Below are 61,478 nucleotides of genomic sequence, written 5' to 3'. Positions count from 1 at the left end.
AAAAATACAATACAATTGTCAATTATGCCAACTTGTTTGGTTGCTTTCAAACCAACTTCATTTACAGACTGGTTTCTGAATAACATTTCAACATGAACAGTATATGTGTCCCCTTTTACATCCTCACATACACCGTTAGATGTTTGAACTCCTTTTCCGTCCAAAGGTTGTTTGGCAATACTTCCTTGGAAACCACAGGGTCTGTTTTCTGCAATGATATTCAACAATGAAACATTAGACAGTAATTGCCTTTTCTTGCAGTGGATCCAAGTAGTTTTTACGTTTGAACAAGGATAAAAACATGAAATGACATAAAGTAGTTATATTTAATAAAAATATCTTCTTGTCAGTCCTTGTTAGGAAAGGGAAGCAACTGTGAATCAGAGAATCATCACAGGAACATACCAAACTTGTGCAGTTTTAACCTGCAGTTGTTATCAGGAGTTAAACATTATTGATTTACCATTCTATTAGGGCTGAGACAGGTACTCGAATCTGGGTCGGGCACAGCTGAAATTGAGTCCTTTTTCTAGGAATCAAGTACCCAGGAAAAGGGAGAGAACTCTGTAATGACAAGGGCAGATGATAATTTATCGTTTTCAGTATTGATGTAATGCACATTTATATCATTGGTTTTGTCTGATTAATGGAGGATTTTATAAACAACTGTAAATTATCTGTGCATGAGTGAGTGAGTAGTCAGTTTACAGTAACAACAGGAAGAAAAAATTCTGTGCTTTACAATAAATATTAATAACGATGTTACTTTCTGTATTAGTTAAACATATGTAAACTAAAAACCCTGAGATCCGTTTCAATGTCTTACTGCCACCCTTTTAAGTTTTCTGTAATAATCACTGTTAAATCATGATTGAATATTCAGTTGGCTGAAATGCTGTATTTCTTACATTTCGGGATACTTGGGTATGTACATTCAGGTATTCGATTCTTTTTTCCTACCAGTCCCAGCCCTACATTCTATTTTTAGTGAATTAGAGTCTGTGTCACGTAAACTTCACTCGAGGTGAACATATGTTCTGTAACCAGGCAACCTTGTCTGTCAAAATGGAAATTATCAATTTTGTGTCAGCGTCTTGTGTGTTCTCTAGTGTGCATAATCTTCAGTGTGTATGATCTTCCTTTAGCTTGTGTAGACAATATCTTTGTCCTGCATCTTTTCAGTCTTAACTAGAGCATACTGGGGCTCCAATATCCTGAGTACAATGAGGTAGTTTTCACCACTAATCATTGTGGCTATATTTAACATGTTACTTTTACCAATAGGATTGGGTGCTTGTGATTCAATACTAGTAGGCATGTGCAGATACAGGAGAAAATGCAAGATAGAACAATATTTTATTGATAACAACTTCTTTAATTGTGCGACGCAGTAAAGAAGTTGTTATCCATAAAATATTGTTCCATTTTGTACGTCTCAACTTCTAAAGTGCCACTCAAACAAAAAAATGCAAGACACAGAAAAATGAGGGTGAATTTTGTGAGAATGATTCATATGTGGTGGATGAGTACAAATTGTCTGTGATTCGGATTATCTGTGACCGGATTTGTGAATTCAAATGATCTGTGAATGAATTTGTAAATACAAATGTTTCGTGAATCAGTTAGCGTTTAGTGGTCATGTTCTTTGTACGACATGCCACTAACTGATAGTTAGTTTTGTTGCTATTGCAGTACATTCACAGCATCAGGTGATATACAGAACCCCAGTTGTAGTGAATATGATTTAAAGGATCAGAGATTGTGTTAACCAGATTGAAAACAAAGGTAGTTCTTGAAAGACATTTACATGTTGGACAAATATGAATACATGATATATTCACAACTACTTTTTATTCTTTATATACTTCAGAGCTAATTCTTGCTCCATCACCATTCACCTGACAAAGGATCAAGAATGATCTCTGAAGCATTGTATAAACAGAGATTCACCTTCATTTCTGTCTTTGAGGGTCCCTGGGACTCTTAATTTTTAGGGATCCTGGACAATAAGATGGGAGTCCCAGACACTTAAATATTGTTATTAATACTATGTTGTAGTATTGTTGCTATTCAGTTACTGCCATTGTACTGTGCATCCATCCTCGATATCTCCAGGGTATACGTTCCGATAAGTCTCCACTATACCCTGGACGCATCTAAGGATCGGCCCGATAATTTTATTACCTCCCTTTGCTTGCTCCGCATTCTCACAGTAGCCAATCAGCTAGACTGCCGTTATAACCGAGCTTGCCAGTGTCAACAAAGGTAGCAGTTGCAACTGCGAAGGTTTGCTTGCATTTTGGGAAATCACACAGACAAATTTATAGGTCCGAAACTTTTTAAACATATATATATGCACGAACCCCATCTACCTCTTTCAGAGAACCTCTGCATGGTTTGTTTAGCAAGTTTAATCGGTTAGATGATTTAAAAAGCGAAAGTGAGTTGTGATTGGTTCGCTCAGCGTAGACACCTGATTGGATAAAAATCTAACCAAGGGAGGTAATAAATTTATCGGGCTGAGCTGTAGATGCATCCAGGGTATAGTGGAGACTTATCGGAACGTATACCCTGGAGATATCGAGGATGCTGTGCATCATGATCATCACATATTTACAGTAATTAAATCGCTGATGATGCCATAACCCAGCTTGGAGGAGACCAAGTGATAACATATTATTACTTGATCAAAATTTTAAGAAAAATGAATTTCGACTTTTGATTTTTCTGTCTCCCTGTGGATGCATTGATGAATTTTGTTGCATCCATTTTCAATTTTTATGTGTATGGGACTCAGGAATTTGCCTCATTTAAATCCTTTGTAAACAGAATAAAATGTTGTATCCATAAATTCAGTCATGTAGTAATGAAGCAAAGGTAATTATTTGATAGTCGTTTCTTACAAGTTTTCTGATAAACTAGACATAATTTATGGACAACTATTCTTTATGGTACTTTAACATCGATGCTTTTATGTAAATGAAAAGGGTATGAGATTATTATCTTCATCTATACCGAACCTCACTCTTCAGTTAAGGTATAATAAAGAACCTGTTTACATAAATTGTTTTCTTTGCTATACAAAGATATGAGAACATTTTGAACCAATATTATTGTTTCAGATCATACAGAACTTTATGTGTCATGTGATATTTGACAAAAATGATGTGACAGTGCCTACTTCAGATCCTTGTTCATTTGTTGTTGAAGTTTGATAGTTTTAGCTGAAGCAATTAGGTCATTCCGTAGAAATGTGTTGTTTGTTGACAACAATAAGAAAATAAATTCTTTTTCATGTTTTGAATGTATCAAGTGTTATTTATCACAACCAGTCAGCTAGTCTCACAGTCCCTGAACCATATTATTTTCCCCTACTGCCCAGCCCTCCTTCCATTGCTAAAGCCCTAAATGAAGCAAGTCTAGATGTCCTCAGGCATCTCGGTCACCCCCGGGCTCCATTTCAATTCAAATGGGCTTATTTGATACAATCAAACTTTTATATATTTTTAGAGACTGAGTGTCAGTCTACCACTCACTACACTGCTGTCATGTAAAAATATGATATACCAGCCTCGCTTGACTATATTTCATTTTGCACGTCTTGCGTTAAAAAATGACACCAAAAGTAATATAAGTATAAATATTGGTACTTTAATAATGAGTGAATTGTGGACGTTTGTTTTTCAAAGATACAGGTTTGTGCAACCAACAAACATGGCATTAATTGAGTAAATACTGCAAGATACGTGTGGTCTGTCACATCTCAGGTTACCTTTATCCTATGTTTATCAGGAAGACATGGTTATCAATATCTCCCCCCACCACCACAGTGTTCTCTTCATATTTGGTTCTTTATTTTAACTCCACCACAGCCTTCGTATCATGAAAACACATACCAAATTTGGTTTCCCTATCTATAACTGTTCCTGAGAAAATCTGTCCACATTGGGGATATCTTGCTCCAAGTTAAGAAAGGCATGACAAGGGCCATAACTCTGTGTCAAATTGTGACATGGGTTCTGCTTTCAAACTTCATCAAGGCATTTATGTCCTGAAAACAAACCAAATTTTGTTTCCCTATCTATAGTGGTTTCTGTGAAAATCTATCCCCATTATCGCAGATTGATGGAGTCATCCTCAATATCACAAAGGTATACATTCAGATAAATCTCCACTGTCTCCCAAACTAACAGGTCTGAAACTTTTGAAAATCTGAAAAAAACCCCGTCTACCTCTTTCAGAGTGCCTTTGCATCATTTGTGTGGCCAAGAATAATCCGTTGGATAATTTGAAAAAAGAAATTGAGATGTGATTGGTATGCTCAACTTAACAGTGTAGACACCTGATTGGATGAAAAGTCAGCCAAGGCAGGTAATAAATTCATAAATGCATCCACGGTATAGTGGAGATATATCAGAACATATACCCTGGAGAGGCAGACAAGAGGGCCCAAAGCTAATTGCCCCCAAAGCCCACTGTTGATGTTAACATGTGGATACTGAGCATTTTAGCAATATTCCAGCAACATTACAGCAGGGTCACCAGAAATGGGCTTCACACCTTGTACCTATGTTGGGCATCAAACCCTGGTCGGTGTGGCAAGCAATTGCTTTAACTACAAGGCCACCTCACTGTCTTTACAAAGAATTATCAAGAGTGCTGGAGACAAAATCACATCCACTGACAAACAGGCACTCAAGCTTTGAACCCCCCAAACCCTGTACAAACAACTTCAAAGTAACCAATATCATGTTTTGTATGAATTTATTCCATATCCATTATATCATGATACATGTTACCATTAAATAACTAAAAAAATTGCACATGGTGTATCTATGTTTAAGCAGCACTATTAAATGTACAAAATGTGAGTATATTCTTTCTATCGCATTAAACACAGTGTAGTTCATCAACAATAAACTTCCTTCTCCAGCAATACCAGAAAAATATTTCGTATTTGACATGACAGGAGGAATATTCTTCCATCATGAACCAAATTTAACTGATATTTAACAGATTAAGTAAAGTCATAACAGTATGTCCAAGTACAGGATAATATACTACAGCTATTGTTTCAAGTGTTCAGTGCCTAATCTGAAATCACAACACTATGGATCTGTACAAATTCTGGTCATTTCTTAAAACCTATACCCTTTGACCTACAGACCTGCTGATTCTACCATTAGAGGGTTCACTTGTTTTCAACATTGTCCAGTGTGAAATGGTTTTACTATCACCAATATCATACAGATATGTAAATACCCGAATACACGTATCTTGATTGATGTAACATTGATGTTCTTTGCTATATCACAAATACTGACCAAGTCACCTACGAGAACAAGAACAGGAACAGGACTGTAACCGTTCCCTAGGGCCCTGTTCTTCAAAGTGAATGTAGCTCTACAACAGTCATAACTCCCTGTGGTAAAGTTATGATTGCTTTGAGGAACGGGACCCAGAACTTTGACATTATCATCAGCAAAACAAACACCACACCCGCGAAACGTGTCAACAAGGGTAGCAATAAAATGAAACATATTTCATGTTCTTTTGAATAGTCTAATGCTCGTAGGTCACAAGCTTTCAAAATGTTTGTTCTAGCTGATCCAATCTTATTTGTGTCAAAATTTTCTGTATTGTATGACTACGAGATTTGTGTCAACTTGCAGCAGACGTCTGGTTACAGTCCTAGACAGGAGTGGAAAGACAAGGATGCCAGAGACTTGAATGAGGAGAAAGACAATAGCGACTCAAAGACAGAATACATGGTGTACTATACTGACTATTGGTACTTAAAACCATAAATACACGATAATAATTACAATATATATGAATAGTTACGTTTGCAACAAATTTTCATGCCTTCATTGTAGGCAAATTATGCAGTGAAGTAATAATAGGAATCTCAGAATTTAATTCTGATTCTTTTCTGCATGACTATGATGTCTTGTGAGTTAAAAATGTTCTGTTTTGTACTGATCTTAATATTTGGCACAAGCATTTATGTATCAACCAGTCTTATTTTCATGAAGTATGTATTTGTGTAGAGAGTGATGATCTGATTGTAAAGTTGATATATAGCATTTCATTTATGTTTGTTAGGTTCACAGTTGCAGAACAAGCCAACATTTGACACCTCAGTTTGTCCCTAACCACAAAATCACAATACACAGCTGTCCGTCAGGATCAGTCTCATGTCTGCAAACAGACATTTTGCAGATCAAACGCCTCTTCCTGATGTCGTCCAGGGAGATAACTCTCTCGCTCTCACTCACACTGACACATTCTGGCAAGTTAAACGTCTGCTATCACAGTTAGCTTTTGCTGGGTATTTTCACTGGGGGAAGGGCATCTGAGTGCCATGTGCGGATGTTAGCAAGAGCTCGGTTGATCTTGTTGCACCAGACGATTCTCTCTTCTTTTGTGTCTGCTGAGAGCATGTGTCTGTGAAGACAAGGAAACTACAATTAGCACTTCATACATGAGCATGTTCATCAGATTTTACAAAGAAAAGACAGAAACATTGTGATTACAGTTAAGACAGAATGAATGCCGTAAATGTCACAACCAACAATATTCCAGTCTTTAAATTATCAAGAACCTCAGACATCGAAAGATGGACCGTATTATGTGGTAGATGAAAATATGGTGAGTTTGTTTGATCTGATTGCTGGTGGCAGCTAAAGACAGAAGCACTGGTAAAATGCTGTGCTGTAGTGGCCAGATGACGTTCACCAGAGGTTCAAGGGACATAGTGAGAAATTGTATGACATAAAACCGAAATGATTCAGCCAGGTACAAGTCCCTTACTTTGATAACCAATGAGACCAGAGTATCATCAGCTGCTATCTCTTTCAACTAACATGAAGCACTGGCACCCTTTACCCAGAATCCCATGTGAAAGTTAACTTGTAACTCTCGTATTTATTTCAACATCTTTGTCCTTAGGACCACAGAACACATAGAAAAAACTCCTCCGCCTAACATTCCCAAATTAAGGACACAAACCCAATATATTATTGGTACAGAATATTGCTCCTTTTGTTTCCCAGTTTAATTTTGGCTAATGTATTGTACATCAGAGGTTACTGGTCATATCTTCCTACCTAACCTCTGTTCTAATATGACCCTTTCATGGTGCGAGTGTTCAAGACTCGTGATTGGAGGCAATCAGATTTAGTTGTGCAATCAGCGACCTTGTTTCAAAAGTGTTTCTTCTAGACAGAACTCAGTCATGTCGTATTTGTTTCTCCACATTGCTTGCATTTGACAAGTTGAATCTAGGTCGATGTAATACGTGTTCTGATTGGACAGAAAAAAGGGAGATAAATCTGCTGCCATGTTATGAGATTTTATGAGAACCGCGAAATATGGCCGTATTAGAACAGAGGTTTCTAGGAAGATATGACAAGTAACCTCTGTGGGAAGAGAATGGTTATTCAGATGATCCTCATCTATTGCGAGTAGTACAACTTACTTGATTGTTGTCATGGTGTTGTACGTCCGACTGATGAGGGTATCTTTTTCTCCGTGTCGAGGCTGGCGAACTGTCATCAGTTCAAATGTGTTGGGTCGTGCACAGATATCCCGTGGAATCAGACCAACTTTTTCTGTGATGCATCGCTTCAGGTCAATCATGCCCATTGGATCCTAGAACAAATGGCACAGTTTATCATGTCAATATTAACTGGAAATGCCTTCAGAAATAAAGGGGACAGGTGAGGTGCGCTGGAATAGACTACTTATATCAGTCTGGACTAATGCAGGTTCATAAATGAAGGTTCATAAACCATCCCACAGTTTAACAGATACCTGACAATTATACAGTCCCATGTCAAGCACCCCTGGTGGTAGGTGAACAGAAATACCTACCTTTACATCTTTCCAAGCAAACAAGAAAGAGAAAGGGCAATTGGTCAAAGCCCTTATAACCAGATACACAAAATGTAATGCTCACCTTGCGGTTCTCATCATCTGGATACTTCCAGTAGCACAGTTTGTTACGAGCCAGGGCAACCCATCGCCGATGCCACGCTCCAAGGCCACTCACATCTTCAAACATTGTCTGGAAAAATATATACAAACTATGAAAACATTGGAGATAATGGACAAAAAACCCATTGCATTAGGATCTTTGCAACGCAAAAAATGTTGACATAACAAGAGAAATGTTTCAGGTATATTCCAAGTTATCAAAGAAGACGGTTATCACTGAGTCTACTATCACCAGACACCAAGAAGTATTACTTTACCAGGAAGCCTCTCTCCTCCACATTGGCCTCCATCAGACACTTGAGTCGGAGGTAGATGCTGCCATGCAGGGGGGACAGGTATGGAAGCTGCAACACACATGTAACATCAGTACCCTTCTAGCAAATGGTAACATCAAGACCTTTGCAGTAACCAGAATCTAGCAATAAGTGTATGGCAGAAAACAGAAAAGGCTTCACAATCACATGGAGTGAACTTCAAGTTTTGTTTATCTGTATTTTGAAGTGGCACATCTGGACCAGAATATCCAGTGACTGACAATGTGAACAATGTACCATGCAGTCAGGGCATGAGGATACTAAATCTGACCATTCGATCCACTTAGTCACCTCTTATGATAAATATTTGCTGGTGACAGAGGTGCCTACCCTAAAAGTGTCCCATCAGTAATAAGTGATGGGAAATACAAGTTCTTTCAATAATTTTCATTTGCATAGTGGAAATAAACAATCTTTGCAGAGCTACTTTAACAGCCAATCAGAAAAAAGCCCGGGGGTCACCAGGTAATTCAATCACATATCGGAATTACACGATCTTTGCGAACATGATTACCTCATGATGCACTCCGGAAATAATTGTTGTGCTGGATTATGGGAAGTGCAGTAATTGGAGTAAGCTTCGAGGATCTTTGCAAATTGATTTAGATTAAAAGTTTGCCTTGTAATTTTAAAAGTAATCTTGAACTTTTGACTGCCAGAAAATCGTGATTTTGCTATATACTACCATAATGCTGTAAATTAGAAGGTAAAAATCGTAATAATTATGGGAAAATTGCAAGGGTAGGCACCTCGGTGGTGGTGACCGATTCTGACAGATTCCCGTTAGGTATTTGTTTTTTGATTTAGTGGATTGGTATTGTACCAGCAGTATGGTCTTACATCAGCATAATGAATATGAACAATGTTATTATGAAGGTTGCCACTGTACCCACCCTCTCCAGATTGAAGCAGGTCTTGTCTAATGACTTCATGGTGATGGGTACTGTGGTGATATGGCTGAAGCTGGTGGTTCTCACGGCAGCTGGTCCCCCGGGACTTTGTACTGTAAACGTAAACATTCCATCAGATGGAAACTTGTGGATCTGACAATCATATATGTTACATGTTAACCGATGAAGGAGGGAACATACTGTCATTATCCAAAGGACCTACAGTGCTTCATGGTGTAAGGAATAACTTTCTAAGCATAGGGTGGTACTCAATCTGATACAAACTGATCAATATTTCTAGTCCTATTCTACTGAATATCTTACTTGATCTTACCCTGGCAACTTGGCAGTTACTGAGTCAAAGAAAGATGTTAACACAAGCATTCATTTGTGGTATATATTGTTAGATAGGGCTAGAAGCCATGGTTATGTAAGGGCTGGAGACGGAACATATAATATTTGGTGCAAACCACACCAAGGGTAGAGATACACCTTGATAAACATACGTCAACAGCTATCTAATAAGTTACATCTGGACTTCCTTATCATTGGCAGAGCAGCGTACAAGCCTGCACCTGGGGAATGAGATACATCTGTCATCTACCAGTTGACTGGATCTAGAAAACACCTATAGAGACGAAATGCTGTCTTTGATGGAGAGAACTTATGGAGGCTGAGAGAAACCTTTTCTACAATATATACCACACTTACATGTCATTGCATGCTTTGACTTCTTGGGTGTCTTCTGCTTTTTCTTATCTTTAGTAAGCATCTCTTTGGAAACTGACTGAAATGTAGCAACAAATACATTAGTTTCTAGTAATATATCTATAGCCAAAGAACATGTTGTAATTTTACCAACATTTGTTTCCATGCTACTGCAGTCTTTGATGAACATGATCAGAAATTTAGTGTATATGAACACAGAAATTTATGGACAACTTTTCATATTTTTAAAAATAAACTCAGCACTACTGCTCAACCATCTATCAAATGAAAGACTCAGCCCTAAAACGATACAAGTGACAACCTAATTGTTTTAAAACAACTTACACAGTATTCAGTAAATCCCCGAAATAAAGTTCTTAAAGCTACTGTTGAACCACGAAAGGATTTATCATTTATTCTGGAGAAGTCATCAACCCTCACCATGCCATAGATTTCCAGGTCCAGTCTGAAGTCACCGGTGATGCCGTTGATCTTGATGAGGTTAGGGAAGTCGAGGCTGCCGCGCATCATTGGCTCATGAGTAGAGAGCATCTGTGTGCAGATGACTTGTGTGTCCTTACGGATCAGGATGATGAAGTAGTATGTTGTGTTATCTGCACAAAACAAGATTACGCTGGTTAGAGCAAGACTGTAGTGACATGACACTTTCCAATTTTGATTTCATTTGTATAGACTTATCTTCGCTTTTCACAAATAAATATGTATGTTAGTACCTGTGATATATCTTTGAATCTTTACCAAAATAAATCCCCAATCATGACTGCGAACAAAGACCTTTATACACCTCTTATACACTAAGATGCAATTTGTAAACATGTTCCATTCATTCAGGATCACATAACCTTTGTGACACTATAATTTTGTTAAATATCACTGGTGTCTCAAGTATTTGAGTCTGGACCATGTGGTTTGGGAATTGTGTGAAAAAACATTAGCCAAGTAAGGACTCACCTTGTGATGTTCCAATCTTTGTCACAAACTCTTTCTTGAGAGGAAGGCGGATGTCATTTATAGTTAGAGAGCCCTTGGGTCCAGGGCCAGTCTTGTCAAGGTTGCCTGTGTTTTTCAGTCTCTGTATCTCTAACATGTAGGACTGGCGTTTCTGACCTGCAACAAATTATCAATCAGTTCATGTTTTATGGATAACAACTTCTTTTTGTTCCCTACACAACATTTCAGAGCTAATTCTTGCTCTTTCATCAGGAGAATGCCCAGTTTCTTCACTGACTCAGCATTCAGCAGGAGCAAGAATAGGCTCTGAAACGTTGTCTAAAGGATGAAAAGGAGATGCTATCCATAAAACATGTCATTTATTCATGTTTGTTCAACTTCGAATGCCTTTCATATACTTTAATTTATCTACATAGCAACAAAACAAACAATCACCGGCCAGTTCAATGCACAGATAGCACAAATGTATCATTCAAATAAACATGGAGGCAAAATAAAAAGTTGGAACATGTTGTACTGTGAGTACAGGATTAGCCACAATCAAAACTGACAAGATATTTTAAACAACCAAATCTGATATCAGGTGTAGACTAGCTGGATATGATCAGTGGTGTCCACTTCTGTAATTATTGCATCTTTTATCTGTTTTCAGCTAAATAAGACCAAGTAGAACCCCCACAAACCCCCTAATTCAACGACACAGTATGATTATACTCTTAACAAGTCAATAGTAATATTCAACACAATACAGTAAATGTTTTTAAAAGGAAACAAAATCTGCAAACACATTTTGAGAAGTGCCTAGCTACCCATGTCTTGTCAAAGAGATGTGTTATTTGACAAGACAAGTGGACTGTATGTACCTACATGCGACAAGCAGGACTCTGTTACACTCCACTTGTTCCGGGGAGCCTGCGAAGTACGAGTCCTTGCTGCAGCACTGGTTGAGGGCGTTGCTCGTCTGCATGATAACACTCTGCTCTTGCTGAACCAGCTCTTGAAGCTCCTGAATACAAGGGAGACAATGCTGTGTAAATACGTTATCATGACTTTGTAAACTAAGCAATATACATGTGTGGTTCTGAATTTTGAGTCACTTATCCTGTTTTGAGAACAGAGCAGAATGCATCTGAAAATTGAAATACGATCACCAAATATTGATCAGTTTTTAAATGGGACACATTGCTGGACATGCAGTCATAGTACTCATGCAGATATTAGCATGTTATTAGTATGTTTGGAAGCTGGAAGGTTGTATTTGCAGCCAGCAATATTCCAGGAATATCTCAACATCCTGGACCAAACTAAACGTGGTTGTTTTTAAACGCAATAATGACACTATTTGGGTTGATGACATCAAATTAACCCAGGCCTGACCAACCGATCCATTGTGTTCCTCTTCCTCCTCTATTCTCATACAGAATCTCTACAACTCTTTTCATTGGTGAGGACATGCAGCTACATATTGGAATTACTGTGTTAGGTCTTTGACTCAGACAACTGAGTTTGGTATGAAGGCTGCTTTGGTTTGTGTATCAACAGTATCATAATTATGACGATGCACAAAGTAAATGTTCGAAACGCATCTGGGATACAACAACAATACAATAATGTGTAAAATTAAGTCAACAAGCCTGGCATTCCAATCTTGTCAACAAGCCTGGCCTGATGAAGATCAATTCTGACCTCTATCTTCAGGAGTGGCAACTGAGGATGTGGAGCTCATTCCAACACGGCCCACAACTCGTATTATACAGAACTAAAGCCATGACACATCACCCACCTGAATCCGCTCCTGCACTGACTTCCTCTGTTCCTGGGGAGGTGGATGATGAGGCATGGGCACATCCTCCTCATGAACATCACTGTCCACGTACTTGCTGTGACGAGAAATTATCATCTTGGCTGGTGGAGGAGCTTGAAGATGCCTGGAGATAAAAACATTTGTTGAAAAGAAATATATGAGAGCTCAACTCAAAATGAGGTATACAACATGTTCACCTTTTTTCTGCACTGTGTGTCACCTATGGATATAGGTAAAATTGGATCAATGTTAGTAAACTTCTGGGACTTCACAGTTCACATTAAGAATTGCAGAAGTAACCATCTCACCACTGATTAAAATGATTTAAGTGAGTTGGATTTTACACTGCTTGAAGCAAGCATAAGAATGAATAAGAAAAAAATTGATCGAGAGAAGAATACTTCATATGGAAGATAAACACAGTCATTGAGTCAGATAAAATGATTTGATAAGGCCAAGAACAACTTTGTTAATATGTTATAATGATGTTCTAAATCACTACCGAAACTCAAGCATTACGATATATAATTTTATACTGAGCCATAGGTGCAACTTATTTTGCCAATTTTCAGGTTGAACTATATGCAAGTATGTTCTATTTCCTTACGTGAACTCAGGCCACATCTATTACTTCAAACATGACTTACACTGGATATTGCCTGAGGTTATTCTGTAGTTGTGTGTATAAGAAAAACAAAATCAATGAAACCTTCATGTGAACAGGTAACTCAAAAATGTAAATATTCTTTGCCTGCCAAAAGAACAGTGCCACAGTTCTCTGAAACTAAAGGTGTTTTGGCTTTGAAAACTAGTACACAAAACGCAATGACAAGCAAGAAAATGTATATGTCAAACCCACTATTTATGCAGTAAAGTGGAGAAACTGTGGAAACAAATGGTCTCACCTGCTGGACCTGTAGGCACTGACACTGTATATAAGACTTCTATCTGTTTCCTCATTGGTCTGGCGGTGATGGCGCCGCTGAAAAACATTGTCATTTATTAAACAGGCTACTGGTATGGGGAGAGAAGGCCACCGGAAGGGGGCGAAAAGAAAAGCAAATTGTATTTTCTGAGGTATTGTGGAATAATGTTTTAATTCCACAATTTCATGAAAGATGTCAAATAATACCTAGCTATCTTTAATGATATCCCAAATATAACCAGGCTTTGACATGTCAATGAAAGAATTATAGTTATACTGACCACATCTGTCCTCAGACATCTGATTTTTCTTTGATGTTCAATGCAACCTTCAACAATACCCCAGCTCTACAAAATGAATCTGTTACTCAAGTACAAACTGCACAATAAACATTCTGACCCTATCAGGATGATGAGATGCTTTGTATCTGATTCTGTTAGCAAGTTAAAGCAAAGCAACAATCTCTTGGTCTCAGATTATTCCATTTTCTAATTTCATTTGCTGATTAAAAAAAATAAAAATAAAAATAATAAAATAAAACATTTGGTGGTATTATGTGAGAGAAGAAGTTTATCCAAGGTAACATATTTATGGAAATCTATCTCAATGATTGTCATACTGAAAGATCAATCAAGTTGGATATATAGTAACTTACTGGTGCAGGAACTGGAGTCTCGCTTTCATCCGAGTCCATAGCTTCGTCCAGGAGGTCATCAATATCGCCCCTATTGCTCTCTACACTACTGGCCAGACTGCTAGAACTGTCCTGAGCCATCTGTCGCAGGTTCGAGGTGCTGCGGTGTGTGTTCTTGGGTGCTGGATGATGGGGCTCCTCGAAACTGTCCAAGCTTGTCTCGCTGGTGAAGCTCTGTCTGTGATCCTCCGGCCCGGCAGGAAGAACACTCTGTCTGCGTACAGAATCAGGCACAAATGCACTGAGGCTAACATCATCCTCTTCATACACAGGAGGCCGTGGTCTGTTCTGAAGACCAGGTTTTCTTCTCATCACAACTTCCTCCATCTCAGACTCCGATACATCCTCTGTCTCTGGTTCTGAGTCAGATTCTGGAGCTGTAATATCTGTCTGAGATTCAGTGTCCTCATCTTGTGATGTTCTCACATATTCGCTCTCATCCGTGCTGTCAAAGCTGTCATCAAACTGCACCTTCCGGCTGTTGATGGAAGCCTGTCTGTGCACAGCATTGCCCACAGCAGGCTGCTGTGAAGGACGAGGTGCAGGTGGGTTGCCTTTCTGGGAGATAATCCTGTAGATGCTCGTGCCCTTCACTTGTTGCTGTTGTCCTGAACTTGGAGGGACTGGTGGCTTGGATGCAGCTGAGCCATGATTTGATGGTGGCTTGGGTGGGGGTGCAGGCCCTGATGGAGGTGGTGGTGGTGGGGGAGGGGGGATACACCCAGCTGGGGGCTGTCCAGCCAAATTCTGTTTCTCGGCTGCAATATGCTGGTTGTATGATTGCTGGTTGGTACCGTTCTTGAAGTTGAAGGAAGCCGTATTCTGACCATCATCTGAAATGTCGAACCCCATAGCAGCTAGCTTGTCATCAAACTCTGTAAGGTAGATGTGAGAAAACTCGATGTTGAAAAGTGGACAAAACATGAATTACGTGAAGGTGTTAACACAACACTTTACACATATATCTGATGTCATTAATAGTTCGTATTACTCAGGCTGATTATTTCTCAAGTCGAAATGATATACTAGACACACAGGTGAGCTAAGGAAAGTGTGAAAGAGCAATGTTTTATCTGCAAGAATGTTTCATAAATATATATGTACATGTCATAAATTGATTCTTGTTATATCAGTTTTTGTTCACACAGCACTAAGCAAAGTCCTCTAATCTTAACAATATTCCACAAACAACTAAATAATGTCAACTGTTTTTGTTGCATACAGTGAGTGAGGGAGAGAGTGAGTTTATTTTGCAGACAGTCGTCATATAACAATATTCCAGTTATATGACGACTGTCTGCAAAATAAACGAGTCTGGACCAGACAATCCAGGGATCAACAGCATGAGCATCAATCAGCGCATTTCAGAACCAATGATGTGTCAACCAAGTCAGCAAGCCTGACCACCTGATCCCGTTAGTTGCCTCTTACGACAAACATAGTCACATCTTGTGGCAAGCTTGAGCTGCTGAAGACCTATTCTACCCTGCATCTTCATGGGTTGAGAGAGTGAATGAATATGGTTTTATGCTGCTTTAGCAATATTCCAGTAATATCATGATTGTGGACTTTTGCACATAGCTATGTTTCAACATAAATTGTTACACTGTTATCAAGCTAAAATTAGTGACTACACCCACATTATGAGAAGCATATATGCATAAATCAGACAAAAAACAGATTAACAATAACAACAGAACAAAAATATGTCTCTCTATGCAAACACAAGTGGTCATCCAATTTCCAAAAGATGTATGCCTCATTATTGACTACCGCCTTCTAAAATGCTGACATAACACCTCACAAAGAGATACAGATGCAGCAGCTTTAACTCACCAGCCCTCGCTTTAGCTCGGATAGCTTCTCTCTTCTCTTCTTTTGTCACTGAGGGAGTGGTGGCACCAGTGCAGGCCTGGGATGCCTACAGATTTGAATGTTCAAGATTTACACACGATGATGATCTAGATATACTACATCGGTACCAGTAATTATCATTCTGTAACAATATTACCCAGTCTTGGTTAAAGTCTTAAACATGCAGATATGTGAGGAAAGAAAGAACCCCCCAACATAAAACAAAACAACAAAATAACTTAACAATGGGCAAACAGTTGAATATTACTTGAATATGATATTTATTCACAACCTTAATTAGAACAACCATCAAAGTATTGATGGAATGTGTAGCCAAAATCTAAAGTGCTATATTTCATCATAGTGAGTCCTAGTGCAATAATCCTAAGCAAATTGTCCATTTGGAATGGTATCAAAAGGACAAGAAGAAATTTGCAAGCTTTCTGGTGTTCGCGTATGATAAAGTAAGGACTAGTGAAGTAAGAATGTAAACATTTATCCCTACTACTTACTGGTTGATCAGACGGGCCATCTTCCTTCAGTATGCCATTCTTCCACCTGTTCTGTATGGTCTGCAGCTCTGCCATCCGTTCCGTTCTCAGCTTCTCCATGATGTCCTGGCTCTTGCTGCTGTTGTGCGTCTGCTCCATCAGACGTTGGTGCACACTCTTCATCGTCCCACTGGCACTGCTGGGTGACAGTGGACAGGACTTCAATGTCTTAGTAGGTGACGTGGCCATTATCTGCTGGGCACGCTCACTAATTGCATCCATTACAACCTTGCTGGGGGTCACGCCCTTCTTGGTTGCTATTCCTGGGGGAGGGGGTTTGTTTGGAGAGCTCTGGGGAGATGCTGGTTGTTCACCTGGCTTCACCTTCTTGATATAGCTAACCTGGTTCGATGATGACATGTGTTCCCATGCTGACATACGAGCATTGACAGAATATGCTGTGGGCTCCTCTTCCACAGGCGGAGGTTTGGTCTGTTCCTGCCATTTAGCCATTCTTTCTGATACAGAGCGGGAAGTTGGGTCATCAGAGCCTGCAGACACCATGCTCACTGGTCTCTCTGCCTTTGGCGTCGACTGGGAACTCTTAACAACAGCTGTCATTGATGGGGTACTTACAGGTCGAGCTGGTGCATTCTGGGGCCGAGCTGGGGTACCAATCTGTCGAGGGGTGTTCATGACTTTACTATCTGCTGCATTTTGGGGCTTGGCTGGGGTGCACATTTGTCTAGGTGTGTGTAAAACTTTTGTAACTGTGGGCGTGGCAGCTGGTGTTTGATTTACCTTCTTCTCCCAGTTGGCCATTCTGGCTGACACAGGTGTCTGAGTTGGGTCTACAGGCTTGCTGGCTTTTGGTGTCTCACAAGAGGTTTTCTTGGTCCAGGAGTTGAACCTCTCTGATACAGGTTTAGTTGTCGGTTCTTCGTCAGTCCTCTCCCCATCAGATTCATTAAGTCCTCGAACATTAACTGGGATCTGTTCAGGGAGGCACCTGTCATCGTGTTTCGGTGGGACCCGTACTTGTGGGGTGAGAGGTGAGGACAGTTTTTGTTCAACCGTTCTTGATGGGGACGGTATGGATATACTACTTCCGGACAGGTTACCGAAGGTCAGCTTGGACTTCACTGGCGAGGCAGGGGCCTGGTGAAGCTGTTTCACCGGGGATACCTTGGCAACCTCGGGCTGGACAGTGGTGGGAGGCTGGGGTGCACGGTACTTCTTGGGGGAGTTCTGTACCCCAGCAGGGGGACATGGAGGGGCATTTGACTTGCTTCTATCTACTGATGGTGCTCTTGGGGGCTGCCATCTTGGTTTCTTCTCTTCCTCTTTTCTGCAAAAGTACAGGACATATCCGCCTCAATGAATATGTGATACCTGTATCAAAGATATATAATAAACCTTGCACAACAAGGCTATCAATGCCTAAGACCCAAGTGAAAAACCCATACACCCATGTCTCCTTTACAGAATTTAGTACCCAAACAGTGAATGAATTAAGTTTGAAAAGTGAACATGTTGCTAGCCCACTTCATGCTCCATTGACCCTGGCAGGGAGGCCAGTAGCTATTTTGAATGTTATATCCAAGGAGCAATAGATAAGCTTAGGAAAATTATGTTGGATATTTTGTGAATGATTTTGCTGGGTTGTGAAGAAACATGTAGCTTTTTGTTGACTTTTTTTGTGTGGTGGTATGCTATGATCATTTAAGAAAGGGTTATCTCCCTTGGACCGCCATGTGCCCTTTTTGAGAATCACAATGAAAAACAGCTGGCTGACAACAAAGGAACGAAACGTGATTTTTGTGACTGAGAATGTGAGTGTACTTAACGCAAACCAAGCACATCATTGTGTCAGCATGTCAGCAATGTATTTCTTGTGTATCAGCCGCCAAAATAAACCCTAATTCGCAGCCTCAGGTCTGAATTCGTCATGTTCTCTCACGAACAAATTATTTTTCACAGACTACTGATATGTTGAGGACAATGACAGTTGACATCTCTGAAAGAGCGTCATGTTCCAACAAGTTATGAGTCAGTGAGTGAGTTCAGTTTTACGCCGTTTTTAGCAATATTCCAGCAATATCACGACAAGGGACACAAAAAAGGGCTTCACACATTGTACCCATGTGGGGAATTGAACCCGACGTGACAAGCGAACACTTTAACCACTAGGCTACCCCATCGCCGAACCAAGTTATCAAACTAATGCCAATCAAACACTTTTTTGAAAATGTGTGAGACAATCAGGCAATAATGATAAATCTTTGAACATACTGTATCTTTGGTTGACTGAGATCATCCTCCCAGCTGTTGATGTTCTGTGCCAGAGCAGCCAGTCGACCGCGACGTGATGACGGAGGTTGCTGGCTAGGGGTGTTCTCATCGTCCAGGCAGTTGCTTAAACTTTTCCTTGGAACAGGTACCGGGCTTGCTGCAGGAATGAATAGCATCAGGGTATGGGAATGGCTTAGAGGGATGCACAAACACGACTGTTTCAAATACTTAGCAGTAACAAAAATTAAGGCCTCATGTTTACTACTATACTAGTTGGAATGAACACCGAGCTACAATCTGTTTGGCTCAAAAGCAGCCCGATGAATTGCAGTCCAGCTCGAAAACTAGTAAACATAACATGCTCAGTGAAACACTGATCATAATCAGAATATCATAGCAACTCTGTGAGTGTAAGGTTCTTGCAGAACATTTTTCCTTAAAATTTAAAAGTTCTTTAACAAAGTATCATTAAAAATATTGACACAGTTTACTATTTGTTACGAGGGAGAAGTGCAGAGAAAGGGACAGCCAGTTGTGTGAGGAAGCATGGAGACAGCACAGCACAGGTTAATGTATACATAACTTTCTAGGAACTTGTGCACATGCTTATTGAACACCTGGCTGTGCCTTTCCTCTGCACCCCTCCCTTGTAATAAACAGTGAACTGTCAATATTTTAATGACAGTTTGTTAAACAACTTTTTACTAATACACCAAAATTCCGCAAAAACCTCACAGAGTTGGTATGATGTTTTGGTTTTGATCAGCGTTTCATTGAGAATGTTATGCTTATTAGTTTTTGACATACACTGCAATTCATGGGTCCACTTTTGAGCCCTGCGAACTATACATGATAACACAATAATCAGTAGAACGTTCCACAATCAACACTACTGTGCCATTCTCTCGTCCTATGACTGTTAACTCCGACATAATCTTAGTTTTGTTTTTGTTTAACATCAAACTCAGCAATATTCCAGCTATATCGCGTGAGTCTCTCACATGACCCCTTGTGCAAGCCAGCAGCACATGCATTTCAGTGAATCGATTTTCTGTCGTCATACTAGGCAGAGTGACCTAATTGCAATCTATAGTCTGACCTACTGTTTTCAGCAGCTAGTCGTATTTGTAAAGGTTTTGCCTGATTTTACGAGTAAACATGCTTTTCTGGACATACTCTTATGCAACCCACTGAATGCATAGTTAGGGTGAAGTGAGTTATTTTGCAACTGTGTAAATTTGAGGGATATAACAGCTGAAAACAGTTTTTCTTCTTCTATTTCCGACAACACATTATAGTAGTAATATAGTGGGAATACTATATTTGTATTTAGTAGCATTTCAGCCTGGGATGTTTTTAAGACTTGGATCTTAATGTACCTGTACCAGCAGTGTCAGACCATTCTTCTCTCTGGTGAGACAGCTGCTGGAGTCGTGAACGCACACCAGTGATGGCTGGGGTATCCTCCTTTGCTTCTCTCTCACTCTCGCGTAGACATTGACGTTTAGGGGAATCTGGCAAAAGCACAAATGCAATAATGAAAAATAATGATTCTGAATAACATGTCCAGGAGTAACACATTACTTTCCCATGATGTTCAGGGAGGGTATTAACTTAGCAAAAACATTTGGAGTCCTCTGTCATAACTGTTGTATCACTGGACTGGGATGTCGGGCAACTGTTTGTTCCCCGCTGCCTGAACAAGCTGAATGTATACAAAACTTAATGATCCTAATCCAAGGTCAATATGAAGGTCATGTCAAGCCATGAAATGGTGATGGGTACGGTAGAAGATACAGTGATTATGTTCCGAAATTAAAAAACAGCATAATGCAAAACCTTATCATCATCAAGGTTTAAGACAAGGTCTAAGATCTGTAGTCATCCAAACACCATGAACACCAATGTAAGAACATACTAGGAAAGTATCGTCATACTTTTAAAACAAACTTGGAAAAACAGCTTAAGCAGTCTGCATTACAAACAACCACACCCAGACTTTAGACGTTATTTAGCAGTCACAACCTTTACTTCATCAAGCTTTAACTTGAAATTCAAGGCTTTAAAGATTTCTTTCCAGGCTTTTTATGGCAAAAATAGATTTTCCAGGCTATTTAAAAAAAAATAAATTAAGGCATAGTGCCCAAATTCCAAACTTTCTCAAGATTGTACGAACTATGTGTTTATCACATATTTTACATTATTGTTGAGAATTTGGTACAGAGAATATTGTTATGTGTCCACTGGGTGTATGAGGTGCGTTTTATGCTACTTCAGATATAATCCATCAATATTACAGAGTGGACAAAAAATATTTGCTTGACACATTGTACCCACGTTGGAAATCGAATCCAGGTCATTGGTGTGATGAATGAATGCTTTAACTACTTGGTACACCATATGAATTGTTTCTGTAATTATTCTACATACTTGTTTGGATTGGATGTACATTTCTGCTTCATGAAAATGCAAGTCTTAAGGACAAGCAACAAACCTTGATGAGCAATGTTTACAGTAGTCCCTTGTACTTATGACAGATATGTAATTTTTATCTTTGGGGTTCCCTACCATCATTCTGCTGTTGATCTTCTATGATGTTTTCTGTTGTGTCTTCTCCAAGTGGTGTACGGCGCTTTCTGGGAGCAGGGTCAGGTGTCTTGCCAAGCTTTTGATTCAGCATTTCCCTCCGCTGCCTGGTCCTCTCTATCAGTTTCTGTCGAACATGAGATTAATTCATAATTTTCTGACTGACAAAAGTGATCAGTGTTACTTTTCACACAGGTGATGAGATGAACCTTCATCCATGTCCTGTACATTTCTATGGATGTAATTACGCATGATGCTGCACTCTGCAATATTCCAGCTACATGGTGGCAGTCAGTAATTAATAGTGTCTGGACCAGACAATCCAGTGATGTATAGCATGAGCATCAATATGCATGACTGGGAACCGATGACGTGTGAACCAAGTCAGTGAGTATGACCATCCAATCCTGTTAGTCACCTCTTACAACAAGCATGGGTTACTGAAGGCCAATATTCTAACCAAGGGCCTAGATTTTCTAAATTTTCTTAACGCTAAGATAGTCGTAATTAATATAAATGTATAGTACTTATGACTATCTTAGCACTAAGACTAAGAGAGCTTCGAAATCTAGGCCCACATCTTCATGAGTTTATACATATGTAATCATATACACTAGTTATCCATAACTTGCCATCTTGTGATATGGAAATGTTGTTTGACCATATACAAAGGTGTTTCTTAAAAATATTAACACAAAGAAATGGAAACAAATATCCATGTTCACAGGTTACTTTTGACAGGTTGGGATGAGTGTGATACTAACATGTAACATGAACAAATTGGGATCTTGTTTAATTGGATTAAGACAATCAGACAAAGATAAGACCATCACTTTAACAAACCACATCTAGGATTCGACATTATACCTTGACTGAATCTCACCACCATGGACAGATCAATGTGATCAATATCTCACATTTCTATTAACAAGTACAATAACTGATAGACGCAATATGCATTCCAATTCCAAACTTGTGCAAGTAAAAAAATCTAACTTCACAAACTAACAAAAGCTGCTCACAGTGACAATTCTACAGCAAATAATTAGAATGGATCAATATGAGATGAAGCAGGTTTTCAAAGACTACTGTCACATGACCACTTACCATCAAGTCCCCATCTCTCCTGTCCGTGTCATCACCATCAATCACAGTTACTTTGATGTCGATCTCAACATCAGTGTCAAAACTTGTCTGACATTGCATTTCTTCCATGATACGTAGATTTTATTCAATGCATGGCAAACAACTCTGGCTGTTTGAACAGATGGTCTACTTTCAAACTGACAGTTAGATTTGTCTACATGCCTCCGGGCTTATCCCTCATCACTAGCCAGATATCAATGTGGGTTTACTGCCTTGAGATTTAAACAAAATTAGGGCAAAAATCGGCAAGAAGGAATAACCACGATATCCTTGATCCTTTAAGAAACCTTTTCACTTATTCTGGTCGTGTTGATTTAAAACCAGACTTCCCAATTCATTTCAGATTCTTGCAAACAACAGAGGCAAATTTTGTCCGGGAATAATGATGAGACCACTATACTAGAGCAATGCAAAGCCGCCCGGGCCGCAAGCAAGTAAATTCTCAAAGGATTGTCATGGTATTTTGGTGTGGCCCTAACGCAAAAATGATAGTCGCCACTAAGTTTGAAGTCCCATTTAGTCCCGAGCTTACGTGTGTCTGCGTGATTGCATGAGCTGCATGCACGTGAGCAACTTACCTCGGTGTATGGATCCATTGTCCTTTGTTTGTAAACATCAGCGTTCCGATCACTTTAGAACAAGAAGCACGGACTTTCAGCTTCGCAACTTGATTTTGAAATTGGCGGTTAAAGTCACGTTCTATCTCGTGCAGTCTCGCGATGAGTCAAACCGGAACCACACACAATCCGGAACAAGTGGCGAAAGCTTCAAATGTCATTGGACGTGCCGGGCCATCCATGGCAAGGATTAACCAATCAAAATCGAGAAAACTTTAAAAGTTCATAATAACACATATAATAACAAATCCACGTGACTCCAGATAGCCAGAGTATCCCCAGGCATTTGACAGATGCGCGAGCATATATATGAAACTAAGCACGTAGAAGTACATGAGTGAAAAGAAATCAAATAACCGATTTAAAAACAAAGCTGTGATATACAGACAACAAATTCCTTGTTGCTGTTGGTTGATGGGTGAATTCATGTTCATTTTCGTAAAGTACCCCCCTTCCTCTCTCCACCCTTCCCTTACGAAATAGCACATATATACAGTTTTTGACATATACTTTCCACCGTTCTCTGCACCGTTGACAGTCTGCTGCACACTTAAGTGACCGTTCAGTCTGTTTACATGTGTATTTGTTTGATTGGGTATCAAAAGTTTCGCTATTGTAAGAGACTGTGATGCGCGTCAGTAGAAAACTTCTATATAAAGCCGGTTTTGTTCCAATGTCCGCCTTCGTGACAAAGCCACATTGTACTAAGACAATATCTTCGACCACTGAGTATATAACTGTTAACTTCAAGCGAGACATACCCGTGACAAAGATATACTCGTGGAAACAAATAAGGCAACACATGAAAGTACAAGTGTGCCATCATTCTTTTCGAGAATGCCACCCACAGTGCAAGTAAACCTTGAAGGAAACGGGAAAAGAATTCGTTTTCACGAAGATAGTATTCCTTTAAAGGATACCCGGCTGTTGATAGTTTTGGCCAATGAAATAAAACAAATATTGACACGTGCACGCTCGCACACGGAGGACTCCGATGAAAAAAAACAACAACAAAATCAAATACTCTGGTTATCAGTTTTCTGAATCAAACACTTTTAATTTTCCAGAATAGACTAGAAATGACGAATTTTGTTCCTATTGTGCATTATATATTGTGTAACAATGAACACATACGCCCGGAAGCCCACTGGTACTCTGATTATCCTTGTTCAGGGCACAGGTGTTGATTATTGCATAATATTACAGGTTAAGCCATGGATATCAGGATCATTACTTTCGGGGCGGTCAGCTCAAGCTCCGATGCATTACAACTGAGTGTAAACACGCATCACGTGACAGCACGTTTCTATTAATTTTGTAAACAAAATCAAAGCATTCCATTCCAGCTGAAGATTAACGGATCATTTTATGCTGCTATCATTACTCCAGTGTTTGGTGGGGAATGGTGAAAAGTGAGGATTTCTAGAGGCAAATTCACCGTTTACAATAATCTTCAATGGACGAGTCTTTATATTTTTGTACAAAGTTATCAAGCCAAGGATTATGACGTAATCAGACTCAGTATACTAGTGGCCTACTGACACACAGTAAGGTGACCCCAAAGCTACCATGCAGATGATCTTGTTTTATCTTCCAATATCGGATCTGTGAAGGTCAAGGGTAGAATAGGCCCTCAGCAACCCATGCTTGTCATAAAAGGCGACTACATTGTATATGCTTGTCTTAAGAGGCGACTAACGGGATCGCGTGGTCAGGCTCGCTGATTTGTTTGACACATGTCATCGGTTCCCAGTTGCGCTTATCATGCTCATGCTGTTAATCACTGGATTGTCTGGTCCAGACTCGATTATTTGCTGGAATATTGGTGAGTGTGGCGTAAAACTTAACTCACTCACTCTTACAAATATCGAGCGCATAACAGCGAGTATGACTTCATACGCTTTCTCAGCCCACAGAGGTTTCTCATTTTTTCATCATTTTTGTAAACATGTACTAGAAAGCGTCGGGAAGTAGGTGGGTCACTTAGTTTCATTTGTGGGGAAGAGGGGTCATTCACATTGTACATGCTTCTCCATAAAAGTCATCACCACCTTGAATTATTTACAGTCCCTAGTACAGTAATATTAACCGCTGTTTTACTTGGACAGTGGGCCGGTGGGTGCCATATCTCTTTAAGCGTTCGTTTATCACGCTGAAGGTCCGTGTTCTATTCCCATTATGGATTTCATGGTTGAATCTCATAATAGGAGTTCCCTGACGTGATATTGATGGGGTATTGCTTATAACGACCTAAAACAGTTGGAATACCCCGGAAGGATTTATTGAGGCATACATTTGTTAGTGAGGCGACTACGAGCTTATAGTAGTGTGCGGTCACGAGCATAATAGAGACCACGTCATATATCGTTTGAAGTTCAGGCTTGTTGGCCACGGAGAGGTCTTGGATGGGTGACCGTGATTGACAGCTTGACTCATGATTTTCTGGGGTTCCCCTCCCCACAACGGGGTGCTTGTGACACAGGTGGCCAAAAAGTTGTTGACAATTGCCCTTGTTCAACCAACAGAACATGGGTACCCGGTGGGATAAGTCATTAAATGACTATTAACCTACTAGCTCCACAAAGGGCGGTGGGGTAGCATAGTGGTCTAAGCATTCACTCGTCGCACCGAAGATCCAGGTTCGATCCCCAGCATGGATACAATGTGTAAAGCCCATTTAAGGTGACCTCCGCCGTAATATTGCTGGGATACCGCTAAAAAGGCGTAAAACCATAGGCCTATTCACCCGCTCCACATAGGAAACTTTGGTTATCCGGTCTAATAATACATGCCCATCATGTTGTATGTGGTTAGAGCATGTCGGCGCGGCCTTCTTATTATCACGTTAACCTATCTTTCATTGCACTTTCTTTCCCCGTCTTCCTTCGTTGACAGATTTTACCACATGCATATATATCATTTAAATGCATAAAATTTCATCACGATATGGCTGAGATATTGCCGATGTGACGTAAAATACTCACTCACTCACTCACTCACTCACTCACTCACTCACTCACTCACTCACTCACTCACTCACTCACTCACTCACTCACTCTTTCCCCGTCTTAAAAGACGCTTTAAATACTGAATTTTAGTCAGGCGTCCTCGGGCGATTGCGCATTTTAGTGTCGACACCAGTTAACGCCGTAACTCGCATACCGTGTCCTCAATGGATGAAAACGCTGTGCAGTGACGAATCACATGGCCTTCCCTTGCTAACTTCCTTGTTTTTATTACGTCTCTGAACTCAGCGATGCACGTACATACACATTACCTATGGTGGAAAAGCCAACATTCTGTTCTAAAGGATTATCAGGATACAAAATCACACAACTCACTCAATTCGTCGTGTTATCTATCGTGTGACTCGGTACTGGACGTCAATCACCATCCATGACGATATCGGACAGAACCCTGCCAGCATGTGGCGAGAGCTGACGCTGTGTGTTTTCGTCCTAGGGGCACTGTGCTGTCTCTCGGGGGTTGAGGCCTCAGGGTCCCGGGGGTCGGGATATCGGGCCATCAACGGCGGGACGAACTGTGCAGGTAACACAGTCTACTAAATTGCATTCCTCACCGTTAATAGATAGAAAACGAGCCCTTTATATACGGAGAGGTTCACAGTGAATCCTGCCAGTTTTGAAAGGGTTCTGAAAAAGGAGTCAAGGGTTATTTGAACTAAAGAGGTTTCACTGCGGTAATTAATATGTTAAATATTTTGTGTCAAATGTATTTTCTTAATCAATCAGTGACCTTTTGACACATTGAAAACATCGCAGTTATTTCTGATACTGCAAGTGACATTCCAACGCCGTATGTCATAGCTCGCACATCTACCACAACGTCGCATGAAAGAGTGGGTTTACTCTAAGTTTCGGTAGCTTACATTCTATAAACAAATTCTCGTATTTTAAATATGTGGAAACTGTTTTGTTCAATACCGAATGATCTTAAGATGGGAATTTTCTCTACAGCTGTCGCTTTCAGAGATACCAGGAAACTATAATATATTACTGAATGCGCTTTCTTGATGTATTGTGAAGGAAACACAATTCAGTCTTTTGTTTTATGCTCATATGAGAAGTTACAAGTGTATAAGGGTAGTGCTTGGGTCGCTAGGGTTAAATCGTTTTCAGAGATAATATATTAACACACACTACGCTGTGAATCGAACAATGACTGGAGCGGATGAGTGAGTGAGTTGCTTTTTTTCGCCGCATAATTGCAATATTTCAGCTATATATCACGGCGGAGGGCACGGGAAATGGGCTTCACACATTGTGCCCATGTGGGGTATCGGACCGGGTCTTCAGCAGGACGAGCGAACACTTTAACCATTGCGGTCTCCATGACAGAACATTTTAACCTCTAACCTGAACTCAAGCTGATTTCGAAACTAGTAGATGTCCTTCGTGAAAGTATGATAAAATAAAAAATAAAAATAAAAAAACCCAAACCAAACCAAACCAAAATAAACCAAACCAAAACAAAAACCCCTGTTTATTTATTATCACTTGTATAAGTTACTTATAAGATCTTATTCCGAACACGGAAACTTTAAGTGATTGAATGAGTTTAGTTTTACGCCGCACTCATAAATATTCCAACTATATGACGGTGGTCTTTAAAAAATCGAGTCTGGACCAGACAATTCAGTGATCAAGAGCATGAGCATCGTTCTGCGTAAGTGGGAACCGATGACATGTGAAAACTACGCCAGCGAGCCTGACCACTCGAACCAGTTGTAAAGTCGCATCTACGACAAGCATGGGTTACTGAAGGCCAACATTCCAACCCGGACCTTCACGGTAACGGAAACTCTAAGTGCAAGTCAGAATGAAAGTGAATTCCTGTTATGCCACTTAGGTGATTAATCGAATTTTTTATTCAGAAAAAAATATATATACTTCCTAAACAAATACAGAAAAGAATTAATATTGCTCCCTACAGATGAACGCATGACTTGACCGAGAAATGTATATCGTTGGACTGACCAGCATTAACTATCGGCACCACGTCCAGACAAAGTACAGTCTGTCAGAAACCAGAATTATCACAAGCAGTGTCTTAGGTTCATAAAGATAAATAGTGATATCTTATTTGGACATATGTGATAGCTGATAACCCAATAACCTTTGACAGTTTATAGATATATATATTACGGCCATTGTTGTTTATGGACCGTGGAATGAACACGTTTTGTAGTGTCAGTAGCATGTCCTGGTTGTATCTTAACACACGTGAAAACTCAAAACGCGTTCTATGAAGACTATTGGATGCTTTAGAAGGCAGAAAGTCCACATGTACTGAAAGTATTAGGAACACTGGTGTTCCTGATCCAGAACACTTGTGTTATGTAAGATCTAATCTGTAAGCTCTATAGCTCTAACAGGGCAGTATTTTTATGTGTTTCACTTAGCCACCAAATTCTGAACATGGGTCGTTCGGGAAAAAAATCAACTTAGTAACGACAAAATTATCTGAATAGTGTTCTTGATTCTAATTCATTTTATTTCTGATTACAATCTCTCTCGTTCTTTGGACTTGTGGCAGCGACTGATTAATAGATAAACATTTTATATGACAAGGCATGATGTTTGAGGTGTTCTATTGTAACTGCTGAATTTCTTTGGTGTGTGTGTGTGTGTGTGTGTGTGTGTGTGTGTGTGTGTGTGTGTGTGTGTGCGTGTGTGTGTGTGTGTATGTGTGTGTGTGGGGGGGGGGGGGGGGGGGCAATGAAATTATAAAGGGTAGGCGGGCGATGAGAACAAAGAAAACAAAAAATGCTACCCATATTGTTGAGGACATAGCTCACGTTTTAGTAAGCTGTGGTTTTTGATTCAGATTAAGCTATGCCCTGTGGACTTTATTTGACTCATTATTTGTTAATAAATCCCCTACTGATCAGGACCCGGTAGTATCAAACTATATTCCCGCTGCTGAATGAGAAGTTTGTTTAACTCCTCACTGCATTGGTATCTCAATTGTTTAGGCGCTGAAAAAAGAAACCTTCTTTTCTGTAATACCACCATGTCTGTTTAGTGGGTGTGGGTACTGTGATGTTTTATATGGGTAATCTTATTTTCTTCCTTTATGAATGTATTGTACAGTTTTGCGTTTTAAAATGTTTTACTCATTTTTTGTGTCATAGGCCTTTAGGTTGGGTGCTAGTGTTGTGACCCGAATATACAGCGTACGTGCCATCTAAATAAATAATCTTGCCATGAAAGGCGACTATGCTTGTCGTAAGTGGCGACTGAGAGTAAAGTATTTAAGATTTCTCGATGGCAAATATGTATGAACATCTCATATGATAAATTTGCTTAATTCACGAAACAGACATACTGTTAAAGCAATAGCAACATTTCCGTAATGTATATTCTTAAAAATGTTTGAAACAGTTTATAAATATAACTTTTCTATTTTCTTACCGCTTGACAACAAACGTGTTGTAACAACAATTGTAACATGGGCCAGTTGGTCAATATTACTGAATAAAATCTGTCTGTCTCTTTGTCTGTCTGTCTGTCTGTCTGTTTGACTAATGGGATCGGGTGGTGAGGCTCGCTGACTTGGCTGACACATGTCATTTGATCCCAGTTGCGCAGATCGATGCTCATGCTGTTGATCACTGGATTGTCTGGTCCAAACTCGGTTATTTACAGACCGCCGACCCATAGCTGGAATATTGCTGAGTGCGGCTTAAAACTAAACTAAAACACTTTATGCATTGTTTGGAAAGTAAGGGTCCCAGGCTGATAAGAACTCTACCGTCTTGACCTATTACTACATATACCATTAAAAGAAGTAAAGATATTGGATTTACAAGATTGATAAAATTAAAATGTCAATGATGAAGCCAAGGAGGAAACAGATGATGAAGAGAATTAAAGGGAAAAGATGACAATTTATTCTATTCCTTTGGAAATGTTTCGTCTGTATGGATAAATATTACTTTTCCTCATATGCATTTGCTAGTTGTATGCTCGCAAAATGGAATCTCCTCCACTTTTTTGAATGTATATAACGAAAAAAGGAGGAAAAAAAATCATTTCCGTAGATACGTACTAGTATTTGAAACCTTACAGTTTGCCTGAGGATTTCATGGGGATGAGATTATGAAAAGCCAACATGAATCAGTCATGTATCATTACACATAATCACGTGAATATGAATGAATTACCGCGAGGATAGTCAAGTCATACTTGTGAGTCACGGTTCTTCGAAGAACATTACATATTTGCGTATACGGCCCATGTGTTCTTCCGCGTTGTACACCATCACTGAAACAAATCCCTAGCCTTCTTTTCCTCCTTGTCGAAGCCTTGTGTTCAGGGCAGTTGGGGTAGCCTAGTGGTTAAAGCGTTTGCTCGTCACACCGAAGGCCCGGGTTCGATTTCCCGGTACAATAGTCTGAGGCTTCACGAACGAACACCTTAACCGCTAGACATGGGTGCAATGTGTGAAGCCCATTTCTGGTGTCCCTTGCCGTGATATTGCTGGAATATTGCTATATTGAAATACTTCACTCACTAACCAGCCGTGTGCTACAATTTATATTTCCTATGATGCTGATCATCTACAATGTATACTGTAATAGAAAATGCAAAACAAGTTTGACTCTTTCCCATAAGACTATCCTCCAAAACAATGTCTCATAGAAGAGTGGTTCATTGCCTTCACTGTACCTGTTACGATGCACGTGGATCCGTGAAGATCCGTGTGGGAAAGGATCTTCAGCAAACCAGCTTTGTCTTAAAAGGCACCCGTGAAGGCTCGCTGACTTGGTTGACATATATCATCGTATCCCCTCTGGTGAGTAGATCGATGCTCATGCTGTTCATCACTAGATTGTCTGGTCCAGACTCGATTATTCACAGACAGCCCCCATAGCTTGAATATTGCTGAGTGCGGCGGAAAACTAAACTCACTCATTACATGGTTTGAAATATCAGTAAATGAAAATGTAATGAGATGAAACCTGTGTGTTTTGTGAAGTGTATATTTTGATAAGAGTTGTTCATCAAGCGTGGCTGTGGCGTACAGGGGGATGGTTGGATCCCAGGTAATGATGCTCAGTCGACGATCTGGAAATAATCGCGTCTGGGCCAGACAATCCAGTGATCAACGGCATGATCTGCGCAGCTGGGAACCGATGACATGAGTCAATCAAGTCGGCGAGCCTGACCACCCGATACCGTTATATATAGTCGCCTCTTACGACAAACATAGATGCCTTTTATGGTAAGCATTCTACCGCGGACCTTCACGGTTCTCATGGAATGAGAGGAAGGAAGGTGAAAAGTATGTACAAACGATTAACAAAATGAAATAGAATGGTTTTGAGCAAACATATACTTGCAAATCATCAAAACCATGTACCCCTGAAACGGTCGTGCAACATGTGCGGCATTGAAGGAGCAAAGTGTTAACATTAAGATTCAAGTCAGTTTTGGACAGTGAAACATTGTTCAACAACGCGTGTGACCACCATGAGCGTGAATGCAAGCTTCTTCATGTCTTTACATTGATCAAACGAGCCTTTATTTTAAAGTTGTCGATGTGGAATGTTCTGTCGTTCTCTCCGTAACGCCTGTTCAGGGACATCCACAGTGTGGGGTGAACATGGAGACCGTAAACACGACTTCCAGTAATGTCCCAAGCATGTTCAATGATTTTAAGATCTGGTGACCTCGCAGGCCAGTCCGGCTTTGTGATGGTGGTTTACTGGCACTCAGACTGTATGTGTGAAGTGTGGAGCACATTCATGCCCTACATTTTGCATGTTGTTTCTGAAGTGGTTGTGGTCAGGTGATGTTATCAGTGTTTATCAGATAAATCAATTTGGCTGTCAATATTGGTTATGTATTCTTTGAATATTTACCTTTCAGTAACATGTGGGCAAAATCGCTATCGAGGTTGATAAAAATATTTCATTGAAGATATTTATTGCCGAATTTTTTTTGTGAGGAGTATATAAAAAACACGAGGCCCTTTCTAACAGGCATGTTGTATTTGGGATTACACATTCTTAGTGAAGGACAGATTCTGTTTCTGATTCTTTTCTGTTTGAATCCCATGCGACTCAGCCCAACAAAAGTATTTGAACCTGTACTTTACTAAGAAAGTGTAATCCCAAATATGACATGTTACATTTGACCACTGTTTAAATGACACCCCTTAGTGTAGAGTTATCTCCCTTCATAGCATGCACGGTGGTGATATCCTTGACGGAGCAGCTCTCGGAGATCTACAATGAAACGACGGTGAAGGCCCTAGATCGACTGTGTTCCTTCCTGCCCTCTAACTTCCAGATTGCTTGCAAAGCCTTCGCGGGATTCGTTGGACCCATTCTACCTGAAATGTAAGTAGTAGCCATTGATGTCTGCGCATGTGCAGCGGGGAAGTATGAGCATGCGCACATCTATTCAAATTAGTACGATGTTAATGGAGTATTATAATTAATATTTACGAAGGAATAAATTACAGTGAATTCATTTCAGAGACAAAATGGTGTTTTCGTTTGAAACAACAAAGGTCTGCTTGAATATTTTAGGTGTGGTAAAAGGGTGTTTAACGTCGCACTTAAGATTATTTCGCTCATTTGACGATGTGCATGCGTGTATGTGTGGCTGGCCCAGACTTAAAGCTGGTTTCAGTGCTAGCACATCGATATACCATGCCGCAGTTAAGCATGAATAACCCGTTCAGGCACATTATACTGACTACGGGCCAACCAGTCCTTGTTTTACCTATAAATCCTAATTGCCAGACAGGGACCAACAAGTACCATATTTTGGTATGTCGCGACCTGGGATCGAACCCGGGACCTTCCGCTCTCCGTGTGAACAGGACTGTCTGACCACTAGAACATGGAGGCGGTCTTGAATGTTTTAAGAAAAATAACATTTGTCATACAGACAAATAGGGAATCTCACCCAAGCGTCTACTCATATAAATTATATTGATAAAATTACAAATACCCGAGCCATGCAGAGGATGATAAGACACCAGGGCAAGATTCTATATGCCATCAAAAGTAACTCTTCATTAGTTTTCAATGAAAAATATACATTTCTGACCATGGTGCTGCCATTAGCCTTGCGGTGCAGCGATGTCATAGCATTATGAAGTCATCGATGTTATGATGTCATAGCATTGTGAGTCATGTAATTGATGACGTCAGGGCATTGTACAAAATCTACCATCAACGATATTGTTTAATCTCCGACAAGGAATATCTCTAGTAGAACACAGTTTTGGATGATGTTAGACTCCATAACCCAACGCTAGTGACTGCACATGGCATTACTCGGCACAGAGACAACTTTGTCTGTTCTTTTGCTTCAGCATCTGCCCATTAGAACATACACACATTTGTGTCGGCCTTGGCTGCTTGGAACTTTGACCATGGTTGATGCACTTTAACTACCCCCGTGTCTCTATAGCGGGCTTTACACGACCAACTTAAGCTTGACAACACATGTTGAGAGTGTGAACATTTCATCAACTTGCCACCTACACCAATTTCAGAGTTGTCAAACTGTTGTCAAAAACTAACGTCGGTTTCTATTCTCACCAACTTTTCCATCAAACTTTGAGGTGTGAAGTGTTGTCAAACTTGTGTTGTTCAGAAACGACCAATCGCAGTCAACAAAACTGTCACGTGACCGCACCGATACAAACATGGCACTCAAATGACACGGAAGTTTGAAAACGTGTTTGACCTATGTAAGGGCGAGTTTGACAACTTTTAAGATTTCAACAACATGTGTTGTCAAACTTTAGTTTGCCTTGTGAAGGCCGCTGAAGAGTGGCAGACTAATGGTTAACATACCGAAACATGAGTCTCATTATGCCATTCAAACAATGAGCTACTTTTCAGCCGATTCGAATTTTCTCGTGTGAAAGCGGAAATAGACACCATAAACATTTGTGGTTAAATTGAATACCAATTCCGAGTTACATAAGAAAATGGTATTTATAAATGAACTGTAACCTTAAAATTAACAACACCGTATTTCGTTATTTTATGTCGAGGCTTAGGCGGCACACCTTAACTAAGAAATCACCGATTGCCCCTTTTTGGGCGAGGTCGTAAAATGATTCACAGTGCATCTGGCTCATTTGTTACACCTGCTATGTGCTTTTTGCCGCTTATTTAGTGTAGTTCTGTAACGCACAATGACATAATATGAATTCCGTACCAGAACGCCAAAGTTTTCTAGCGACAGAGCCTCGTTTTGAGACTTCCACGATGTCCAGGTTTCCTATGTGAAAGCACCACAGAGCACGCTATACGACGTGTTTGTACGGATTCGACGGAACGTAGTGTTGCAATATGCAAGTGCTTAGAGGCATCAGATCAAACTGATTAGAATTTATGTATCCAGTAAAATGAATTAGTCTAAAAGTTCTGGCCACAGTTTTCTCGAAACAAACTTAAATTTTTACTCAAATCTCAAATTGAGTTTCACAATTTGAAACAACTGAATTTTTAGCTCAACTGCATTTTTGAAACATAAAAGCCGAAACAACTCAAGTAATCAATCCACCAAACTCAAACTGTCCCCATAGTTTGAGTTTTATGTCAACTTCAGTTCATTCTGTGAAATGCGTTTTCTCAATTTTGAGTAAATCGAGAAATCGAGGCGTGGATTGGTTATCGCACTAAGTTCCGCAACGGGACGGAACCCAGTAAACAGGATACGAGACTGCCCTGTATAGAATGCTTTGACTTCAGCGCCAGGGACCCGGGTTCGGTTCTCTAGATATGTGGAATCCATTTCTTACTGCCCCCACCGTGATATTGCTGCAATATTGCTGAAAGCAGTGTAAATTCATATTCACTAACTCATGATAAGTTTGATAGTTTTATCATACAATCATTCTTTAAGTCTCGTTTGTGACTAAAACGGGGACTGGATGGTTAAACTCAGTGTCTTGGCTGACTGTGTGGCTTCGTGCACCAGTGGCGAAGACCCGTATAAACAGGGGCACTTTTCCCATGGATAGTGTCCAATGAATTTCTGATCTTTCTATCCTTATATTAGATTTGATAATATGCTCTTTATTGCCTTTTGACTATATCTCCCTTGATTCGGAATCTTTAAATTCCAGCCCCCGAGAAATGTTTGTCTCATTCTATCCACTCACGCTCTGAGATTCGCTTCCACGGCCTTTGGCGTCGTGGTGTCTAACCCTTTAAGTCACGTGGTGTGGTCAAACACGATTGGTTAAGAGCTGAGTGACGTGTCCAGCAATCTGAAACTTCCGTAATCCACTTTTGAAAGTGGATGTGTTACCCCCAGTATACTACTTTTGCAAATAATAGTATGATATAAATCTCCACACTCGAAACAAACCAAAACTACCAATAAAACTAAAACACCCATCTCATCACCCAAAAATAAAGAATAAAAACAGCTGTAGAACATTCTAAGATATTTCGAGGATTAAAATTTGAATCTCATTGTTTAAGTACAAAACTGATTGTAAATCTACCTTCTAGTACCAGTAGTGTTGTAACATCACGATGTTGTAAGAGGTAGTTGTCTGTTGCAGCATCACCCACGAGGAGAACGCCGACACCATCTGCCACGCCCTTCCCTTCTGCTACACCGAACCGGGCCATCAGCGCTGCCAGGCATACCCCTCACCATCGGTAACAACACTGGGGTTCAGTAACCATAAGAACTAGCAATTCAGCGCTATAAATCTTCCAAATATTTTATAGCCTTCTAAAACCCGGGTCAATCCAGGAAGACAAGTGACAAGACAAGTGACAAGTTTATTTGCATTTGAGGCGCCATGGCCCATAGTGCTAGGATACCGGGACATCATGTATTGCGCTAAATATAATGGTCTACAATACAGAACTACTCAACAGGAAGCATTTCTTCGAGGAAACAATGCTATCTATCTTCTTCGGTTGAACAGAATGTGTTGGTGACATTAATGAAATAAAATTTATTTTAGGGTGGGCCATTCAATGGTTTACAATGAAATCGTTAGGTACAAAAAAGAACCGGATACATTGTCCTCTCATGTCCGTTTGATAAAAAGAGACTCCACACGGACACAAGCGGCCCATGTATGCAATCGTCAAACTTATCAGTATATGTTCACTGAAATATGTACTGTGATATTGGCGTTCAACACTAAATTACATAATTACTTGAACTTCAGGTCTGTAAAGAATACCGGGGCCCACTGGCATAAAGTGATCTCAGGCTAGCTAGTTACGGTCTCTGAGATTTCAGGGTCTCTGAGATCTCAGGGAGATTCAGGACCTGGAGAAGACTTGGCAAGGACTGTCTGTAATGACTATCTCTCTGTCAATGATATAAACATATTAAAAGAAGGAAACATAATTATACTCCACACACAGTACTGTTGTTTGACAATGAACGCTATTTTACTGTATTTTTCAGACCGGATTTGAGTTTGCTGTGCGCAAGCGCCGAGAAGTCATGAGACAGCATGGAGTAAGTCACATGTCTCACATCACTTGCTAGACACCATTTCAGAGACAAATCCACTTTTTATAATTGTGTTACTGGAACATGTGTTTGTGATAATTGGTCCCACACTCTACGAGCTACAAACAGCGAGAACAAGCCTGAATTTTGTTGAGGTCATCGTTCGTCCGGAGTATTGTTGAGTGATTAACTGATTAAGAGAGTGGGTTTTACGTCACTTTTAGCCACATTCCACCAATATCACGGCGGGGTGCCACAGAAATGGGCTTCAAACATTACAACCAAGTGGGGAATCGAACCCGGACCGTCGGCGGAACGAGTGAACGCTTTGATCATCAGGCTACCCCACCGCCCGAGTATCGTTGAGTCCAGTCCTAGCCAAATATACCTATAGTTGTCGATCGTGAAAGTAAGCACGGCTTAGCTATATATATTCTGTAGCCACTTGACAATGGTCGGGTAGACAGGAGAGGGTCTGTGTATGACGCGATGTCCGGTCTACACTGGACAGGTCGATAATGAAACTCAATAATTACTATATTGCAGATCACTCTTGAAAAAGCCGACATCTGCAACCTTCCCGGAATTAAGGAAATCTGCGAATACATAGACAAGTATGAACTAATATAATTTATAGTCCTTAGGTCGCTTAATGGCCGTAAAAATTATAGTCAACTACTTGTAGCTGTATTTTAGTCCTGGTTCATCGTAATTCATAGAGGTGCATTTATCAACATTTACAGGTTAAACAGTTCTTTTTTTAACCTTTTTTACGAAACTAACGATATGATACATCCTGATACTGTGTTAATAGCTGATGCCTTGGTTGTCAGGGTCGGTGTTAGGGTCGATTCAATTTCAGAACAAATTTGTTCGTAAAGAAGTTTTATACTCCAATGTGATTTTGTTGGTAATGAAGTCGTCCGTATTTAATTTTTGTTTTCTAGACAAGGAATGGACAGTGTGCAACAGAGGAAATGTATATAGGTTTTGCTTTACAAGGACGCACACATGTGAAATTTACATGTATTTCATAAACCGACAACATCATTATGTATATTGCAGCATCTTCGACAGCCACGAACCCGGTGTGGATATAGACAAAGACGGCTTCAGCACAGTAGAGGTGGGCGATCACGTTGTGTTACATCGAATTGTTTAGCATATCACACTTACGCATTTCCAGTGAGTGAGTTAGTGAGTTTAGTTTTACGCCGCACTCAGCAATATTTCTATATGGCGGTGGCCTGTAAATAATCGAGCCTGGACCAGACAATCTGGTGACCAACAACATGAGCATCGATCTAGGCAACTTGGAACCGATGACATGTGTCAACCAAGTCAGCGAGCCTGACCACCCGATCCCGTTAGTCGCCTCTTACGACAAGCATAGTCGCCTTTTATGGCAAGCATGGGTTGCTGAAGGCTTGTTCTACACCGGAACCTTCACGGGTCAATATTCATTTTCAATTCTTCTTTGAAAAGCATATAATTATCACAAAATTGAATATTTAGTTGGTGTTGGGAATCTTAAAGATATCTGTGTGTTTATGATTACGTCCACACTAAAATCATACGGATTAACGTATGTCCAGATAGATAATTCATGGAAGATGTCATACTACACATGAAGCCTTTACAGTGATTGTCCGTAATAAGGGTTTTTTGTGATTAACGGGGTGTTGACTAACGGAGGCCTCATGCACTGTTTAAACCGGTCTGACTTCGACGCATCTCTCTGCTCAGCACGATAGATACTTGCGTTTGAATATGAATACTTACATACATTAACCAATTTAACTGACAAGCTTCTCTGCTTAAATTTGCTAAATCCCACGGCACCGCCAGCCCAATGACGAAACAAACACGGAATGGTAGTGAATGGTGTTATGTTAATTACTGTGCATTTTTCACGTGAGTACATGTACTTTGTTCAGGTGGGCAATTTGCATATTCAGTTTTCACACTCAGTGTCCATTCTGTTGATTACAGACACTGCGAGGCACGTCATGGAGAGGTCGTGACTGTGACGACGGTAACGGCGACAAACACCCTGGCGCCAGGTAAGTCCCCGAAGATTAAGAGTGAACACAACCGCGCATATTAAGATTCAAATTATTCATTTAATTTGGGGATGGGGAATACATACTGCGTACGTGACACAAAGTTGGAACTAACGTTGCAGTTTATGCAGAGGTCTTTGATGTTATTATGAAATTCTGGCTTTCTTAAACGATAATATTTTCATTTTGCAATAATTGACAAAACGTAGCAACTTAGGACTTATGTAATATATACTTTTTAAAATAAATTTACCTAGCTTTGCGCTTCGTCATGAGAGACCGACCATGTGTATCATTATAATCAGCGAGTGGCGTTCATCAGGATGTCTGTCACTTGTTTGTCTGACCCAGACTTGTGAATATTGTGATTAACAATCAAACTAACAAACAATTGAAACATTTTTCTTCTGCAGGCCAGTTATGAACGACATCGCCGATGATTCCAACTGCAACGGCATTTACGTGAGTAGAACATACATACTTCCTATCTTCATCACTATACTGGGAGACTGATACTGGACGTTTACTGTGACATCTTATTGATAAAGCGTTTATACGAGGAAGCGTATACTATCAATGTATTACATGTTCACCTATGCCAGTACAGTAGGCTGCTACCCGTGAAGAGGTTATAAATGATCCTCTGCAACCCATGCTTGTCGTAAGAGGCGACAGACAGGACCGAGCGATCAGGTTCGCGGACTTGGTTGACCCGTGTCATTGTATCCCATTTGCGTAGACAGATGCTCATGATGTTGATCACTGGATTGTATGACCAGTCTCGATTATTTACAGACCACCGCAATGCAGCTGGAATATTGCTGAGCGCGGTTAAACAAACAAACAAACGAACGAACGAACGAACGAACGCACGAACAAACAAACAAACAAACAAACAAACAAACAAACAAACAAACAAACAAACAAACAAACAAAAATCAACTGACTTACCCGTCCTATTCCAGGGCTCAGATCCCACGACTGGCAAGACGTACGAAGAGGTGATGTGTGTGGGTACGGAGCAGAGGGGCATTGCTGTACTGGGGGACTCCATCAGCGCCCACTTCCATCTTCCAGAGGAGTGGATGGACGCCCGCAAACTCTCCATTGTACGTGGTCAAAACCTTGAGCGAGAATATTACAGTCATACAGCGGCTTCTTGAACAAACAATCGTCTAATTTCGGCCCCAGTAAATCTCATTCCGGACTCAACACATTCGAGACATTTGGGTTTTACGTCCCCTTTAGCAGTATTCCAGCAATATCACGGCGGCAGACACGAAATGTGCTTCACACATTATACCCATGTGGGGAATCGAAACCCGGTCTGCAGCGTGACGAGCGAACGCCTTAGCCACTAGGCTACCCAGCCGCCCTTCTCCGACCTCAAACATGTTTGAGTTGATACAAATGTCTCCATGGTGATTGAGTTGGGTTTTACACCGTTTTTAGCAACATTCCAACAGTATGGGCTATCGGACTTCTATAACCTCTAAACTGACCCACTAGGTTTTTTATTTTGGACTACGTGGACGCTGCTTTTAGAAATACAGTACTAATATCACAGTGATAAATGTCACAAATTATGCCTCGAGGGTAAACCAAGTGTTTTTTTATTGATCTTTTGCCAATGTACAATGTACAAAATACACACATTATGTATAACAGCTTCTTTATTACGAAAGCGCGACGTTTCAATACAAGTTCTTGTACCCTTGTCAAGCAGATATTAGTATGTTGTTCAGGACAATAGGACAACGGTACAAGGGTATCGAAACATCACACTCTCGTAACAAACAAATTGCTATTCTTAAAGTGCGTCTATCTGGTACTTTCCAGCTACTAAAACATAACTCTAAGAAGAATGTACAATGCACGCTCACATACATTGCTCACAGTTCACTTATTTCATGTTCTCGTCAATTTAGTGATTGACATCATGAACAAGATCTGTCACCATAAGGGCTACCGAGATCCGGAATCCACATAAGGAGGGACCTTCCTACGATGCTACTATGTAGTATCATCAAATACAGCTGTAGCATAACGTAGAACAATAATATCTCCAGACTGTAATCAGTGTTGGTACGTTAATATTCTCAGGAGGTTTTCAAGCACCTGCCCTTCATCTTGGAGAACGAGGTAGACTGGCCACAGATGTCCTCGGGCACAGGTAGGATATACGAGCCACAATTTTGCTTCCAAATTTTAGAATACTGTATATCAGTTTGAGGAATGTTTTCTTCATCTTGTGGGCTTTGTCGTTATTTATTTTCAATTTTGATTTAGCTGTGGTCCAATCATCATAGGCATTTGCAGAGTTATATGCCTTGGGCATACCAGGAATCTATGATCATGTCTTCAAAACCTGGTGAGTCCCAATTATGTTTTTGCACCACAATCGAGTCGAGGATGTCACGGTATAATCTGCATTACTTCGGGCTTTCTCCACCATCAAGCAGACACGCCGTTATAGAATGACCAAGGCAGCGTTATAACCAGCTCACCCACTCACTGGTATTTTCGCCTTAATTTTTCAAGGTCATGGAAACAACAGTTGGCCGGAAGTAATCCAAGGTCCAATCGACTCGTTATATCTGAGACTGGCTGCCAGGAACCGATGTAACCATAGAGATTACCAAAATATCGCTGTCAATGGTAAGTCCTGACTTTAAAAATCATGCCCGGATTTTAGTAGTGATCTCAGCACGAACACGGATTTTACGAACGCTTACAAATTGATTCCTCAAGGGACAAAACTCTTACTTGCATCCACGTCCGTGACTTCAGTGAACGGCATGGCATATTGCATTGTTAGATTTGACAAATTGTAAAAAAAAAACCGACGTTTACAACGATGTTCTTTTCTTTTCTTTGTTTTCATCCTTAACGTGGTGTTTCATAAAAGATGTTTGCGAATAATCCCACTGAAGAAAGGAGACATCAGATTTGAAAGCAAACGGGGTTTATATTTCTAGATGTATAATTGGAACGAATCCATAATGCAGATAGAAAGTGGTCAGATTTAACGTATCTGGGGTTTCACTTTCCTAGTAAAGTACAATCCGGGATTCGAACCCTGAATCTCAGATCCAGTCACCTACTCACCATCGCACAAAGTCATACATCACATATACTGGGAATAGGTACCTAAAAGCAGCTAGAAATATATGGAATGAGCGAAATTAGATGCATGTAATCTGCTTTAGCGTTATAACGAGGTTGTGATGAATTGCATCTGTACGTATCCTATCTACGCGTTAAGGAAATTAAGTGAGATTTGAGGAAATGAAATATCACTGTTTTAATCAGTGAAACTTAAAATGTAAACCGAATACCGCTCCTGGAAACACCCCAAGTACATGCCGCAGCTAACCAAGAACATAGTCATCGTCTCTGGCGCCTACGAGTTGTGAAAATCAAAGATGTATATTCTATATATAACAAATCCATTGACATATCCCCCGCCCTCTCCCCCATACCCCCACAAAACAACCCTAAAACCAACAAAATAAAAGAAAGATTGAAATAAAGAAGACAGAAGATGGTAATATGATCGCACCAGTCTACAACACAAAACTCTACAGTGAGTAATGGCATAAATGTCTTTTGCCAGTATTCCCTCGCACTTCCTTCGCTTTGGTGCAAAACATATTTTCATGTCAAAATAAAATATCGCCAACATCAATGGTACACTCCAATTTCCTCACTAGGTTGTGCTCTCAGATTTCCAACGCCATACTTAATAATTACTCACGTGAAGTATGTTTTATTCAACATTTTAAGCGCAACTCGTGGTACATCAGACCCTTCTTCTTCTCCATTACCCTTGCCAGCTTCCGGTTCAAGGCTGTGAAGGAACAAGTTATTATCATTCCGTATGGAATACATAAAGAGTTACCCCCCCTACTTCATACACCCACTACGCCATAAGTGTGTTTATTGTAGAATAAATGTTACAAAAGATCTAACAATAACGCTGATACATCCAACAGAATCATGATAAAATTAGGCAATATGGTATATCTTTATAATTTCTGCTTATTCTTGTTCCTTCACCCCGTTGAGCCGGAAGCTGGCATGAGTAATGGAGGCGAAGCACGAACTGAATACCACGAGTGGCGCTTAAAATTTTGAATCAAACATATTTAATTATTTAATATAGGGTTGGAAATCGGAGAGCATAACCTAGTGAGGATATGGGAGTGTACCCTTGATGGTGGCGATATTTTATTTTGACATGAAAAATACTTTTTGAACCGAAGCGTGGAAAGTGAGTTGCCAACCTTTGCTCGCTTCGCTCGCGTTTGCGCTACATTTTGCCTGTGGTTAAAAAATCTTGACAAACATAAACCATTTAATACACTGAGATTAACGTGTTCTTATGTTTTTATTTAAAATGCAATGTCTTCAAAATTCTTCAGTCTTTACTCTTTGGGTCATTTAATTCGTTGCTTCTGCATCATGTATCACTCACAAGCGTGTTACAAATGATCTCTAGATAAAGCATGCTACTGCGAAGACTATCTTTGATTTCGCTTCAATTTCAGGAGCTAGATCTGGTAAGATGATCGACATTGAGAAAAGGTAACAGTTTTAATTATTTGCCATATATTCATGTATTTCCAGGTGCAGACTCTAACGGCATGCTCGGTATTCAGAAAAGGTGATACTGTAACCTCCACATCACATACAACAACAACAACAAAAACAACTACTACTACTACTACTACTACTACTACTACTACTACTACTACTACTACTACTACTACTACTACTACTACCCCGTAGAAGAATAGGCCTTCAGCAACCTATGCTTGCCACAGAGGCGACTACGCTTGTCGTAAGAGGCGACTAACGGGACCGGGCGTTCAGACTCGCTGACTTGGTTGATACATGTCATCAGTTCCTGATTGCGCAGATCGATGCTCATGTTGTTGGTCACAGGATTGTCTGGTCCAGACTCGATTATTTACAGTCTGCCGCGGTATTGCTGGAATATTGCTGAGTGCAGCGTAAAATTAAACTCATTCATTCACTCACTCACTCACTACTACTGCTACTACTAAAGAAATATCGGAAATAGAAAGTAACTGTTTTGTCCTGTTACTCTGTATCCCTAAAATGTACACAATTGCAAATACCATATGTCGAAATAACTCACATCGGTCTAACTTAGCGTTTTGAGAGATACGTAATTGGATCACCAGAAAGAAAACCCCAAACAAACAAAAACAAACAAAAACAAACAAACAAACACAGAACGAAACAAACAGGCAAAACAAAACACCCCCCCCCAAAAAAAAACCCAACAAAACAAACAAAAAAAACAAACAAACAAACCACAAAACAAAACAAAACAAAAACATGTTTACTTGTAAAATCGTATAATCTTGCCATACTTGCTTCATTGTGCGTGGCAAATAGGCAAATATGACGACAGACCGTCGACTCACATGGTATGAAATGCATCCGCTAGGCACTAGGGGTCATCTCAAAGTTATTTTATTTGATTTCTTATGTGTGTTGAATGTGTCTCATCTATTGATTAACATCTTACGTGTCTTTCTTTCATACGATTTATGTTGAGATACGTAAAAGAGTATGGTACCCATAGACAATTTTAAATCAGCCATCGTTCAACTTATTAAATGTCTCAAAATACGTAATTGGCATGACCACCCGAAGGTCGACAGGACAGGATATCATTTGTAAATTGTTATGACATACCGTTTACGTCCCCAGTTTAACTACTCCCCTAAAGGATTATCTTATCTTTTCTGATTTCCCTATCCCCAGCACGATCCCAACCACCATTTACAACACCTGTCCTTTTTTGCTTTTGAGACGACCCCTCGTACCTGTTTCTTTTTATAGCTGATTCCATGGTAGCTACATCCTTAATGATTTCAGTGTTAAAGTTATTATTTTTACGCCAGCCATCGTTTACAATGACACTGAGTCAAATTTCAATATTGACATTTAGAAAGTGCCATTTTGTAATACATTATCGTCGCATACTAATTTGCATAAAACCATGGTCTGTTCCTAATTAGTAGCTCTGGACCAAGAAAGAGCACATTGCTTATCTTCATCTCTGCACTAATATCTCCTCAAAAAAGTCCCTTTTTATGTTTTTTTTTCTACTGAGGCGAATTTAGAATTTAGTATAACAGTTAGTTCCACACTTTCACATCACTACATAAACTGAACAGACAAATGTGAAAACTACTACTACGTAAACTGAACAGACAAATGTGAAAACAACTACTACTACTACTACTACTACTACTACTACTACTACTACTACTACTGTGCAGTAATGACTTTAAAATTAACAATGTCATATTCTTTATACAAAATACTAGTTCCATGTTTTTTTCATTGAAAATACAGTGTCTGAAAAATGCTTCTTCATTTTTTGCCCTTGAATAATTCGTTACTTCCTTTACTATCCCATTCACAAGTGGATTTTAAATAATCTCTAGAAAAAGGCTTGCTACCACGTAGTCTTTGCTTCATTTTCAGGAGCTACATGTGGTAAGATGATCAGACTGACTTTAAACGTGATTATTCATTCTGTTCTCAAAATCTTTGACCAGCTCCCCATCAATTTTTCCCTACCTGCCTGTCCTCCTGCCTGTAGCGCAAATGGACTTGCCCAGTATGGAGAATATGACCTGTCTTATGCTGGTGTGCGAAGCTCGCTTCGCTCGGGTTTCCCATAGTCTGTCGTCATTGCAGAGTACCTGTATATTTTCAGCCTGTCACGTGACCCAGCTAAGGACCAGCCTCTCCTGACACTGTACGCCCTCGTTGGCAACGATGTCTGCAATGGGTACGTATCAATGACGTATTCAGTACGTATGTGTTTAAAACGTATCCGTGACGTTTGTAGTAGGTATGCATCGATGAAATACACATGGCAGGCATCGATAAGAAATATTGGGAATATTTGTCCAGGACGTATGGACTGGTATGCATCAGTGGCGAGTATGAGGAGTGACCCCAAAATAGCCGGCGTAACTCTATTCTCGATGTCCGATATTTAAAAAGCTTCCATTGTATTTTGAAAGAATCATTAGCAAAGCCATATCCAAAATTTGACGTATGTGGGTGATGTGTTGAACGAAATAAGAGTCATCTTGATACATTTGGGTTCATCACTTTCACAAATGATTTGTTGTTTCAAATTGCTTTTTCATGCACCTCCGTATCTAATTATGATTCTAGCGGACTTCTAAATATCTCAAACACACAAAATGATTCTTGCATATTTTGTTTCCTAGAGGCTGTTATGCAATTAATACAGATTTTGCGTTTTGGGTGGGTACCAAGAAAAAAGGTGATGATCGTTAGGCTGGGACGTAGCAAAACCCAGCTTGTTTGAGGTTGACAGATGATACATGTATGTATAAAAATAGCTCCTAAATACAGTCTCTTGGGTATCATTTTCCAGATGAGACCGACTACTTTGGGGTCGCCCCTGGTTCAGTGATTATTTATCAGTGATACTGATAATAGGTATTTCCCTACGACGAATACCGTGGGTTTGTATCAGTGACAAATAGGGGGTAAACACCCACCCACTGATGGTAGTCATTGTTCACAAATAGTGTTTAACCGTCTCACAAATCGTCTTCAACCCGTTGACCCCAGTGTTAGACTGTATTTCACAAAGACTTTGACTGAAGTTGTCATATTTGACACGCCACACGTTTGCTGTGTTTAAACTTTACATTTGTTAATATTTTTACTCATCTGCCAATATAAGAAATGTTAAATCTGCAATGTTTTTAATTTTTATTTTATGGGTGCTGTGAATTTTCAGTGAGACATCTGAAACGTACTGGACCCGACGTCCTGTTACATGTACTTTGAAATAACATTCTTGAAGACTTTTATGTTTTCCAATCCAGTCACGAGGACACGTTCGCCGACATGACAACGCCAGCGCAGATGCGTAACAACACCATGACGACTCTTAGATACTTGGTGCGAGAGTCCACATCCTTCACTACCCAGCGCTTTAAGCCGTCTTTACATGATATTTATAGTACTTTGTGTCCGTTCCTGACGGAAGTGAGGCGGCGCTGGGGTAGCCTAACAGTTGAAGCGTCCGCTCGTCATGCTGTGAGCCCGGGTTCGACTCCCCATATGGGTACAATGTGTGAAACCTATGTTTGTTGTACCTCCATATTGATGGAATATTTCTAAAAGCGGCGTAAAACATCACTCACTCGTTCCTTAAGCTTGGATTGGAGGCTGACGCGAATGAGACGAAACTATAAATAACCGTCCAATCAAATTACAGGAAACCATAAATAACAGTCCAATCAAATTGTAGACAGAAATTATGTGGGAAGTTGCTGGTAAGAGGGATTCAACGTCACTCCAACCGAAGATATGATCACAAACAGGGGCAAGGTATCTACCATCTAAATCAAGTGAGAATATACTGGGTCCATAAAGAAGCTTTGTTTTAAGTTTAGGTAGTGTTGTAAAGCTTCTTTGATACTGCAGTATTTAACAACTGCAGAATATATTTTAGAAAGGTGATCTTTGCAGTGGGGTTCCAACCCAATTTTCTTCCCACACAGGTTACTTGTCATATCTTCCTACGAACCTCTGTTCTAATACGGCCATATCTCATAAATTCCCTTAGCGGCAAAAAAGGCAGTAGATTTATCTCCCCTTTTTGTCCAGTCAGAACACGTGTTACATCGACTTAGATTCAACTTGACAAATGCAAGCAATGTGAAGAAACAAAAATGACATGACTGAGTTCTGTCTAGAAGAAACATATGAGTATCGCGATCGGGAAGAGGTTCTAGTTTTCACGATGCATCCGGAAATTACCGAGATCTTGCGAACGATCACTTTTGAAACAAGGTCGCTGACTGCACTACTAAATTACTACTGATTACCTCCAATCACGAGTCTTGAACACTCGCACCATGAAAGGGTCTCGTATTAGAACAGAGGTTACGTAGGAAGATGTGACAAGTAACCACTGTTGGAAGAGAAAGTTCCAACCCAAGACTGTCCAATTTTTGTCGACTACCTATTCTCGAAACTCACGAAAACTATAAATTCATAAGAGCTTAGGTTAGATATTTATTGATTTGAGCACGTCATCATATTTGACGTTTTAATCACACACTGAAAGGGCGACTGATTAGCCTGGTGGTTGTCATATTCGCTTAGTTACGACTAAAACATGGGGTTTGAATCCCATCGTTGGTACAGTATGGGGAGGCTGTGTTGGGAACAGTGGAAATGACATCATTATTGCCAAATAGGAATTACTTCATGGAACATTCCTATATGAACATTCATGAGTTGAATATATTATTTTAAACTGGTCATGTTAAATTGCAGGACAAAGTTTTGCCGATGAACAGTCACGTGCTTCTCATCGGTTTGGCTGATGCCCGAATCCTCTACAACAGCCTCCACAACCGCATACACCCTCTGGGACGTTACCGCAACGACTTCACCTACTCCATGTTGTACGATTACCTCAACTGCCTTGACGTGAGTGCACTTTGGGAGATTGTTTTGTCAACAGGCTCATGCATCATGATGAATGAATAAAGTGGACCGTCTCGTCGAGCACTCAACATCTATATATAGTAGTACTGGCTAATCCAAGGCGTGACTCCGTAGTCCGTGTTTGATTTTCAAAGCTTGAAATTATCTCTTCGAGTTTTCAGAAACTAACATGTTTCGTTTTAACGATTTAAGTCTCAACTGACGCGTATATACTGTTTTCGAACATTGTGTTATTTTGACGATGATGTCGATATCTGTGGTTTAGATGATGATGATGATGATGATGATGATGGTGGTGGTGGTGGTCCGCTACATGTTATCACATCCTATCCAAATGGTACCCGTGTATATCCGCGTTAGAAATGGTCTTCAGCAAACCATGCTTGTCGTAACGGGATCGGGTAGTCAGGGACGCTGACACGCTAGACATTCCCAATCGCGTAGATCGATGCTCATGCTGTTGATCACTGGAATGTCTGTTCGAGACTCTATTATTTACACAACGCGGCCATATAGCTGGAATATTTATGAGAGTGTCGTTTAACAACAAAAGAAGAAACTGTCTTAATGAGCAATGCATTTATATGTCATGAATAACGATAACTGTGTTTTAATTATGTTCGATTTTTGGTTGTATGTGACCTATAATGGCGTTTGTTTTTTTGTTCATGTCATCACTCACTGGTTTCCTGGTTACAATCGATGATCGATTACCTAAGTCTAAGGTAGCCTTAGTGCAGTGTTAAAGAATGTAAGTTAAGGTTTACCTCAGTAAAGGTTGCTTTGTGAAAGGAGCCCCAGGAATATTGTTGACGCAGTATGAGAACATCATTTACAAACAATTTCAGTCAATATCGCTGGTGAGGGTCTATCTGTATGAACACTTGTTTTCAATTCCTATTATACATGTACAGTGTTGCTGCTCTTTTCTGTGGGGGAAACACTTGTCGTTGTTTATGCAGTCGCGCGTTGCTCTAAACATCCATTTCAATCTCCTCCACCTGGGTTGAATTACTCGCCATGCTGGAATGTGACTAATCTCTACTCCAATTCACTCAGACTTGTTTTAAGAAGGAAGAGATTAAGCTTGTAACGATTCTGTATTATTCTTCTGACTGAAAGATTGCGTTGTTTTACAGTTCAATCTTTTGTAACAGTTCTGATTCTTTCTTTGATTTACACGTATTTCGTAGGTAACAGGGCGGTGGGGTAGCCTAGTGGTTAAAGCGTTCGTGCGTCACGCCGAAGACTCGGGTTCGATTCCTCACATGGGTACAATGTGTGAGACCCATTTTCTGGTGTTCCCCGCCGTGATATCGCTGGAATATTACTAAAAGCGATGTAAAACCAAACTCAATCACTCACTCGTAGGTAACATGAGAGACCATAGTATATGGTCTGTGGTAACATTACATGCAGTTCCTGTGCAGGACTGGGTCAGACCTGTGAAGGCCAGTTCTGGGGTCCCCAGTCCATAAAGTGCTAAAATATTGCTAACATCAATGCAGCGCTGAACACAGTTTGAAATATTGTTTGACTCATGTTTGACTACAAAATAAATAATCGGATATAAGTGATCTAGTATACGCAACAGGGTACTTGTGCTGTTTGCATTTACGAGCGCCATTTACGTTTGAAACAGTAAAACGTAAAAGTAACAAAACTGATCCATGTTTATGACACTTTAAGTCCCAGTTTTATATAAGCCCCATGACGTAGCGCTGTGACTGAAAATAGTCTTTTTGACAACAAGATAAATGATACAATTTAGATATGAGTGATTAAAATAAAAACAGAATGCTTGTGTGGTGTTTTCGTTTACGAGCACATTTACGTTTAAATGACTACAGTCTAAACGTAGTCAAATTGATCTGTTATCACATAACCGTTAAGTTCTAGTTTTATATAAACCTGATCATGCTCTGAAACTGACGTTCATTTATTAGTGACAGTTATCATAATAACTGAAATAGTATTTTTATGTGAGCGAACTGATATATGTAGTCCAGTTTTAACACGTTACATTGCTTGATTTATGACCACAAACCACATGACTTAGCATAACATCACTGCCACAGGCTAATTTGCATATCACGTGACCGGACATTTCTCTTGTTTGAAAACAAATGCGCACATTCATTAATATGCAGAGACTGGCATAAGGCAAGCGATTCGACGAAGTTTTCATAATGTTTTACACCGTTACGTAAATATTTTTCTACAGCTGCGTCAGTAAGGTTTATGACAATACATATTTATATTTCAAACTGGCTGCACCGTTTGCTATCGATTAGACTTCAATGACAGCACGTAATAGAGTAGAATCGGATTAAATGACCGTAACAACGTGATTAGAATGGGATGGATGAATGAGTTTAGTTTTACGCCGCTTTTTAACAATATTCCAGCAATATCACGGCGGGGGACACCAGAAAATGGGCTTTACACATTGTACCCATGTGAGGAAACAAACCCGGGTCTTCGGCGTGACGAGCGAACGCTTTAACCACTAGGCTACCACACCACCTCTAGATTGTTAGAAGGGCGCACTTATCCTTGCTAACAACTTTACTGAGACGACTGATTACGTGCGGGTATGACATTATGTATGTCTGTTTGTGGTGTAAAGAGCTTGCTATGCAACGTACAAAAACAAATAAACACAAACACATTCCAATGCAAATTCCGTAAATGTCGGATGTTACTGTTCGATGAGGACAGGCTTAACATTTCCTGCAAAATTGGAAACGTTTGTTTCTTGAACATTGACATCTTACAGTTATTGTAAGTGTTGAAATGGAATCTTATTTTTATGTGATCTATGTTACAGGTGTCGCCATGCCGGGGCTGGCTACAGACGAATGAGACCATCAGAAATATGACAGCCGTGGTGCGTAGTGGATGTGTAGTATGCCTACCATATATCTATCACGAATACCGCATTTATTCTAATAAATTTATCATATGAACGTTTACTGCATGCGCTCTCGCAAGTTTATTTAATCAATGGTATCAGATCAGCGCAAATAGAAACGTTAGCGACTAAAAGCAGTTCTTAGTTATTTAGGTCTAATGTTAAATTCAGTAGTGTAGCATGGTTGTTCATATTGTAATACTTTATAGCACATATGTGTCTACGGTAAGACGCCGTATTGGACCGTAATTACAGCAATATCAACTATGGAATGTCGGAAAGGAGATCGTTGGCAGTTTGGCCTTGTTTTCTACGTTAAGAAGATTTGAACTGCAAGCTTGAAATGTCTTGACCGAGTATGTAACTGGGTACCAGGCAGGTATCCATACTAAATTGCCTCATGGTACCATACTAAATTGCCTCATGGTACCATACTAAATTGCCTCATGGTATGTCAGTGGAGAACGACATATATTATCGCATACAGACATAGTTCTCGAACTGCAGTACGCGCGTCTTTCATACATTGGTCCGTCTTCCTGTACAGCGTGCCGCCGAGCTGAGCAACGTTCTGAAAGACATCGCCGCCACCGAGAAGTCTGCCTTCTCCGCTTTCAACATCACCTACATGGACTGCCCATTCGAGCAGGGTAAGTGTAGTTGTACCTTTGTATGTACAGACATATTTGTTTTCAATATGTGCCATGTTGATACTGAATTTCAGTTTTCATTTTTAAATTTTAGGTGTTGTTTTAAAATTATATATATATCTATATGTTTAACTGTACTGTATAGTTGCAAGGATAAATGTTATTCCCAAGTTGTAGAATGTTTTCTCAGGTAGCATAACAATTAACACCTGGGAGACTCACCTGTGCTATATACTCCTGAATCATTACAGTTGATTGACAGATTTACTAAACAGTACTGACTAACATGCATGATTAGCGTGCTCTAACATATATACTGACGGTTAAAAGAAAGTACACATATGGCTGATGGTGGATAAAAAGAACATAAACTCCCCTGCCCCTGATAAATGGTTATTACATTTTTTTTCTTGTGCACGGGAAGAAATGGTTCTGATTTGGACTTTACGTTTCCTCTGAATCGGGACTGTTCCAGCTCTGTAACATTCAGATAACGTTTGTCCAACTTTAGTTTTCGAATGTATACTTTCTTTTGATCGACCGTTTGGATTTTACTAATCAGCTCTGGTAAACTTTGACTAAAACAGCGTGTTTTTTTTTTAATTTGGTATTCTAGTACTTTTTGGGGTCAGAGTCTCATTCGGCATTCGAACCAACACGTTCAGAGCGACTCTCCTAATCGCCTGCATCGTGGTAGCCACGGTGGCTGAGTGGGTTAGATCGCGGATTTTGTGTGCTGAAAAGTAGGTACCCCGCTTTTGAGAGTGTGGGTTCGAATCTTGAATGCAACTCAACCCCCAGAGGTTGTAAATGTGATTGTGTTTTCACAGTTGTCGATGTCTCTGCCATGATACACGACATATCCGTATATCAATTTACTTCCCTTTTACTTGACAATGCATCTTTTATTCTACCTCGCTTTTTAAACATATCACTTTCAGCTCTTAGAACTACATATTCCCACATTAAAAATATTAAACCGCAGTCTTAGCAGAGCTTTTTCTGATGTTATTGACAGATATATTTATACCTTTTATACCTTTCATACCTTTTGTTTTATATGTGAAACAAAAGAATTCACGAATGGGGGTCACTGTTTACTTGGTATGGTCGGGTTTGGTTTTCCTTTATAACTTCAGTAAACTATCCCAGGCAAAAGAGGTAAAATTGCTTTCGAAGCTGATATTGTTTCACGTGTTTAAAATTGAAAGTCGATCCATATAACCCGCTATCGTGTAATATTGATCAGTGTGGCGGTTAGGAACTCCTCAAAGTCCACACTTCATTTCCGAGTCCCAGACACGAGAGAGTACAGGTATATTAAAAATAAGTCGAACTCACGTCTTAGATGATTGGGCAAGACTAGATTGCCTCGCAGGTCCTGTAATTGAAAAAAACATTCACGTGGATCATCCTGAATCATCCCACCTGACAAAGTGAAATTGCTTCCATGGTTGATGTGCGAAATCAGCTGTCGCTTGAAGCGCTCGGAAAATCATCATTTTGATTTGACGGTGATACTGCGGTCATTCTTACCTACGCTTCTGTCAACTTACATACTGTGCTGTTAAACATTGTTTGTACTAACGCTTTGGATGGATGCACTTGAACAGACGCTTCTGAATACTCTGGCTGCTGCTGGCTAACTCACGTGCCTTTTCCTTCTACTCTGTCATGTGATCTGACACGTGTTACCCGTATATGGATAACGCATGTTCCAACGTGGTTTCAGAGTTTGCTAATTGGGTAAAACAGGGCGGAGAAGCTTGGCAGCTCATTGAACCGGTAGACGGTTTCCATGTCAACCAGGTATGTACGTGATGTTAACATATATACTGGACAAAAATAGATAGGGATATATGTAAATTTTGAAATTATGAATGATGATCTATTTATTCATTGTCACACGGATGAAGTATCAATAATAAAAATACCAATATCCCTAACTTATTTGTTCCAGTATATGACATATGTCGTGAACTGATTCTTAAAATAGGTCATTCAACCTGAATCGTCCCACCTGACTTAAACACCCTGATCCAGACACATTGACACGTGTATCTAGAGTTATACACCCTTATTTGCATACCTTGAATCATGCACATAGTCATTCGCCCAGATTTGTACACATTGAATCATATTCTGTGAATCATATGCAAAGGTGACTATGCTTGTCGTAATAGGCGACTAACGGGATCGGGTGGTCAGACTCACTGACTTGTTTGGCACATGTCATCGGTTCCCATTTGCACAGATCGATGCTCATGCTCATGATCACTGGAGTGTCTGGTTCAGACTCGATTATTTACAGACCCCCGTCCTATGGCTGGAATATTGCCGAGTGCGTAAAACTAAACTCACTCACTGAATCGTATGCCCTGTATCATGCAATTACAGACTCACACGCCTTGAATGATGCTCTCTGAATCATATATACCATGATATACCACTATGTGTGTATTTATTGACCAAAGATTTTGTGACGGGGCATCATTCCTCAGTCTACGTAAACTCAGGCTCAGTATTATTCGTTACACTGCTATACTGAGTCTTACAAACCCCACTCGTAACTACTCGTATCATTCCGACATACCGGATGGCGTCTCGTACCCGTCGTGGCCATATTTTGGACTGGGTCCTGTGTAAGCGCAAACGGGCATGGAGGTGAAAATAGTCTGGTACTATTACCAAGGAAAGATAACTCTGAATTTCCAAACATGGCGCTTAGAATATCATCATCCCGTGGGCAAAACAGCAGTACGGTCATTCCCTTTGCAAATATGTTTCAGTGTTGAAAGTTGTTCATCATTTAGCTCCAAGCTTATGTTCAAATTGCGCTTTGTATGGTTTTGAGAAGTTTCAAAGTTCAACGATTCCGCCATTTTCATGTTGTGAAATGCGTTTTACTTCGCGCGATTTGATTGATTTGATTGGTTTGCCAGGATTCTGGGCGTTAATGGCTTACGAGATGGGTAGGTCACGGAAAGAGACGAGTAGTTACGAATGTTACAAACCCAAGTAGAAAGTCGAGTCAGATAACCTTTTGAATTGACCAATCTGAACACAGCTTACCAAATCGAGAAATTCAACTTTCGCACATACCCTGTGAACGTTTACATCGAAAACGTTTATACGGTTCCGAATGATGTTTCCTTTACTATCGCTTCCGAGTGATACACACAGATGACACCAGCCTCTGAAAGTACCGTTTTTAACAATATTCCAGGATGTCAATTTTCGGAAATAGAGACAATACTAACCGTGTCATCAGAAACCCTTAAGCGTATGTACTGAAGGTCAAGTATCAATGTTTTATGTGTAGATATTCGTTTGACAGATCGGTGTCAGCGACAGGGAAAGACAAAATCCAAAAGCAGTTTTTAAGTCCCACCGAACTCTAAATAGCAGATGTTGTTGGATTGGTTAAATCCACTCGACCGCCTCGTGTTTGGTTGGACGGTCATAGATCGCTCAAAGGCTAGCTAACACGACCCTCTACTGGGGTTTGTTACACTCAGTAAAGCCGTGTAACGAATATTGTAAAATACTGAGCATAAGTTACTTAGACTTCCTACTTTAAAATGATTGTCTCCATCACCATGTTTTGTATAAAGGGGTCTTAAAATCAATAAGATATTGGAGACTACACATACCTAAACTTTGGATACTGACACGTGTCAAGCCAAAAGGGTCAATATTAGGACTGTCTGCAATAACGACCATAGTCTCAAATACGCATTCGTCTTACAAATTTCAGTTGGGCCAGGCGTTATATGCGGCAGCAATATGGAAACATTTGGAGGCAAACATTCCCTTCGCTATCGGAACACTCAACCCCAACAACGCCAAGATACGTGACATCTTCGGTAACCAGGGCGGATATTAATATGTCACGTGTCTACTGAGTCGTCGCAATGTTGCGGGCAGCTGTGGGCGATCAAGGACGACAGCGGCAATAGAATAACGCCATTCCTTCATGTGTTCAAGAAAATAGTCAATATTTTATTCCAGTGGACAGTTTAGTCAAGACCTCTGGAAACTTTACGTGATATACAACCGAGAATACTCCTGAGAATTGTAATGTTAAAGGAAGTCATCGAGTGGTACCCAGTGGCTGGAAGAAAAACTTATCAGTACAGATAAACCCAATGATGCAGAACATTACACGCAAATGTAAACCTCGTTCTTGGGCCATTTTGGACAAGCGGGTACGTGTTAATACAGACTGTGATGATAGGTTCGCGTGCACTGACAGGTGTACGTCACTAGTGTTCATTTCTTGTAGGTTGTTCCTGTAAATAAAGTTAAGTTTAATAAGTGCGTGTCTGTTTGTGTGTATTTGCTGATGCTGATGTTTTCGTTTTGTCTCCACCATCTCATAGACCTTCTGTGATCGCTTGCCAGAGTAGCTGCCATGTTTACAGGAAGCCCATGAAATATACCCTCACAAAAATGAAACGAGTGGGTGCATTTTCGAGTTTAATCTGCTAACTTTAAAGTCAGATAACACGTGTAATTCTGGATCGGTTGCAGTCACGTATCACATTGTAAAAGATCAAATGTATGTTATCATGCATAGTTTATGAAAAAATGATTACGTGAAGATGTCCGTTGCCAGTTGGGCAATGTGATCAGTATCTTTTGTGGCCACGGTGAATCTCCAAGGATGCTGTGCATTGAAATTTTCTTCCATGAACACAAACCAGCATTATAATGGCGAAATGTTAAAAATAAAACAATACTATTGAAACACATTTGATATTTCATATATCAATGTCCCCGATGCGTATTTTATGGTGGAGAGTATATTTCAAACTGAGATTTCGGTGAAAGTCTGACACGATAATCGTTTATTTTTTGGGGGGGAATAAGAAGTTCGGGTTGAGAGTTTATACAAAACAAGTCGATGTGACCCATTTAATCCAACAGTCTCACTTTGACCAGTTTACACACATTGATTGGTATTGCTTAAAGGGATGGAGGAACCAGTAGTTACGTCCTATTACCATAGCAATGCAATAGACAGAAGGGAGTATATAAATAGAGGTAAAGGTTATCAAGAACCCGAGTTTTGGTCTGGAGGAAATGGTACGGTGTAACGCTCGTAGCCCATATGAAGCACCTGACCTCCTTCGCATATTAAGACATTCTCGCCATGAAGTGCTGGTCCAGTATATTTATGTTAGCTTAGAACGGAATGGTTGAATTAGGGAGTCTATATATAGATTGTAGATCATCCCTGATTGAAAGAAACAAGGGAGGTATATCTGAGGATTTACAACGTATACAATGTTGAATGATGACAACCGGTGTTAATGCAATGTTGAATGACATTAGATTGATGTTTATGTATAGTTGAATGCTGAGAATTGATGTTCGTACTATTTTGAATGATGGTAGGCTGATGTGTATACAAAGCTAAATAATGATGTTTACACATGATTGATCGATGTTGTTACAAGGTTGTATGATGATTGATTGATGTTCATACAAAACTGAATGATGGCGTTTTTCCGAGATGGAATGATAATAGGTTGGTGTTTATACAAAGTTGAATTTTGATAAGTTGATGTGTTGAATTATGATAGACTGGCATTTATGAAAGACTGAAGGATGACATATTGATGTTTTCACAGGGTTTTACTGACGGTGTTTATATCACAGGCAGGTAACCTGAATACAGTAGATACCGGAATTAACAGACAATTAAGAACACGGTTATTGACAATCGTTAGTCTGATCCATGAGCTGTCAACCCTCAGATCTCCCAATGCTGGAGAGTTTTGGAAAGCCAGGGCCCCGGTGAAAGATACCGTATATATCTCCTTTGCAGTAAATTTTATATTACACTGAAATGGTGTTACTCTATACGGATAGAAACAAATGGGGAATGCATGAAAAGATAGCTGTTCCTATATTCTTCTCCATGTTTGAAAGTAAGTTGTACATGATACTGTGTTTGAAAATCTGGGAATAAGTACAGACAAGTTTTATTTTCACATTTTGCCTTATGCTTTTCCATCAGTTTATAATATATTTTGCCACACTTTTTGTGTAGAATCCGATCCGAGAAAGACAAGAGAATTTCGTTTATAGCATTGTTTACAAAACTATGATACAAATGTTCAGTACAGATGTGAACAAATCACAATTTGCAGTAGAGATATTTCCTGCACCAAGTGTCCAATCTGACCGATGACAATATCTGTTGTTAAGTTGGTGCCAGTTCTTTACTCATACCTTTCAAGGCATTGCGTCGTGACGATGTCAGGGGATTTGCGTGCAGTCCGCGGTAGATATGATAAGTTGACTGTCAAAACACGACCGGATAATGAAACTCATTTGGGATTATCAGATGTTTAGCTCATAGATCAATGTGTCATAAAGGAACCAGAATCGATATATGTCAGATGAATCAGTATATTTTATCCTCAACTGAGAGTTCTCAGTATTCTGCCGGCCCTCGGACCTCGTACTCCTTGTCGTTAGGGTAACGGGTGACCAATATTTCTGTGGTGCCGAAGTACGTGGTGCAGAGTTGCGTCTTTTGGACAAAGAGGTGTTTTACTGGTAAACAAGGATAAGTTGAACACAGACCTGTCCATTGACCTTTATGAGCACGGACGACTGTCGACCACCGGCGCTTTCCCCCATTTGTCTGCTTTTCTGTTCAGAGCTGTGGGTAGTCTAGTTGCTAAAGCCTTCACTCGTCACGCCGAAGAACTGGGCTCGATTACAATATAACTGCTTTGATTGATGCTCATGATTTCAACCACCGTATTGACTGGTCCAGACCAAATCATCGTCATTTAACTGGGATAAGCTTAGTTCGATTTCAAGCGACTTTCAGACAACACAACGAGGAGACCTGGGCCTAGATTTCCAAAGTTCTCTTAAGAGATGAGATAGCTCTAAATTAATGTTAATGCATGGCACTTACAACTATTCTAGCGCTAAGGTAGCTTCGAAAATCTAAGCCCCGATCTGTAAACATCTAAGACCCGTCTCCTGATATGACATGACTTGTGTTCATGCTAACGAAAATCGTTTACCTGATTGGATCCGTTACACAGCGTAACCCACTCAGTATGTTATGTTACAGTGTTAAGTGAGTGGAAAAAACGTGGAGGGGAACCATGGCAACTAATTGAACCCGTAGATGGTTTCCATGCCAACCAGGTAGGTAAACGTTTTTTTGTTACCATTCCGTTTGAAATAAGACCACATACTGGTTTGACGCGCCGATGGAATATCGATTACTGCTGACTGAAGTGAGATTAATGGTCAAGTTGTCATTGCCAGCCAATCAGTTATTGGAATGTCGCAACAACATGAGACAGTGGCATAGGTTTTACGCCTCTTTAATTCATTCACTTCCCACAGATGTTACTCGTCATAAGTTCCTACGTAACCTCTGTTCTGATACTGTCCTTTCGTGATGCGAGTGTTCTTTATTCATGACTGGTTTCAATCAGATTTAATTGTATAAGAGTGACCATATGCAAAGCCTCGGTAATTTTTGTATACTTCGGGAAAACTAGAACCCCTTCCCCAGCAGGATGCGCATACGTGTCGTCGAGACAGAACCCAGTCATGTAATGGCGGCTCAAACGCGTCTCCAACCCCATCGTTGACAAGGTAGTTTAACTAACTCCATGGCAGCCGCCGTATTGGATCTAAGAATATGTACCTTGTAAGAAGTGATCGGATTGGATAGAAAGAAGTGAAATAATTCGCGTGGTGCGATTTCTGACCTCTAGGGTATTTTAACAGAATCGGGAAATATGTCCGTATTAGAGGTTACGTAGGAAGATATGACAGAAATAACCTTTGGAAAGTAGGGAATGTTTTTAGCTATATTCTAGAAATATAGGGCAGGGCAGGGCACACCAATATGCAGCAATATGACAGGTGCTGACTGAGTACTGACGAGAGATGACCGGGTGTACTGACGAGTGTTGACTAGGTGTACTGATCAATGTTGACTAGGTGTACTGACAAGTGTTGACTAAGTGTACTGACAGGTTTCGACTGGGTGTGATGACAAGTGTTGACTGGGTGTACTGACAAGTGATGACCGGGTACTGACAAGTGTTGACTAGGTTTATTGACACAAAATGTTTGACTGAGTGTGGTGACAAGTGCTGACTTGGTGTACTGACAAGTTTTGACTGGGTGTACTGACAAGTGTTGACTAGGTGTACTGACAAGTGTTGACTGGGTGTACTGACAGTTTGACTGAGTGTAGTGACAAGTGTTGACTGGGTGTACTGACGAGTGTTGACTGAGTGCGCTGTACTGGGAGGACAGGTCAGACGCTACCATGTGTCTGTAGACCCCGCATGTTTGTTTTAAATGGTTGTATAAAACTCGTATGTGTCCTCCCATAAAATGGACCTTGTCTTGTAGGGCGCCTGATTTCGCTATTCAACCCGATTATCTTTTATGAATTGACAGCGCCATGTCGATGCTTGTTGGTTGCACCAAAGTGGTTAATACAGGTTATCACGCTCATCTGTTTTGGAATGGTTAATATCCTGCATTCAGAATAAGCATTGTATTTAGCGAGCCTTGTTTAAAACTGTGTTTTTCCATTGGCAGCAAGGCCAGGCTTTAATAGCCGGCGCAATTTGGGAGGCCATTTTGCAGACAAGTCCTGCAGCGCTTGGCCAGCTGAACCCAAACAACGCTGACATAGAGAAGATATTCGGGAACCAGGGCGGATATTGAGGGTTAAAATGACGTCAGTTCCGTTTGCGTTAACCCGCCATCTTTGAACGGTAGTGTGTGATGTGTCTTAGGCATCCACGGGATATTGGCATGTGCGTGAATGCATCAAGACCTTCATGTTATATATTTTATTTTTGACAGATGGACTATTAATGTTTTTGGATCTTTGTTCTTTACCAAAGAATGTAATCGGTTCTTTTGGGAACAAATTATTGTGCAGATTTATGTAACGCCTTGGATCTGCTATTCGTGCGTTTGTTTGGATCCAGTCTGTGGTACCTAGTCCCTCTGTTCTGTACCTGTGAATGTGAAAGACACAGACACATCTGCACTAAATACAGGCATTTGTGATTTCTTGTGCAATACTAATTTCTGCCATGTCAGTTTTTCATATGCAACTCATGTGATATATGACAGACCACATGACCGGTGTCCATGTGGCTTAACAGAATAATTTATTTAAAAATATGTTTATTTCATGACTGTGTTTGCTGGTACGGTCTCTTTTAATGTGACATTAATGTAATTTTTTACCTCACTATCCCGTGAAGATCCGGGATAGAATTGGTCATCATCAACCCTTGTTTAACAGAAAGGGTTCGGGTGGTCAGATTCTGACTTGGTTGACGAATTTAATCGTATCCCATCAATCGTATCGATGCTTATGATGCCAATCACTGGATTGTGTGGTACAGACACCGGTGTTTACAGATCGCCGCCATGTAGTTGGAATATTGCTGAGGGTGGAGTTAAACGAGGAACAATACACTATATGTTTCTTTCTGTTATAA

At 40.1% G+C, this 61,478-nt stretch overlaps 2 protein-coding genes across 6 annotated transcripts; one reads left to right on the top strand and one right to left on the bottom strand.

The window, feature by feature from the left end:
* Positions 1-4,747: 4,747 nt before the first annotated feature.
* On the bottom strand, positions 4,748-23,367 carry LOC137258103 (anillin-like). Of its 2 annotated transcripts, none has more exons than XM_067795664.1 (18): positions 23,253-23,367; positions 21,511-21,655; positions 20,322-20,456; positions 18,943-19,099; positions 16,672-17,998; positions 16,142-16,226; positions 14,267-15,180; positions 13,592-13,668; positions 12,666-12,810; positions 11,750-11,888; positions 10,883-11,038; positions 10,352-10,524; positions 9,914-9,989; positions 9,206-9,315; positions 8,256-8,342; positions 7,961-8,068; positions 7,481-7,653; positions 4,748-6,447 (listed from the first exon to the last, which is right to left on the bottom strand). In XM_067795664.1, exons 1-18 carry the CDS (start codon positions 23,268-23,270, stop codon positions 6,318-6,320), a joined length of 4,155 nt encoding a protein of 1,384 aa, XP_067651765.1. In that variant the 5' UTR covers positions 23,271-23,367; the 3' UTR covers positions 4,748-6,317. The 2 variants fall into 2 exon arrangements, with proteins under 2 accessions (XP_067651765.1, XP_067651766.1); XM_067795665.1 differs by having other exon boundaries at positions 14,267-15,138.
* Positions 23,368-26,420: 3,053 nt separating this feature from the next.
* Positions 26,421-61,169, top strand: LOC137258515 (acyloxyacyl hydrolase-like). 4 transcript variants are annotated; one of them, XM_067796216.1, is made up of 19 exons: positions 26,421-26,840; positions 32,502-32,658; positions 35,859-35,958; positions 36,728-36,781; positions 37,322-37,389; positions 37,841-37,901; positions 38,768-38,838; positions 39,252-39,300; positions 39,804-39,947; positions 40,942-41,011; positions 41,380-41,496; positions 43,389-43,425; positions 45,602-45,676; positions 46,758-46,833; positions 48,220-48,375; positions 51,224-51,283; positions 51,855-51,957; positions 53,690-53,766; positions 55,715-56,277. In XM_067796216.1, exons 1-19 carry the CDS (start codon positions 26,717-26,719, stop codon positions 55,841-55,843), a joined length of 1,728 nt encoding a protein of 575 aa, XP_067652317.1. In that variant the 5' UTR covers positions 26,421-26,716; the 3' UTR covers positions 55,844-56,277. The 4 variants fall into 4 exon arrangements, with proteins under 4 accessions (XP_067652317.1, XP_067652316.1, XP_067652318.1 ...); XM_067796215.1 differs by lacking the exons at positions 53,690-53,766; positions 55,715-56,277 and adding exons at positions 59,060-59,136; positions 60,559-61,169 and having other exon boundaries at positions 26,422-26,840; XM_067796217.1 differs by lacking the exon at positions 43,389-43,425 and adding an exon at positions 43,468-43,504 and having other exon boundaries at positions 26,450-26,840.
* The last annotated feature ends 309 nt before the right edge of the window (positions 61,170-61,478 follow it).

The sequence above is a fragment of the Haliotis asinina genome, chromosome 12, assembly GCF_037392515.1.
Source record: "Haliotis asinina isolate JCU_RB_2024 chromosome 12, JCU_Hal_asi_v2, whole genome shotgun sequence".
NCBI lineage: Eukaryota > Metazoa > Mollusca > Gastropoda > Lepetellida > Haliotidae > Haliotis > Haliotis asinina.
Note: the sequence above shows the minus strand (reverse complement) of the source record. Positions and strands in the feature narration are given on the sequence as shown.

Excerpts from the sequence above, each read along its gene's own strand:
- LOC137258515 (XM_067796215.1), top strand. The coding sequence starts at position 26,717 with ATGTGGCGAGAGCTGACGCTGTGTGTTTTCGTCCTAGGGGCACTGTGC. Across the intron at positions 37,390-37,840 it reads ATCTGCGAATACATAGACAA|CATCTTCGACAGCCACGAAC; the intron begins GTATGAACTAAT and ends TGTATATTGCAG. Across the intron at positions 45,677-46,757 it reads GGCAACGATGTCTGCAATGG|TCACGAGGACACGTTCGCCG; the intron begins GTACGTATCAAT and ends TTTCCAATCCAG.
- LOC137258103 (XM_067795664.1), bottom strand. Across the intron at positions 19,100-20,321 it reads GTCTGACACTGCTGGTACAG|CAAGCCCGGTACCTGTTCCA; the intron begins GTACATTAAGAT and ends TCATTCCTGCAG. Across the intron at positions 13,669-14,266 it reads AGACTCCAGTTCCTGCACCA|CGGCGCCATCACCGCCAGAC; the intron begins GTAAGTTACTAT and ends AATGTTTTTCAG.